General features: G+C 45.9%; 1 protein-coding gene and 1 pseudogene across 1 annotated transcript; one reads left to right on the top strand and one right to left on the bottom strand.

Annotated features, from left to right (window-relative positions):
• Positions 1-15,952: 15,952 nt before the first annotated feature.
• LOC148152277 (retinol dehydrogenase 11-like) lies at positions 15,953-61,212 on the top strand. The gene is made up of 6 exons (XM_087992169.1): positions 15,953-16,217; positions 38,043-38,282; positions 47,763-47,852; positions 49,251-49,442; positions 55,508-55,617; positions 59,793-61,212. The coding sequence occupies exons 1-6, from the start codon at positions 16,040-16,042 to the stop codon at positions 59,997-59,999; spliced, it is 1,017 nt and encodes a 338-aa protein (XP_087848295.1). The 5' UTR covers positions 15,953-16,039; the 3' UTR covers positions 60,000-61,212.
• Positions 61,213-70,608: 9,396 nt separating this feature from the next.
• Positions 70,609-71,527, bottom strand: LOC148152276 (uncharacterized; annotated as a pseudogene).
• Between the last annotated feature and the right edge of the window lie 562 nt (positions 71,528-72,089).

Genomic DNA, 72,089 nt, shown 5'->3' with positions numbered 1-72,089 from the left:
TCCGCGGTTATGTTAGAGCCCGGGTGTCCTTGGAGAAGGAGCACGCGGTGTCCACCAACACCCTGGAGTTGTTCAGGGAGAGGTGGGCGCCGCAGGGAGCGGAGTGCATCATTTCTCCCTCCAACTCTATTTTGATTTAGTCCCTACCCACCCCTTCACTGTTTTGATCACACAGCACTGCCCTTTGATGCGAAGGGCAGTGTTTGTCACTGGCCACCTGGGTGTTTTTCTATCTTCCTGGTGGTGGAAATTGAATAAAGATTGGTGCACTTTGTGTCTTTCACTGTGTCCCTCACCTGCACACACACACCATGGGTGCTGGGGGAAAAAATAAGCACTACCGCACTTAGGTGGTAGTGTGGGGGTTAAAGGGGAAAAAAAGAAAAAAAAAGAAACAGGAGATTTGGCGACTTGGGAAAAAGAAAAAAAAAAAAAGACTCCAACCAGCTCGCGGGTTTGAGTGGCTGTCGGAGGGGAGGGCCGTGGCGACGAGGGTGACCAGGGTCGGGGACGTGCTGGGTGCCGGGGGCCTGGGCTGGACACTGCCGCAGGACATAGCAGGCAGGGCAGCGGTAAACGTCCAGTACGTGGCCACCACCATCCGAGGCCTTAAAACGGCGGTGCTCGGACCCGACGTAGTGCACCAGTTGGAGGACGCTCAGGTGTGCGGTGGGATCCCGTCCGCGCTCACCCCAGCCCGGATGGAATTTCACATTGGCCCCAAGGTCCCGTACTTCCCGCGGGAGCCTGTGCCCCACAACCTGAGCCGCCTCCGAAATTTTAATTTTGTTTCTTTCAAGGAAGTGAAAAGATGAACCCTGTACAGACTGCTGCTGCACACCGTCCACCTCTTCTCCCTCATCCACCGTCCGGACACGTCTTGGCGTGCCCATTTGCCACCGGGCGGTGGGGATCCCCAGTGGAGGGCTCTCTACGCGGGAGTCCTCCCCCTTTCTCTCGGGGATCTGGGGTGGAGGGTGCTGCACGCAGCAGTCCCCTACAATCGCAGGTTGCGGTGGTTCACGGACTCCCAGCCCAACTGCTTGTTCTGTGGCGCTGTGGAGTCCGTGGACCACGTATATATTGGGTGTGGACGTTTGCACTCCCTTTTTGATTTTCTTAAAAACCTTCTCTGTTTTTGGCTGCACTTCAGTCCCACGCTCCTGATCTTCGGGCACCCGGTACGGAGGAAGGAGGGCAGGTCTAAAGACCTCCTCGTGGGTCTGCTCCTGGGCCTGGCCAAACTGGCCATCAACAGGTCCAGGCAGCGGGCCGTGGAGGGGGTCGTTAGGGCCGACTGCCTGTCCCTCTTCCGCGGCTACGTTAGGGCCTGGGTGTCCTTGGAGAAGGAGCACGCGGTGTCCACCAACACCCTGGAGTTGTTCAGGGAGAGGTGGGCGCCGCAGGGAGTGGAGTGCATCATTTCTCCCTCCAATTCTATTTTGATTTAGTCCCTACCCTCCCCTTCACTGTTTTGATCACACAGCACTGCCCTTTGATGTGAAGGGCAGTGTTTGTCACTGGCCACCCGGGTGTTTTCCTATCTTCCTGGTGGTGGAAATTGAATAAAGATTGGTGCACTTTGTGTCTTTCACTGTGTCTCACACCTGCACACACACACCATGGGTGCTGGGGAAAAAATAAGCACTACCGCACTTAGGTGGTAGTGTGGGGGTTAAAGGGGGAAAAAAAAAAGAAAAAAAAAAATACACAGGAGGGAAAAGGGCAGTGCTTGTCACTGGCCACCCGGGTGTTTTCCTATCTTCCTGGTGGTGGAATTTGAATAAAGATTCGTGCACTTTGTGTCTTTCACTGTGTCTCACACCTGCAAAAAAAAAAAGACTCCAACCAGCTCGCGGGTTTGAGTGGCTGTCGGAGGGGAGGGCCGCGGCGACGAGGGTGACCAGGGTCGGGGACGTGCTGGGTGCCAGGGGCCTGGGCTGGACACTGCCGCAGGACATAGCAGGCAGGGCAGCGGTAGACGTCCAGTACGTGGCCACCGCCATCCGAGGCCTTAAAACGGCGGTGCTCGGACCCGACGTAGTGCACCAGTTGGAGGACGCTCAGGTGTGCGGTGGGATCCCGTCCGCGCTCACCCCAGCCCGGACGGAATTTCACATTGGCCCCAAGGTCCCGTACTTCCCGCGGGAGCCTGTGCCCCACAACCTGAGCCGCCTCCGAAATTTTAATTTTGTTTTGTTTAGGGAGGTGGAGAGGAAGGCCCTGTATCGACTGCTGCTGCACACCGTCCACCTCTTCTCCCTCATCCACCGTCCGGACACGCCTTGGCGTGCCCATTTGCCACCGGGCGGTGGGGATCCCCAGTGGAGGGCTCTCTACGCGGGAGTCCTCCCCCTTTCTCTCGGGGATCTGGGGTGGAGGGTGCTGCACGCAGCAGTCCCCTGCAACCGCAGATTACGGTGGTTCACTGACTCCCAGCCCAACTGCTTGTTCTGTGGCGCTGTGGAGTCCGTGGACCACGTCTATATTGGGTGTGGGCGTTTGCACTCCCTTTTTGATTTCCTGAAAAACCTTCTCCTCTGTTTTTGGCTGCACTTCAGTCCCACGCTCCCGATCTTTGGGCACCCGGTACGGAGGAAGGAGGGCAGGTCTGAAGATCTCCTCGTGGGTCTGCTCCTGGGTCTGGCCAAACTGGCCATCAACAGGTCCAGGCAGCGGGCCGTGGAGGGGGTCGTTAGGGCCGACTGCCTGCCCCTCTTCCGCGGCTACGTTAGAGCCCGGGTGTCTTTGGAGAAGGAGCACGCGGTGTCGACCAACATCCTGGAGTTGTTCAGGGAGAGGTGGGCGCCGCAGGGAGTGGAGTGCATCATTTCTCCCCCCAACTCTATTTTGATTTAGTCCCTACCCTCCCCTTCACTGTTTTGATCACACAGCACTGTCCCTTGCTGTGAAGGGCAGTGTTTGTCACTGGCCACCCGGGTGTTTTCCTATCTTCCTGGTGGTGGAAATTGAATAAAGATTCTCTCACTGTGTCTCCCACCTGCACACACACACAATGGGTGCTGGGGATAAAATAAGCACTACCGCACTAAAAAAAAGACAAAAAAAAGGAGGAATACACTTTGTGTCTTTCACTGTGTCTCACACCTGCACACACACACCACAAAAAAAAAGAAGAAAAAAAAAAAAATAACCAGGAGATCACACACACTATGGGTGCTGGGGACAAAAAAAAAAGAAGAAGAAAAAAAAAAAAATAGAACATATTTGGGTAATTGTCAGTGTTATAACTGTACTGGAAGAGCGTGGCTAGGGGAGCAGTAAGTTCTGGAGCACAGGTCTTCAGTACTATTGCCAGAATGTTGTCAGGGCCCGTAGATTTTGCAGTTTCCAGTGCCTCTAACTGTTTCTTGATATCACGTGGAGTGAATTACATTGGCTGAAAACTGGTATCTGTGATGCTGGGGATCACTGGAGGAGGCCAAGATGGATTATCCACTTGGCACCCCTGGCTGAAGATTGCTGTGAAAGCTTCAGCCTTATATTTTTGCACTGATGTGCTGGTTTCTTCCATCATTGAGGATGGAGATATTTGCCTCCTCGAGTGAGTTGTTTAATCCTCCACCACCATTCACGATTGGGCGTGGCAGGACTGCAGAGTTTAAATCTGATCCATCATTTGTGGGATGACTTAGCTCTGTCTATCATTTACTGTTAAAAATCATGCCCCACCAGGTTATATTTGGAAGCACTAGCTTTCAGGGTGCTGCTCCTTCATCAGGTAGCTAGTGGAACAGGATCATAAGACACCATTTATAGCAAAAGATCACAGTATCATGCAATTAAAATGACATATTGAACAACCCTAGATTGCTGTTAATTCTTTTCATCTTTTAGAATGGTTGCAGGTTTCGGTAATTAATATGTAAATCCCAGAACTTCTTTTAAGTCACATTCTCAAGATGACTTAAGGTTTTATTTAAAAAGGTGACGTCTCAGCTCAGACAATGCATTAAAGGTGTGAGGTTAGAGTCTGTCTGTATCCTAATCATGAGTCAGACTGGTTCTATTTCCAAAGTGGAATTTATAAAATGTTATATGGATTGACTGCCTGCAGGTTGTGCGCTTTTTTTCAGCAAAACAGCACCCATTTAGCACGGTGAGAGAGCGACACAGCACAATGGAGGATATTTTCAGTGTGAAGGCAGTACTTCATCTCTACAAGGACTGTGCAGTGGTCACTCTTACCAATACTGTCATGGACAGATATATCTGCAGATTGGTAAGGAAGAGGTCAGGTATGTTTATTCTTTACCACCCATCACAGACCCAATCTAACAGAGAACCAGAGAAATGATACAGCACAGAAAGGATCATTCAGCCCATCTTGTCCACGCTTTCTCAAAGACCCCCAGATGCCCTTCCTAATCCCATATTCCTGCACAAGGTCCATGGACCTGCAGTTTACAGCACTTAGGGTAAAGATCCAGGGACGTTTTAAAAGAATTAATTTGTGTCTGCCTCCACACCAACACAGGCAGCGAATTGCAGTCACCCATCACCTTCTGTGTAAAACAGGTCCTCACATCCTCTCTAATGCTTCGGCCACTGAGCTTGAATCTCTGACTCCTGGTTTTTGAACTCTCTGCCAAGGGAAATAGATTCCTCCTGTTTACTCGATCTCTAGCCCTCACAACGTTGTACACCTTCAACATGTAACCCCTTAGCCTTCTCTGTTCCAAGGAAAACAGCCCTGAGCTCTCCAATTTCACATTGGATCTAAAATTCTCCAGCTCTGTAAACATTCCAGTAAATGCACTCTCTCCAAAGAAATTGCATCCTTCCTGTAATTCCCAGAACTGCACACAACACTCCATTACTGGCCTCACCAGTGTCTGATTCAGTTTCATCATTATATTCTGACTTTTATATTTTATACCTCTGCTACTGAAGGAGACCATTCCATATGCCTTCTTTACAACCTTACCCACCTGGACTACAACCTTACCCACCTGGTCTACAACCTTACCGACGTGGACTGCAACCTTACCTACCTGGACTACAACCTTACCGACCTGGTCTACAACCTTACCGACCTGGACTGCAACCTTACCCACCTGGACTACAACCTTACCGACCTGGACTACAACCTTACCGACCTGGACTACAACCTAACCGACCTGGACTACAACTTACCGACCTGGACTGCAACCTTACCCACCTGGACTACAACCTTACCGACCTGGACTACAACCTTACCCACCTGGACTACAACCTTACCCACCTGGACTACAACCTTACCGACCTGGACTACAATCTTACCCACCTGGACTGCAACCTTACCGACCTGGACTACAACTTACCGACCTGGACTACAACCTTACCCACCTGGACTACAACCTTACCGACCTGGACTACAACCTTACCGACCTGGACTACAACCTTACCCACCTGGACTACAACCTTACCGACCTGGACTACAACCTTACCGACCTGGACTACAACCTTACCTACCTGAACTACAACCTTACCCACCTGGACTACAACCTTACCGACCTGGTCTACAACCTTACCGACCTGGACTACAACCTTACCGACCTGGACTACAACTTACCGACCTGGACTACAACCTTACCCACCTGGACTACAACTTACCGACCTGGACTACAACTTACCGACCTGGACTACAACCTTACCCACCTGGACTACAACCTTACCTACCTGGACTACAACTTACCGACCTGGACTACAACTTACCGACCTGGACTACAACCTTACCTACCTGGACTACAACCTTACCTACCTGGACTACAACTTACCGACCTGGACTACAACTTACCGACCTGGACTACAACCTTACCCACCTGGACTACAACCTTACCTACCTGGACTACAACTTACCGACCTGGACTACAACCTTACCTACCTGGACTACAACCTTACCTACCTGGACTACAACTTACCGACCTGGACTACAACCTTACCGACCTGGACTACAACCTTACCTACCTGGACTACAACCTTACCGACCTGGACTACAACCTTACCGACCTGGACTACAACTTACCGACCTGGACTACAACCTTACCGACCTGGACTACAACTTACCGACCTGGACTACAACCTTACCGACCTGGTCTACAACCTTACCCACCTGGACTACAACCTTACCGACCTGGACTACAACTTACCGACCTGGACTACAACTTACCGACCTGGACTACAACCTTACCTACCTGGACTACAACCTTACCTACCTGGACTACAACTTACCGACCTGGACTACAACCTTACCGACCTGGACTACAACTTACCGACCTGGACTACAACCTTACCCACCTGGACTACAACTTACCGACCTGGACTACAACTTTACCGACCTGGACTACAACCTTACCGACCTGGACTACAACCTTACCCACCTGGACTACAACCTTACCGACCTGGACTGCAACCTTACCCACCTGGACTACAACCTTACCGACCTGGACTACAACCTTACCCACCTGGTCTACAACCTTACCCACCTGGACTACAACCTTACCGACCTGGACTACAACCTTACCGACCTGGACTACAACTTACCGACCTGGACTGCAACCTTACCGACCTGGACTACAACCTTACCGACCTGGACTACAACCTTACTGACCTGGACTGCAACCTTACTGACCTGGACTGCAACCTTACCCACCTGGACTACAACCTTACCGACCTGGACTACAACCTTACCCACCTGGACTACAACCTTACCTACCTGGACTACAACTTACCGACCTGGACTACAACCTTACCTACCTGGACTACAACCTTACCTACCTGGACTACAACTTACCGACCTGGACTACAACCTTACCGACCTGGACTACAACCTTACCTACCTGGACTACAACCTTACCTACCTGGACTACAACTTACCGACCTGGACTACAACCTTACCTACCTGAACTACAAACTTACCTACCTGGACTACAAACTTACCGACCTGGACTACAACTTACCGACCTGGACTACAAACTTACCCACCTGGACTACAACCTTACCGACCTGGACTACAACTTACCGACCTGGACTACAACTTACCGACCTGGACTACAACCTTACCTACCTGGACTACAACCTTACCCACCTGGACTACAACCTTACCGACCTGGACTACAACCTTACCCACCTGGACTACAACCTTACCTACCTGGACTACAACTTACCGACCTGGACTACAACCTTACCTACCTGGACTACAACCTTACCTACCTGGACTACAACTTACCGACCTGGACTACAACCTTACCGACCTGGACTACAACCTTACCTACCTGGACTACAACCTTACCTACCTGGACTACAACTTACCGACCTGGACTACAACCTTACCGACCTGGACTACAACTTACCGACCTGGACTACAACCTTACCCACCTGGACTACAACTTACCGACCTGGACTGCAACCTTACCGACCTGGACTACAACCTTACCGACCTGGACTACAACCTTACCCACCTGGACTACAACCTTACCGACCTGGACTGCAACCTTACCCACCTGGACTACAACCTTACCGACCTGGACTACAACCTTACCCACCTGGTCTACAACCTTACCCACCTGGACTACAACCTTACCGACCTGGACTACAACTTACCGACCTGGACTACAACCTTACCGACCTGGACTACAACTTACCGACCTGGACTGCAACCTTACCGACCTGGACTACAACCTTACCGACCTGGACTACAACCTTACTGACCTGGACTGCAACCTTACTGACCTGGACTGCAACCTTACCCACCTGGACTACAACCTTACCGACCTGGACTACAACCTTACCTACCTGAACTACAACCTTACCCACCTGGACTACAACCTTACCGACCTGGACTACAACCTTACCGACCTGGACTACAACCTTACCGACCTGGACTACAACCTTACTGACCTGGACTGCAACCTTACTGACCTGGACTGCAACCTTACCCACCTGGACTGCAACCTTACCGACCTGGACTGCAACCTTACCGACCTGGACTACAACCTTACCGACCTGGACTACAACCTTACTGACCTGGACTGCAACCTTACCGACCTGGACTACAACCTTACTGACCTGGACTACAACCTTACCGACCTGGACTACAACCTTACTGACCTGGACTACAACTTACCGACCTGGACTACAACCTTACCTACCTGGACTACAACCTTACCGACCTGGACTACAACCTTACCGACCTGGACTACAACCTTACCCACCTGGACTACAATCTTACTGACCTGGACTACAACCTTACCGACCTGGACTACAACCTTACCGACCTGGACTACAACCTTACCTACCTGGACTACAACCTTACCGACCTGGACTACAACCTTACCCACCTGGACTACAATCTTACCGACCTGGACTACAACCTTACCGACCTGGACTACAACCTTACCGACCTGGACTACAACCTTACCTACCTGGACTACAACCTTACCCACCTGGACTACAATCTTACTGACCTGGACTACAACCTTACCGACCTGGACTACAACCTTACCTACCTGGACTACAACCTTACCGACCTGGACTACAACCTTACCGACCTGGACTACAACCTTACCGACCTGGACTACAACTTACCGACCTGGACTACAACCTTACCCACCTGGACTACAACCTTACCGACCTGGACTACAACCTTACCGACCTGGACTACAACCTTACTGACCTGGACTGCAACCTTACTGACCTGGACTGCAACCTTACCCACCTGGACTACAACCTTACCGACCTGGACTACAACCTTACCTACCTGAACTACAACCTTACCGACCTGGACTACAACCTTACCCACCTGGACTACAACCTTACCGACCTGGACTACAACCTTACCGACCTGGACTACAACCTTACCGACCTGGACTACAACCTTACCCACCTGGACTACAACCTTACCTACCTGGACTACAACCTTACTGACCTGGACTGCAACCTTACTGACCTGGACTGCAACCTTACCCACCTGGACTGCAACCTTACCGACCTGGACTACAACCTTACTGACCTGGACTGCAACCTTACCGACCTGGACTACAACCTTACTGACCTGGACTGCAACCTTACTGACCTGGACTGCAACCTTACCCACCTGGACTACAACCTTACCGACCTGGACTACAACCTTACCTACCTGAACTACAACCTTACCGACCTGGACTACAACCTTACCCACCTGGACTACAACCTTACCGACCTGGACTACAACCTTACCGACCTGGACTACAACCTTACCGACCTGGACTACAACCTTACCCACCTGGACTACAACCTTACCGACCTGGACTACAACCTTACTGACCTGGACTGCAACCTTACTGACCTGGACTGCAACCTTACCCACCTGGACTGCAACCTTACCGACCTGGACTACAACCTTACTGACCTGGACTGCAACCTTACCGACCTGGACTACAACCTTACTGACCTGGACTGCAACCTTACCGACCTGGACTACAACCTTACTGACCTGGACTACAACTTACCGACCTGGACTACAACCTTACCTACCTGGACTACAACCTTACCGACCTGGACTACAACCTTACCGACCTGGACTACAACCTTACCGACCTGGACTACAACCTTACCTACCTGGACTACAACCTTACCGACCTGGACTACAACCTTACCGACCTGGACTACAACCTTACCGACCTGGACTACAACTTACCGACCTGGACTACAACCTTACCTACCTGGACTACAACCTTACCGACCTGGACTACAACCTTACCGACCTGGACTACAACCTTACCCACCTGGACTACAATCTTACTGACCTGGACTACAACCTTACCGACCTGGACTACAACCTTACCGACCTGGACTACAACCTTACCTACCTGGACTACAACCTTACCGACCTGGACTACAACCTTACCCACCTGGACTACAATCTTACCGACCTGGACTACAACCTTACCGACCTGGACTACAACCTTACCTACCTGGACTACAACCTTACCCATCTGGACTACAATCTTACTGACCTGGACTACAACCTTACCGACCTGGACTACAACCTTACCTACCTGGACTACAACCTTACCGACCTGGACTACAACCTTACCTACCTGGACTACAACCTTACCTACCTGGACTACAACCTTACCGACCTGGACTACAACCTTACCTACCTGGACTACAATCTTACTGACCTGGACTACAACCTTACCGACCTGGACTACAACCTTACCTACCTGGACTACAACCTTACCGACCTGGACTACAACCTTACCTACCTGGACTACAACCTTACCGACCTGGACTACAACCTTACCGACCTGGACTACAACCTTACCGACCTGGACTACAACCTTACCTACCTGGACTACAACCTTACCGACCTGGACTACAACCTTACCGACCTGGACTACAACCTTACCGACCTGGACTACAAATTACCGACCTGGACTGCAACCTTACTGACCTGGACTACAACCTTACCGACCTGGACTACAACCTTACCGACCTGGACTACAACCTTACCTACCTGGACTACAACCTTACCTACCTGGACTACAACCTTACCGACCTGGACTACAACCTTACTGACCTGGACTGCAACCTTACCCACCTGGACTACAACCTTACCGACCTGGACTACAACCTTACCGACCTGGTCTACAACCTTACCGACCTGGACTACAACCTTACCCACCTGGACTACAACCTTACCGACCTGGACTACAACCTTACCGACCTGGTCTACAACCTTACCGACCTGGACTGCAACCTTACCCACCTGGACTACAACCTTACCGACCTGGACTACAACCTTACCGACCTGGTCTACAACCTTACCGACCTGGACTACAACCTTACCGACCTGGACTACAACCTTACCGACCTGGACTACAACTTACCGACCTGGACTGCAACCCTACCTACCTGGACTACAACCTTACCCACCTGGACTACAACCCTACCTACCTAGACTACAACCTTACCGACCTGGACTACAACCTTACCCACCTGGACTACAATCTTACTGACCTGGACTACAACTTACCGACCTGGACTGCAACCTTACCGACCTGGACTGCAACCTTACCGACCTGGACTACAACCTTACCGACCTGGACTGCAACCTTACCGACCTGGACTACAACCTTACCCACCTGGACTACAACCTTACCCACCTGGACTACAACTTACCGACCTGGACTGCAACCTTACCGACCTGGACTGCAACCTTACCGACCTGGACTGCAACCTTACCCACCTGGACTACAACCTTACCGACCTGGACTACAACCTTACCCACCTGGACTACAACCTTACCGACCTGGACTACAACCTTACCGACCTGGACTACAACCTTACCTACCTGGACTACAACCTTACCGACCTGGACTACAACTTACCGACCTGGACTACAACCTTACCTACCTGGACTACAACCTTACCCACCTGGACTACAACCTTACCGACCTGGACTACAACCTTACCGACCTGGACTACAACCTTACCTACCTGGACTACAACCTTACCCACCTGGACTACAACCTTACCGACCTGGACTACAACTTACCGACCTGGACTACAACCTTACCCACCTGGACTACAACCTTACCGACCTGGACTACAACTTACCGACCTGGACTGCAACCTTACTGACCTGGACTACAACTTACCGACCTGGACTACAACCTTACCCACCTGGACTACAACCTTACCGACCTGGACTACAACCTTACCGACCTGGACTGCAACCTTACCCACCAGGACTACAACCTTACCGACCTGGACTGCAACCTTACCCACCAGGACTGCAACCTTACTGACCTGGACTACAACTTACCGACCTGGACTACAACCTTACCCACCTGGACTACAACCTTACCGACCTGGACTACAACCTTACCGACCTGGACTGCAACCTTACCCACCAGGACTACAACCTTACCGACCTGGACTGCAACCTTACCCACCTGGACTGCAACCTTACCGACCTGGACTGCAACCTTACCGACCTGGACTACAACCTTACCCACCTGGACTACAACCTTACCGACCTGGACTGCAACCTTACCCACCTGGACTGCAACCTTACTGACCTGGACTGCAACCTTACCGACCTGGACTACAACCCTACCTACCTGGACTACAACTTACCGACCTGGACTGCAACCTTACCAACCTGGACTACAACCTTACCGACCTGGACTACAAACTTACCAACCTGGACTGCAACCTTACCTACCTGGACTACAACCTTACCGACCTGGACTACAACCTAACCGACCTGGACTACAACCTTACCTACCTGGACTACAACCTTACCGACCTGGACTACAACCTTACCGACCTGGACTACAACCTTACCTACCTGGACTACAACCTTACTGACCTGGACTACAACCTAACCGACCTGGACTACAACCTTACCTACCTGGACTACAACCTTACCGACCTGGACTACAACCTAACCGACCTGGACTGCAACCTTACCGACCTGGACTACAACCTTACCGACCTGGACTACAACCTTACCGACCTGGACTACAACCTTACCGACCTGGACTACAACCTTACCGACCTGGACTTCAACCTTACCAGCCTGGACTACAACTTTTAGGGACCTGTGCACTCTAAAATCTCTCACTTCACCCACCCCATCAGTATATTCCCGTTCATTGTGTATTTCCCATTTACTGTTTGACCCCCCCCCCCCCACTTATCAGAGCTGAATTCAGTTCATCACTTTCCTACCCACTCCACCAACCCATCTGTGCCAGAAAAACTAAAAAAACTGTTCCAAAAACAGAAGTTACTGGAAAAGCTCAGCAGGTCTGGCAGCATCTGTACCATTGTGGAGTTTACAGCTATCTTCAACACTATCCACTGCACGGCTAATCTTTGTGAAATCTGCAAAATTTCCCAATTGTGCTGCCCATGTTAAAGTCCAAATCGATACTGTACAAAACAAACAGCAGAGGTCCCAGCACCAAGCCAAATGGAACACCACTTGAAACTGCTTTCCATTCACAAACCATCGACCATTACCCTTTGTTTCCTGTCACTGAGCCAACTTTGGATCCAATTCATCACATTCCCCTGTATCCCATTGGATTTTATGTTTTTTGACCAGTCCGTCATCTGTGACCTTGTAAAACCGTGTGGACAACATCCGCAGCGTTAATTCTCTCTGTCACTTCCTCAAAGAATTCAATCAAATTTGTAAGGCATGACCTTCCCTTAGCAAAGCCAAGCTGACTATCCCTGGCCAGTCCATATTAATGGGCTAATGGTCGGATACTTGGTAGTGTGGATGGGCAGAGGGATCTTGGTGTCCATGTACACAGATCTCTGAAAGTTGCCACCCAGGTAAATAGTGCGGTGAAGAAGGCATATGGCATACTGGCTTTTATTGGTAGAGGAATTGAGTTCCGGAGTACTGAGGTCATGTTGCAGTTGTATAAGACTCTGGTGCGGCCGCATCTGGAGTATTGTGTGCAGTTTTGGTCGCCATACTATAGGAAGGATGTGGAGGCACTGGAACGGGTGCAGAGGAGGTTTACCAGGATGTTGCCTGGTATGGTAGGAAGATCATATGAGGAAAGGCTGAGGCACTTGGGGTTGTTTTCATTGGAGAAAAGAAGGTTTAGGGGTGACTTGATAGAGGTGTACAAGATGATTAGGGGTTTAGATAGGATTGACCATGAGAACCTTTTTCCACGTATGGAGTCAGCTATTACGAGGGGGCATAGTTTTAAATTAAGGGATGGTAGGTATAGGACAGATGTTAGGGGTAGATTCTTTACTCAGCGAATCGTGAGTTCATGGAATGCCCTGCCAGTAGCAGTGGTGGACTCTCCCTCCTTATGGGCATTTAAGCGGGCATTGGATAGGTATATGGAGGATAGTGGGTTAGTATAGGTTAGGTGGGCTTGGATCAGCGCAACATCGAGGGCCAAAGGGCCTGTACTGCGCTGTATTCTTCTATGTTCTATTATTCTGAATGACAGTTTATCCAATCTCTCAGGATTGATTCTCACAATTTTCCCACGATTAAAGTCAGACTAACTGGCCTATAATTGCTTGGCATTTCCTTTGTCCCCTTTTTAAACAATGGAACCACATTTGCGTTCCTCCAGTGCTCTGGCACCTCATCTGTGACCAGTGAAGATTGGAAAATAATTCTCAGAGCATCATCCTTCCTTCCGAACAGCGATGTCCTTTTGAACCAGACCAACCTGATCAGTAGTCCTGCTGCCAAGCCACTCTTGATAGTGGGCATTGAAATGCCCCACCCAGAGTAGATTTAGTGTCCTTGCCACTTTCAAAGCTTCCCAAGTGTTGTTCAACATGGAGGAGTACTGATTCATCAACCGAGGGAGGACATATGTGGTAATCAGCAGGAGATTTCTTTGCCTGTGTTTAACCTGATGCCATGAGACTTCCTGGGATCTGGAGTCAATGTTGAGGAATCCCAAGGCAACTCCCTCCCAACTGCATCCCACTGTGCCACCACCTCTGCTGGGTCTGTTCTGCCGGTGAGACAGGACATATCCAGGGATGGTGATGGTAGTGTCTGGGACTTTGTGAGGTATGATTCCATGAGTATGACTGTGTCAGGCTATTGCTTGACTAGTTTGTGAGACAGGATGGAAGTGGGTACTGTGAATACTGGGGATTAGAGTCAAGATTAGCACAGCAGGTCAGACAGCATCTGAGGAGCAGGAAAATCAAAGTTTCGGGCAAAAACCCTTCATCAAAAGCCTTTGATCTAGTCTGTGAGACAGTTCTCCCAACTTTGGCATTAGCCTCCTGATATTTGTAAGGAGGACTTTGCAGAGTCAACAGGGCTGTTTCTGCTGTTGTCTTTTCCAGTGCCTAGGTTTGATGCCACGTGATCTGTCTGGTTTCATTTCTTTGTTGAGACTTTGTAGCGATTAGTACAACTGAATGGTTTACTAGGCTGCTTCAGATGGCAATTGAGAATCAGCCGCATTGCTGAGGGTCTGGAGTCACATGTCGTGCAGACCGGATGAGGATGGCAGATGTCCTTCCCTGAAGGGCATTTGTGAACCAGATGGGTTTTTCTGTCAATTGGCAGTAGATTTTCTCGATGTTTTACTGAATTCTTATTCTACTGTTTGCTGTGTGGGGGATTGAAACCGGGGTCCCCAGAAAATTCACTTGGTCTCTGGATTACAATTGGCTCCCCTAGTCAGCAGATTACTGTTCGGAGGGTGGGATGCAGTGAAGATGGGGGAGATGTAGCAGGAAGTGAGGGATTAGGAGGAGGTCTGTGATGGGGGAGGGCAGGTGCTTTGTTTCAGGATTGCATTTTAGACCAATTAGAGTGATCTCTTGCCAGCAACATTTATAATCCTGAGAATTCACCATTATGGACATTATCGACAATAACAAACAGCTTTGCACGTGAAAGGGCGTGAGAGAATCTGAATGTGGTTCAAGATCATTTAAAAATACTTTAAAACTGAGATGAGGAAACTTCTATTTCAGAGGTTTAGGAGATTTCAGAATCCCCTTGATGTCCAAGGGGGGGGTTAAAGGTGATTGGGGATTTGCAGGAGTGTAGCGCTAAGGTTAAAATCAGATCAGTTTATCGAATAGTAAAGCAATCTTGTCCCTTGTTGGTGTTACCAAGCAAAGAAGTAAGATGCTCCAATGTTTGCTGAGATATCTGGCAAGCTGTCTATCCTCAAGGGTCGCTGGAAGGTTAACCCTGCTTTCTCTCCACAGCTGCTGCCAGACCTGCTGAGTTTCTCCAGCAATTTCTGGGGGTTGTTTTTGTTTCTGATTTCCAGCCTCTTTTGGCTTTTTAGCCTCGAGCTGATCTGGATGCATTTCCATTCGTTATAATTTGTAAACAAGTTCTATGACGTTGTTCGTCCAACAAACCAAACGCCTCTTGGCAGGATCCCACCTCCTTTGCAAATCCTGATTGATAGTTTAAGACCTAACAGAAGTTTCGAATTTGCAAGTTTAATTGTTCAGACATCAGCGCCTCCGCCCCCGTGCACAAACATTACTCTGTACACGCTCACTCAGGAAAAGCATGGAACTAACTCAGCTCTGTGCTCAGCTCCTTTCACTGATCTCTCATCCTGTCTGGTTCGCCGTCTCTGTGCTTCTGTACTTTATTGTCAGGCTACTGAAGAAGGGGTCATGGAAACCGAGACAGTGTCCAGTGAATCTCAGCGGCAAAACGGCCATTGTCACTGGAGCAAACACAGGTAAGAGTTTTCCATGAGATTCCCCTTCCCCTCTCAGTGCAGAATTCCCCAATCATCCGCACCAGGGACTGGACACACTGTCTTGCTGGTTTAAAAAAAAGTGAAACGGAAGCCCTTGCGCTTGGGACAAGTCCCTGGATACTACACCCAACAGGTCCTCCCTCAAGAAAGTTCGTTCGAATCTTAATTTTAATGATTTTTTTTTCTGAGTTAAACTCAGCAAAACAGACGATTTGCAAACGAAATGTTGCGATGGAATCTACATTTTAACGAGTCATAGATCTCCTCAGAGAGATTCCTGCACTCAACTGACAGCCTTCCAGACGCCAGAGCAGTTCTTAGTTGCACATCAAGTAAATACACAACAGTTCCAGTCCTCAGACGCTGTACATCTTTGTTTTGTATTTCAAAAATATACTCAATTCCTAAAACAAAACTTTGTCTATCTACATTGACACAAAAGCAGTTCTGTTCTGTACAGTTACACATCAAGTAAATACACAAAACCAAAGACCTCTCTTACACATACAGTCCAATATTTATACAGACTATACCGGCCCGCTGACAACTCAGCAAAATACCTGGATGGTCAATATACAGACTTGTGCAGATATGTATAGTTTAAGACCTAACAGAAGTTTCGAAATTGCAAGTTTAATTGTTCAGACATCAGCGCCCCCGCCCCCGTGCACAAACATTACTCTGTACACGCTCTTAAACCTGCACATATGTATAGCATCACCAATTGCATAGATATCAAAATAATTTTGATAAAGTATATTTTTGAAATAAAAATAATACTTGATATACTGGGAGGGTCGGATAACTGAACGGACCCCCATTTACCTTCAGCTGAAAGACCCCATTACAGTACAAAATCTGCAGCTGATGGGATATCAAAAGACTTGTGTCTGCCTGATGTCTTCCCGAACCTCCCAAAGTGATCTCAAGTTGAAGTGCTATTTTGAAACGTTCCCACGGAATGACAGAATTCATTCTACACTAATTCTCTGAACATTTTGACTCAGTGACAAAGACTTGTTTTCATCCAAACCCTTGTGTTTAGTTTATATCCAAATAACCCTTCTGATGTATATTATCATAGAATTCCTACAGTGTGGAAACAGGCCATTTGGCCCAACAAGTCCACACCAAACCTCCAAAGAATATCCCACCCAAAACCCATTCCCCCTACTCTATTACTCTACATTACTGACTAATGCACCTTACCTGCACATATCTGAACACCATGGGCAATTTAGAATGGCCAATTCACCTAACCTGCACACATTTGGACTGTGGGAGGAAAGCGGAGCATCCAAATGAAACGCATGCAGACACGGTGAGAATGTGTAAACTCCACACAGACAGTCACCTGAGACTGGAATCGAACCTGGTGCTGCAAGGCAGCAGTGCTAACCACTGACCCAGGTAAAAACAAGGGCTGCAGATGCTGGAAACCAGATTCCAGACTAGAGTGGTGCTAGAAAAGCACAGCAGTTCAACAGGAAAATTGACGTTTCAGGCAAAAGCCCTTCATCAGGAATAGAGGCAGCGTGCCCACCCACTCCCAGTGCGACTCCAGCACTATAGAGACAAACAAATGATGCTGGAAGCCTCTAGAGCACTGGGAAAGGATCCACAGGGGCTGTGATATATAAAGGATCATGAATTATGCTTTTCCAAGACTTCTCTCCAATCGTGATTTGTAAGAGGAAGAATTTCAATGAGGTAAAAAAAACAGTTGAAGGACTTGAATATCCAATATTCCGTCAGTTATCCGGTGATACTGCGTTTTAGCCACGGAGGGTCCGTGTTCAATTTTGACTCGCCGGAAAAGGCAAAGGACTTCTTGGAGGCTCTGAAATAGACTGGCTTAAACTATATGTTTATTTTGTTTTTTTTCTCTGTAATTTGCCTGGTTAACCTGGTTGTTGGGGTGGGAGCACTGTCTTGGGGTTTTTTTTTAATGTCGGGGTCATAATTGTTTCCTGTTTTCTTCTTTTTCTCTCTCCTCTCCCTTCTCTCTCCCGTCCCGTCATCCTTTGTTTCCCTGTTTTGTTTTTCTTATTATTTCCTTTTGTTTTCCTTTCCTGGTGTGGGATGCAGGGGGTGGGGGTGGTTGGAGGAAGCAAGGAGAGGTTACATTATTTTGTTGTACTCGGAGTGTCTCGGGTTGTATTATGGAGGGGGCGGGTTGAGTGCCCACTTTTAACTTTCTTGCTATAAGATTTTTTTTCTTAGTTTGTGTTGTCTGGGGCGAGGGCATGGCTTCAGCTAGAAGGAGCCATGGAGCGGCTAATGGGTGGTATGAGCGCCCCCTGTGGGCAAGGGGGAAAGTCTCCTTTCATTCGTTTTATATGTTAGTTTGTTGTAGAAGTAGCTGTTAGAAGTTTTGATTTGGTAGTTATGGAAGTTGTATTTTTAAATTTATACGAACAGTTCATGGTTTTCACTCGGTGTGCTACGAGTGGGGTTCTTCCTCTCGGGGAGTCACAGACTGTTTCGGATGGTGCACCTGAAATGTTAAGGGGAGTCACTCACCAATTAAGTAAAAGAAGATACTGTCATGCCTTAGAAAAGAGAGGGTTGATGTAGCCTTGCTGCAAGAAACACATTTAACTGATAAGGAGCATTTGAAGTTGCAACAGGGAGGGTTCGGCCAGGTGTTTTTCTCATCCTTTAATTTGAAAAGTAGAGGAGTTGCCAAAATCATCCGGAAAGACCTCCCATTTCAAATGTTAGGCCAAATCAAGGATGAATGTGGGCAATTTATATTCTTAAAGCTTTAATACATGGAGAGGAATATGGGATTTTGAATGTATATTGCCCTTCGGCACATCCTCTCAAATTTTTAACGGATGCGCTTTCCAGGTTGATGGCTTTTGGGCATGTCACACAATTATAGGGGGAGACTTTAATCATATTATTCACTCCTAGGTGGACAGGATGCCCAGGGGTCTCACAGGTATGTCTCTGCAATCCAGGCAGTTGGTGGACCTGAACAGGGTGTTGGGGTTGGTGGACGTGTGGAGATGTCTTTACCCTGAAGATAGGGATTTCACCTATCTATCTAACCCATATAAGTGCTTACTAGAATTGACGTGTTTTTTGTCCCATTGACCTTTTTGAACTCGGTGCTGTCTTGCACAATAGGGAACGTAACCTTTTCTGATCATGTGGCAGTGTACATGGAGGTCAGGCTGGTGGTAGTGGGATGTGCTTCCAGCACTGCAGCATGGACCCTTTCCTCCTGAAAGATAGCAAGTTTGTAAAGTATTTGTCGTGGGAATTTAAAATCTTGTGGGATATTAGTTTAGATACAGCCAGTAATCCATCGGTGCTGTGGGAGACTGCTAAGACCTATGCATGGGGTTTGATTATTTCTTACTCTGCGACCCGGAAGCGACAGAGGGGAGAACAGCAATGTTTGCTCGAGGCTCACCTGAAGGCGGCTGAGTTAGCATACTTTGACAGACCATCTATAACTAACTTGCAGTGGATTACAGCCCTTAGGGCTACTTTGAATGCTGCACTCACCCAAACAGCAAAAGAGGGAAATCTCTTTTGTGAAACAGAGATTATTTGAGTATGATGATAAACTGGGTAGATATCTAGCGTACTTGGCCAGAAAGAAGAATCGCCCCCCAGTCTATCACACCCATCAGAGAGAGTGCTGGGACTCTTACTTGTAATGTTAAAAAGATTAATGCAGTATTTAGAAAGTTTTACTCTGAGCTGTATCAGTCGGAGGGCTGTGAGGTCAGAATGATGAGGCTGGAATCCTTTTTTAGGATCCTGGACCTTCCGGGTGTAACCTCAGAGCAGGTGTCCTTTCTGAATGCCCCCCTGACAATTCAGGAAGTACAGGAGACAGTGAGACTGCTCCTGAGTGGTAAAGCGCCCAGACCAGATGGATTTCAGAGTGAGTTTTATAAGGGGTTTATTGACGACTTGGCTGGGCCACTCTTGGATATGTACAATTATTCATTCATTCAGTCAGGATGAATGAATAGCCTCCCATCCTATTCAAGAGAAGCAAATATCTCTCTTATCCTGAAGAAAGAGAAAGCCCCAGAGGATTGCACTTCGTACAGGCTTATATCATTACTGAACATGGATTTTAAAATTCTTTCAAAAATGCTGGTGTTAGGGCTGGAGAGGATATTGCCTTTTATTGTAAAGGAGGATTAGACAGGTTTTATTAAGAGTCGTAGGTCTACCAACAACGTTAGAAGAGTATTAAATATGGTCCAAATATGCCAACAAAGAGCAATACCGGGTTTGGTAGTCTCCCTAAACGCAGAGAAAGCATTTGATCGGGTGGAGTGGCAGTACCTCTTTTACGTTATGGAACGGTTTGGTCTTGGAGAAGTTTTTACCAAATGGGAGGCAGTGTTGTAGAGTGATCCGAAAGCAGCAGTTCTCACTAATGGTATACGGTCAGATAGGTTTAGTGTCAGCAGAGGCTGCCATCAAGGGTGCCCTCTCTCACCACTATTATTTACATTGGTGAGTGAGCCACTGGTGGAAGCCATTCAGACAATCCCAATTTATCTGCCCCAGAGGTAGGGTCAGGCAGGCAAAAAATTACCCTCTATCCAGATGATGTCCTTCTCTTTTTAACTGTTCCAATGACATCTTAATACAAGTGATTAATGTAGTTGTCCTGTTGTCAGGGCATAAAATTAATTCCATGAGGTGGGAGGCCATGCCTGTGGGAGACCTTACTGGAAATCCGATTTTGGGGATGGAACCTGTTTCCCTTTCTGGTGGTGACAGGGAGGTTTCCTGTATGCAGGAATTTTTAATACCCTGGTCTTCAATCAATTATATAAAGCTAACTATTTGCAGTTGCTAGAGAAGGTAAGGCAGGACCTTCGGCGCTGGGAAGATCTTCCAATATCTTGGTTGGGCAGAATTGCTCTGGTTAAAATGAATGTTCTTCCTCATTTATTATATCCCATGGGAATGCTCCCTTTGATGCTGACCAGGCAAACACTGTGCAGGCTTTACAGTTGGTTCAGATCTTTTATCTGGCGTCATAGGCGGCCTCTTATTAAGCTGGATAAATTGTAGCTTCCACAGGGGAGGGAAGGTTTGGATTTTTCAGACTTTAGGAAATATCAATTGAGTTCCTTACCATCCGGTGTGGCTTACTGGGCTTGCCAGGACCCCCCGATCAATCTGGTTGGACATTGAAGCCTCCGAGACAAAATGCCCCCTCATTAATTTGTTGTTTATGGACATGACGAGAATCGTTATGGAACACTGCAAAAAGCCGATTGTCCATAACACGGTTAAAGCAAGGAGAATGATGCAGCAAGGTGAGAACAACTTACAAAAAACTTCCCTTTTCACACCCGTAGTAGGCATGTTGGGATTCCAGCCGGGGTTAATGGACTCTGGCTTTAAGTTCTGAGAGTCTAGGGGAATCTCCTGTCTGGGAGATTTATTTGACGGGGAGGTAATGATGTCTTTCAAGCAGCTGAATCAGAACTTTGAGCTACCTAGGAGAGATCTCTTTCGTTACTTCCAGGTTAGGGACTTTATACAAAAAAAGCCTACATCGATGGTTAGTCCCTGCAAGTCGGATATGGAAAGGAGAGTGCTCCAGTCTATGGGCACTCTCTCGGTCAGCACCCTCTGTCGCTTGCTAGGAAGTAATGTTTGAAAGGACATTGAGCAGCTCTGCAGAATCGGGACTCAAGAATTGGGGGTGGAAATTTCATCAGAGACGTGGGAGGATATTTTGGAGAACGTTAGGAAGATTTCAATTTGTAACAGGACCCAGGCTATCCAACTGAAGGTACTCAACAGGGCTCATTTGGCACCGGAACGGTTTGTGAAATTCAAGACAGAAGTGTCCCCAGTGTTCCTCAAATATAAAATGGAGGTTGGTACTCTTACTCATTTTGGAAGAGATTTTGGGAACTGAGGTTAAGTTGGATCTGGTGTCCCTCCTTTTGGGTCTTCCAAATCTTCCCTCTCTGGACGCAATTGTTTAATATTCTTTCATTTTGTGCGAGAAAGAACATTCTAATGAGCTGGTGAATCCCCCGGGACTTTCGGGCTGGTGTAGATTAGTTATGGAGCACATCCCCCTGGACTTCCTTATGAGGAAGGTGCACCAGGAAACTGAACTGTTTTATTGAACATGGTGGCCATTTTTGAATTATATTGATGCAGACGTGTTGGCTATATTGACCAGGGCCTTAGTGTCGTCATGACGGCTATGACTGGCAGTCTGGGAGACCCTGGGGGGGGGGGGAAGAATCCTGTGTTTGCTCACTAATGCTCCCAATGGTGGGGAGCTTTGGTGGGATTGCACCTAGTGTAGAACTTAATTGAATATAATTTAAGTTACCTTGATATCACTTGGTTTAATTTTATTTTGGTTATTTTTTCTTTTTTCTTTTTTTCCTCTAGTTATTTATTGAATTGTAGTTTTTGTAGGGTTTTTCTTTTTCTCTCTCATGTTAGTGGAGTAAAGCAGTAATTTGTTTACTGTTATTGTCATTATATTATAAAGTTGCCACTCTATTTTGTAGTGATTCTATAATTTTGTAAAAAAACTTAAAAATGTTTTTCTCAATAAAAAATTGACAAAAAAATACAAACTAATGTTAGCAGAAAGAAAATTAAATTCAAAACATTTGCTTTCAGTCCCATTCCCACAAAAGACAAACAAACTCAGTTAAAGGATAAATAAAAGAAAATAAAAAATATCTTGCCACACTGCTTAAATACCCTTCATGATGTGTTGGTCACAGACAGAAGTGTGGACTGTTTTCCAAAACACTGACAGGAATCACCTTCTCAGTTCACCCAGGCAAAGATAGCAACTGTCCTGGTGCTTTCCTCTCTTTGGGAAGTTGAGCTATCAGATCAGGCAGGGAGATTTCAAACTCTGCGCTGTCTCAGCAGCATCCCAGAACCAACTCTCAGAAAGCATAGTTCAAAACAATAACATGTAAATTCGGAATAAAAAATGAAAGAACTGCAGATCCCGTAAATCTGAAACAAAACCAGAAAATGCTGAAAAAGCTCAACAGGTCTGGCAGCATCTACAGAGAGGAATCAGAGTTAACATTTCAGGTTGATTGACCCTTCCTCAGAACTTTGAATTCTTGTTCCTGATCGACTGATTGAGGACTCAGTCACTATTCAATAACAAACAGAGCAGGACTTATACACTTAATGGTAAGGTCCTGGTGGTGTTGCTGAACAGAGACTTTGGAGTGCAGGTTCATAGCTCCTTGAAGATGGAGTCACAAATAGATAGGATAGTGAAGAAGGTGTTTAGTATGTTTTCCTTCATTTGGTCAGAACATTGAGTACAGGAGTTGGGAGGTCTTGTTGCAGCTGTACAGGACATTGGTTAGGCCACTTTTGAAATACTGCACAAAATTCTGGTCTCCCTGCTATAGGAAGGATGTTGTGAAACTTGAAAGGGTTCAAAAAAGATCTACAAGGATGTTGCCAGGGATGGAGGGTTTCAGCAATAGGGAGAGGCTGAATAGGCTGGGGCTGTTTTACCTGGAGCGTCAGAGGCTGATGAGGTGACCTTTTGTTGTTTATAAAATCATGAGGGGCATGGATAGGATATATAGCCAAGGTTGTTTCCAAAACTAGAGGGCATAGGTTTAGGGTGAGAGGAGAAAGACTGAAAAGGGACTTAAGGGACAACTTTTTCACACAGAGGGTGGTGCGTGTATGGAATGAGCTGCCAGAGGAAGTAGTGGAGGCTGGTACAATTGCAACATTTAAGAGGCATTTGGATGAGTATATGAATAGGAAGGGTTTGGAGGGATATGGGCCAAATGCTGGCAGGTGGGACTAGATTGGGTTGGGATATCTAGCCAGCATGAACGGCTGGGACCGAAGGATCTGTTTCCATGCTGTGCATCTCTATGACTCTATCTGCTTGAACATAGACTCCCAACTCCCAGATACTGACCTCATTAATAGCTGTCTGGAAGAACACAGCAAGACAGACAGCACCAGGAAATGGAGAAGTCAATATTTTTGGGAGTAACCTTTCTTACACTCGAGACGTTAACTTCTCCACCTCCTGGTGCTGCCTGGCTTGCTGTGTTCTTCCAGCCTCCTGCCTGTCCACCTTTAATTCCAGCATCTGCAGTTTTTATGTTGTCTCTAATTTCTGCTGTCTAGCTGTGGGGTCGAACAGGAGGGTCGCTGCGTCAGTTAGAAGCTCTTAGTGAAGGATGCAATTAATGTCCAGGCATGCCCTCACAAACAAACAAAACTTATCTGGTCTATTTTTTCCTAAGCTAAGAACCTAAGCTGTCCCAAAGTCCACCAGTCCAGGCCATCATTCCAAATTGATAAAAGAACTGACAGAGAAGGATGCAGTGTACAGCTGTTGTGCCAACCCCATTGACAGTATTCTGAATGTGGAGGTACTGGTGTTGGACTGGGGAGGACTGGGTCAGAAGTCACATGACGTTGAGTTATCATCCAACAGGTTTGTTTGAAACCACAAGCTTTCGGAGCCCTTGCTCCTTCCTCTATCATGAGAGAGCATATATTATCATGAGAGAGCATATATTATCATGAGAGAGCATATATTATCATGAGAGAGCATATATTATCATGAGAGAATATATCGGACACAAACTTTATAAGTGAAAGATCAAAGGGCTTTTTCTTTACATGAATGTCCCTGTCCGGTGATTGTTGTGCAATGTCCATTCATCAACACGGCCTTCCACCCTGTCACCTGAGGTGTTACCTTAACTTCAGGTTTTATCAGAATAATCTCGGGGCAGTGACTTGAATGAAATTCTGAGATTTACATAGTAATCCTTGCATCTCCATTCTAACTGATTAGAGACTTAACAGCCATCTAGATTTGTTCAATACATTCACATCAGTTGTATGAGCCTTTGATTTTTAATCTATCAATTCTATGTCCAATGTATTCTCTCCCACGAGCTGCCTGAGGAGAGAATGGGGGTTCCAAAAGCTTGCAGTTTCAAATAAACCTGTTGGAATATAACTCGGTGTCATGTGATTTTTGACAGTATTCTGAAATATGCCAAGAAGTTTCTTTCTCACCAAACCCTTCATACAGTCTGTAGCCTCCAGTAAAGTGCAAAGTGAGTGTACGCTGAGAAATGAATGTAAGAAGCATCCTGTGCAACTGAATGGACTTTGATTTATGGACCAACTCATCATCATTAACCATTTCAGCTGCTAATCTTGCTTTTTTAAATCTCTGCTCTTCCACATAAGTTCTCACTACCTCAGGAAGTGAATTTTGAACTCTTCCAAAACAATCATCTCTCTACAAGCATCATATGTTTGATTTCTTTTCAATGCCTTTACCCACCTAATGAAGTTAATTTGTTTGATCCTTTCAATCTCAGTGCATGTTTGACCTGGGTCCCTCCTTCGATTCCTGAAACATTGTCTATAGGCTTCTGGTACAAGCTCATATGTACTTAAGCTGGTTTTCTTCACTTCCTCATACCCCCAGATGCCTCCTCTGGTAGTGATGCGAATACCTCACTAGCTTTACCTACAAGTTTTGTTTGGATCGACAAAACCCACATGATCACTGGCCATTTCATTTGTTTAGCCACTTTCTCACATGAAATGAAAATGGTTTCTACATCATTCCCATCAAACTTAGTCGATGCTTGGACATTTAAACAGATTCCCACCAGGCCTATGGCGACAATGGGATAGCTCTCCATCACTATCCTCCTCACTGCTACCTTTCACTCCTCCCTCCACCATTTTAAGCTCAATTCTAACCTCCAAAGTTCAAAATCTCTCTGTTTCTCCTCTCTTCTATTACAATTCAAACTGTTTCATTTCTAGATTAGATTACTTTACAGTGTGGAAACAGGCCCTTCGGCCCAACAAGTCTACACTGACCCGCCGAAGCGCAACCCACCCATACCCCTACATTTACCCCTTACCTAACACTACGGACAATTTAGCATGGCCAATTCACCTGACCTGCACATCTTTGGACTGTGGGAGGAAACCGGAGCACCCGGAGGAAACCCACGCAGACACGGGGAGAATGTGCAAACTCCACACAGTCAGTCGCCTGAGGCGGGAATTGAACCCGGGTCTCTGGCACTGTGAGGCAGCAGTGCTAACCACTGTGCCACCGTGCCGCCTTTTCATGTTCAAGCTGTTTCATTTACAATCAAATTTTATCCATTTCCAAACATTCCAATTATGTTCCTGGCAATTGTAAATGTTAATATATCGCTGCAATTACCCTTTCTCTCACAGATAAACGCAATACCAACTCCAACTTGTCTGCCGATTCCAATGGCCTTGCCTTGCCCACTCCCAAAGTGACTTCTTCCACCCCCGGGGAACTCTTACTGACAGAAATAGCCATTATTACACAAGGCACACTCTGTTTAAATGAACCAAATCCAAATGAAAAGAGAACACAAAACAATCACCGCTCACTGTCTTTTGAGTCCAATAATCCTAAACCCGATCTGGAATTGGAGATTTTGATCCTGACAAGAGCCCCCAGTTTGCTATGGACCAGACTAAACCTACTCAAAATATATTGGGAAGAAAGCCTAGACCCCAATGTTTTCTAATTGTTAAAAGCAAGTGCAAGGCATTGTGTTCTGGATGCAATTCAATTGGTCAAACTACCAGGCTTGAAGCAAAATACACTTTACTCTTACACTGTAGTTAAAATATAGACAAAAGAAGAAGAATAGGAATAACTTAACTCTATTGGAAAATTTGGACGAGCGCCCAAACGGCTAAATCCCAGCAACGAGCCCCCAAACTGTTAAGACACGGGCTAAACTGCCCCTCCCTCCGCTAATTTAAACCGGCCACACAGAAAATATTTACCCATGTGATAATCTGTGAAAATTTGAGAGGCAAGGAACTATCCCAAAAGTCACTATTTAAAATAAAACTAACAACTTTATTTGTTTTAAGTCTGACATAGAATAATTAACTAATAACTATTTACAATGCCTTTCTCGAAGCTATCTTATACTTTCCTTTCTAAAATACAGGTCCGATAAAACCCCTGATTAAGATCTACCAAAAAGTTCAAATTTCAAAACGAGCCAGCTGTCGAATCTTCTCTTTGTATCTTCCTCTGTCTTTTTTTGCTTCTTCTTAGGGGTTTCTTTTTTTTCAGGTCCTTGATAGATAAAGGTACCTTTAAGAGAGCTATTCTGCGGCAGTCTGCATATGTTGGTGCCTTGGCAGCTCTCCCTTAACTGTTCAATTTTTCCAAGTCTTATATCCCAAATCATTGGATTGTTTCATTGGCTTTAATATTGTCAAAATACTAAATTCAAACTTGATTGGAGTTTGGTATCTTGGGGCATAATTTAAACTGATTGGCTGAATTTGAATTTGATTTTGTATCAAGGCAACCAAGCTTATCTAGCTGTTCATCAAAGGTTACATTTTAAAGTTTCCAGTACTGTCTGTGCTTCTCTAGGTCCTTGCTAGCTTTTCTACTCCCTTAAAGGTACAGTACCCCTTACACCTTCATAACATGGCTCTCCACTGGGGAGTTGAATCCCGGTCTCCCACATGACAGGCAGGGATACTAACCACTCAGAGATGATGAAAGAACAGCACTCTGAAAGCTTGTGATTTCAAATAAACCTGTTGGACTCTTATCTGGTGGTTGTGTGATATCTGACATTTCAAGAAGAAAGAGCATTGGGAGAAAATTTTGAGAGAGAGAGAGAGAACCCAAGTAATTTGCTGTACCAAGGAGAGATGTATAGCAGCTTCCAAACCCCAACAGCCACTGAAACTTAAATTAAAATCCTGGTTCTTTGGGAGCTTGACCCCACCCCTTCAGGCTGCTTTAATTATTCCAGCATAAAGAAAACGCAAGGCCTCTCACACTGTTTACTTTATGGGCTTGGAACAGACAGCTCACCATCGCGCTTTCAACCTCTCTTCATTAATAAAATCCAGATAAAATACACCTTTTGAAGCCATAGTGTCATCACAAAATGGAGATTCAACCAGCCACAAGCAGCTGATTTAGTCTGTGGACTAGGTATCAATAATAGCACTGGGGAAACAATGGCCCAGTGGTATTATTGTTAGACTATTAATCCCAAAATACAGCTAATGTTTTGGGGGCCTGAGTTTAAATCCCACAAAGGCAGATCATGGAATTTAAATTCAGTAAAGGATCTGGAATTAAGGGTCTAATATTGACCATGAAACCATTGTTAATTGTTAGGAAAAATCCATCTAGAGTGGTTATGGTAGGGGATTTTAACTTTCCAAACATAGACTGAGACTGTCATAGAGTTAAATGTTTAGATAGAGAGGCATTTTGTAAGTGCGTACAAGACAATTTTCTGATTCAGTATGTGGATGTACCTACTAGAGAAGGTGCAAAACTTGACCTACTCTTGGGAAATAAGGCAGGGCAGGTGTCTGAGGTGTCAGTGGGGGAGCACTTTGGGGCCAGCGACCATAATTCTATTTGTTTTAAAATAGTGATGGAAAAGGATAGACCAGATCTAAAAGTTGAAGTTCTAAATTAGAGAAAGGCCAATTTTGACGGTATTAGACAAGAACTTTCGAAAGCTGATTGGAGGCAGATGTTCGCAGGTAAAGGGACGGCTGGAAAATGGGAAACATTCAGAAATGAGATAATGGGAATCCAGAGAAAATATATTCCTGTTATGGTGAAAGGAAAGGCTGGTAGGTATAGGGAATGCTGGATGACTAAAGAAATTGAGGGTTTGGTTAAGAAAAAGAAGGAAGCATATGGAAGATATAGACAGGGTAGATCGAGTGAATCCTTAGAAGAGTATAAAGGAAGTAGGAGTATACTTAAGAGGGAAATAAGAAGGGGAAAAAAGGGGTCATGAGATAGCTTTGGCAAATAGAATTAAAGGGTTTTTACAAATACATTAAGGACAAAAGGGTAACTAGGGAGAGAATAGGGCCCCTCAAAGATCAGCAAGGCGGTCTTTGTGTGGAGCCACAGAAAATGTGGGAGGTACAAAATGAATATTTCGCAACAGTATTTACTGTGGAAAAGGTTATGGAAGATATAGACTGCAAGGAAATAAATGGTGACATCTTGCAAAATGTCCAGATTACAGAGGAGGAAGTGCTGCATGTCTTGAAACGGGTCAAGGTGGATAAATCCCCAGGACCTGATCAGGTGTACCGTAGAACTCTGTGGGAAGCTAGGGAAGTGATTGCTGGGCCTCTTGCTGAGATATTTGTATCATCGATAGTCACAGGTAAGATGCTGGAAGACTGGAGGTTGGCAAACGTGGTGCCACTGTTTAAGAAGGGTGGTAAGGACAAGCCAGGGAACTGTAGACCAGTTAGCCTGACGTCAGTGGTGGGCAAGTTGTTGGAGGGAATCCTGAGGGACAGGATGTACATGTATTTGGAAAGGCAAGAACTGATTAGGGATAGTCAACATTGCTTTGTGCGTGGGAAATCATGTCTCACAAACTTGATTGAGTTTTTTGAGAAGCAACAAAGAAGATTGATGAGGGCAGAACGGTAGGTGTGATCTATATGGACTTCAGTAAGACGTTCGACAAGGTTCCCCATGGGAGACTGATTAACAAGGTTAGATCTCATGGAATAAAGGGAGAACTAGCCATTTGGACACGGAATTGGCTCAAAGGTAGAAGACAGAGGGTGGTGGTGGAGGGTTGTTCTTCAGACTGGAGGCCTGTGACCAGTGGAGTGCCACAAGGATCGGTGCTGGGTCCTCTACTTTTTGTCATTTACATAAATGATTTGGATGCGAGCATAAGAGGTACAGTTAGTAAGTTTGCAGATGACACCAAAATTGGAGGTGTAGTGGACAGCGAAGAGGGTTACCTCCGATTACAACAGGATCTTGATCAGATGGGCCAATGGACTGAGAAGTGGCAGATGGAGTTTAATTCAGATAAATGCGAGGTGCTGCATTTTGGGAAAGCAAATCTTAGCATGACTTATACACTTAATGGTAAGGTCCTAGGGAGTGTTGCTGAACAAAGATACCTTGGAGTGCAGGTTCATAACTCCTTGAAAGTGGAGTCGCAGGTAGATAGGAAAGTGAAGAAGGCGTTTGGTATGTTTCCTTTATTGGCCAGAGTATTGAGTACAGGATTCTGGATTAGTGGTGCTGGAAAAGCACAGCAGTTCAGGCAGCATCTGAGGAGCAGTAAAATCGACATTTTGGGCAAAAGCCCTTCATCAGGAGTAAAGGCAGAGAGCCTGAAGGGTGGAGAGATAAGTGAGAGGAGGTGGGGGTGAGGAGAAAGTAGCATAGAGTACAATAGGTGAGTGGGGGAGGGGATGAAGGTGATAGTTTGGGGGCGGGGGAGGGTGAAGTGGATAGATGGAAAAGAAGATAGGCAGGTAGGGCAAGTCATGGGGACAGTGCTGAGCTGGAAGTTTGGAACTAGGGTGAGGTGGAGGAAGGGGAATCACCTTCATCCCTCCCCTACTCACCTATTGTACTCTATGCTACTTTCTCCCCACCCCCACCCTCTAGCTTATCTCTCCACCCTACAGGCTCACTGCCTTTATTCCTGATGAAGGGCTTTTGCCTGAAATGTTGATTTTACTGCCCCTCGGATGCTGCCTGAACTGCTGTGCTCTTCCAGCACCACTAATCCAGAATCTGGTTTCCAGCATCTGCAGTCATTGTTTTTACCTCGTTGACTTTAACCCTCTGCGAATCCTCTTGCAAGGATGCCTGTCTTGAAGAAGTTTTCCTCCTCTCTCTACAAGAATCTCAGGGAGTCCCTCTCCCACTGCAACTCCCAGGTCATTTCATCTGCCCTGAAGCTCTTCAACCATGTCCTGAAACAGACTCACTACCACAGCCACATTTGCTTCAATGTGGACTTCAACAGTTTCCTCATTTCCCCTTCCCCCACCTCACCCTAGTTCCAAACTTCCAGCTCAGCACTGTCCCCATGACTTGTCCTACCCGCCTATCTTCTTTTCCAACTATCCACTCCACCCTCCCCCGCCCCCAACCTATCACCTTCATCCCCTCCCCCACTCATCTATTGTACTCTATGCTACTTTCTCCCCAACCCCACCCTCCTCTAGCTTATCTCTCCACGCTTCAGGCTCTCTGCCTTTATTCCTGATGAAGGGCTTTTTCCTGAAACATCGATTTTATTGAGTACAGGAGTTGGGAGGTCCCGTTGCGGCTGTACAGGCCATTGGTTAGGCCACTGTTGGAATACTGCATGCAATTCTGGTCTCCTTCCTATCGGAAAGATGTTGTGAAACCTGTAAGAGTTCAGAAAAGGTTTACAAGGATGTTGCCAGGGTTAGAGGATCTGAGCTACAGGGAGAGGCTGAACAGGCTGGGGCTGTTTTCCCTGGAGCGTCGGAGGCTGAGGGGTGACCTTATAGAGATTTACAAAATTCTGTGGGGCAATAGGCAAATAGGCAAAGTCTTTTCCCTAGGGTCGGGGAGTCCAGAACTAGAGGGCATAGGTTTAGGGTGAGAGGGGAAAGATATAAAAGAGACCAAAGGGGCAACGTTTTCATGCAGAGGGTGGTACGTGTATGGAATGAGCTGCCAGAGGAAGTGGTGGAGGCTGGTACAATTGCAACATTTAAAAGGCACCTGGATGGGTATATGAATAGTAAGGGTTTGGAGGATTATGGGCCGCGTGCTGGCAGGTGGGACTAGATTGGGTTGGGATATCTGGTCGGCATGGACGGGTTGGACCGAAGGGTCTGTTTCCGTGCTGTACATCTCTATGACTCTATGACTCTCTCTCTGGTTCACTAATGTTCTTAAGGGAAGGAAATTGCCATTCTTATCTGGTCTGGCCTACATGTGACTCCAACCCCATAGAAATGTGGGTGACTCTTAACTACCCTCTGGGCAATAAATGCTGTCCTAGCCAGTGAGGCCCTCTTTCTGTGACTGAATTTAAAAAGCCTGTGCCGAAATCTGGTCTGTGCTTTCTGTGGGTCTAAAAGAGAGTGGAACTTGGGAAATTTTCATTGCTTTTAAAATCTGTCACTCTTACTCCAGAGATAGCAGGACTTGATTTCCAGTACTTAGCCAGTGAGGCGCAGCACGGCAACATGTTCAGACAATTTCCTGCAGATTGTAAACACCGAGAAGAGTTAGTTTAACATTGGATATTTATGCAAGCAGCTGTCGAGAGAGAGAGAGAGGGGGAGGGGATGTTGCAAAGATTCTCCACTGTCAGATTTATAGACTGCACATAAAGAGGCCATCCAGCCCATCTGGTCAGATCTACCCTTTTGATGAGGAATCCCGTTCCTACCACTCCCCCCTAACTCAGGAGTTTTTTTCCTCATTCATACCCAGGTCCAATTCCTGAAGGCAAAATGACTGTGTTTTGCAATGTCAGGAGAGGAGGTATTATAGACCTCCTAATAGTCAGAGGGAAATTGAGAAACAAACTTGTACAGAGATCTCCGCTATCTGTAAGAATAATAGGGTGGTTATGGTAGGGGATTTTAACTTTCCAAACATAGACTGGGACTGCCATAGTGTTAAAGGTTTAGATGGAGAGGAATTTGTTAAGTGTGTACAAGACAATTTTCTGATTCAGTTTGTGGATGTACCTACTAGAGAAGGTGTAAAACCTGACCTATTCTTGGGAACTAAGGCAGGGCAGGTGACTGAGGTGTCAGTGGGGGAGCACTTTGGGGCCAGCAACCATAGTTCTATTAGATTTAAAATAATGATGGAAAAGGATGGACCAGATCTCAAAGTTGAAGTTCTAAATTGGAAAAAGGCCAATTTTGACGGTATTCGGAAAGAACTTTCGAAAGTTGACTGGGGGCAGATGTTCGCAGGTAAAGGGACGGCTGGAAAATGGGAAGCCTTCAGAAATGAGATAACGAGAATCCAGAGAAAGGAAAGGCTGGTAGGTGTAGGGAATGCTGGATGACTAAAGAAATTGAGGGTTTGGTTAAGAAAAAGAAGGAACGGTGGGTGGCACGGTGGCACAGTGGTTAGCACTGCTGCCTCACAGAGCCAGAGACCCGGGTTCAATTCCCACCTCAGGCGACTGACTGTGTGGAGTTTGCACATTCTCCCTGTGTCTGCGTGGGTTTCCTCCGGTTTCCTCCCACAGTCCAAAGATGTGCAGGTCAGGTGAATTGGCCATGCTAAATTGCCCGTAGTGTTAAGTAAGGGGTAAATGTAGGGGTATGGGTGGGTTGCGCTTCGGCGGGTCAGTGTGGACTTGTTGGGCCAAAGTAAAAACAATGACTGCAGATGCTGGAAACCAGATTCTGGATTAGTGGTGCTGGAAGAGCACAGCAGTTCAGGCAGCATCCAAGGACAGGCAAAATCCGAGGACAGGCAAAATCGACGTTTCGGGCAAAAGCCCTTCATCAGGAATAATGATGAAGGGCTTTTGCCCGAAACGTCGATTTTGCCTGTCCTCGGATTTTGCCTGTCCTTGTTGGGCCGAAGGGCCTGTTTCCACACTGTAATCTAATCTAAGAAGCATATGAAAGGTATAGACAGGATAGGTCGAGTGAATCCTTAGAAGAGTATAAAGGAAGTAGGAGTATACTTAAGTAGGAAATCGGGAGGGTAAAAAGAGGACATGAGATAGCTTTGGCAAATAGAATTAAGGAAAATCCAAAGAGCTTTTACAAATACATTATGGACAAAAGGGTAACGAGGGGGAGAATAGGGCCCCTCAAAGATCAGGAGCCTGTAGTTTGTTTTGCGGAAGGCGGAAAGGGGTGGGGAGGGAAATATATCCCTGGTGGTGGGTTTTTTTTACCTGCCCTCGACCTCTTCATTTCCAACTGCCGCTGGGACATTAACCGCCTCAACCTGTCCACCTCCCTCCCCCACTCCAACCTCTCACCCTCACAACGCGCAGCCCTCCAATACCTCTGCTCCAATCCCAACCTCACCATCAAGCCAGCAGATAAAGGGGGTGCAGTGGTAGTCTGGCGCACTGACCTCTACACCACTGAAGCCAAATGCCAACTCGAGGACACCTCTTCCTACTGCCCCCTCGACCATGACCCCACCTCCCCCATCACCAAACCATCATCTCCCACACCATACAAAGCCTTATCTCCTCAGGAGATCTCTCACCCACATTTTCCAACCTCATAGTCCGGGAACCCCGCACTGCCCAGTTCTACCTCCTTCCCAAGATCCACAAGCCTGACCACCCTGGCCGACCCATTGTCCCAGCATGCTCCTGCCCCACTGAACTCATCTCTACCTACCTCGACACTGTCCTATCCCCCCTAGTCCAGGAACTCCCCACATACGTTTGAGACACCACCCACGTCCTCCGCCTCCTCCAAGACTTCCGTTTCCCCGGCCCCCAACGCCTCATCTTCACCATGGATATCCAATCCCTCTACACCTCCATCCGCCATGACCAGGGCCTCCAAGCCCTCCGTTTTTTCCTCTCCAGACGTCCCCAACAGTACCCTTCCACTGACACTCTCATTCATTTGGCCGAACTGGTCCTCACCCTGAACAATTTCTCCTTTGAATCCTCCCACTTCCTCCAAACCAAAGGGGTAGCCATGGGCACACGTATGGGCCCCAGCTATGCCTGTCTCTTTGTTGGCTACGTAGAGCAATTGATCTTCCGTAATTACACCGGCACCACTCCCCACCTCTTCCTCCGCTACATTGATGACTGCATTGGCACCACCTCGTGCTCCCGCGAGGAGGTTGAGCAATTCATCAACTTCACCAACACATTCCACCCTGACCTTAAATTTACCTGGACCATCTCTGACACCTCCCTCCCCTTCCTCGACCTCTCCATCTCCATTAATGATGACCGACTTGACACTGACATTTTTTACAAACCCACCGACTCCCACAGCTACCTGGATTACACCTCTTCCCACCCTACCTCCTGCAAAAATGCCACCCCGTATTCCCAATTCCTCCGCCTCCGCCGTATCTGCTCCCAAGAGGATCAGTTCCACCACAGAACACACCAGATGGCCTCCTTCTTTAGAGACCGCAATTTCCCTTCCCACGTGGTTAAAGATGCCCTCCAACGCATCTCGTCCACATCCCGCACCTACACCCTCAGACCCCACCCCTCCAACCGTAACAAGGACAGAACGCCCCTGATGCTCACCTTCCACCCTACCAACCTTCGCATAAACCAAATCATCCGCCGACATTTCCGCCACCTCCAAAAAGACCCCACCACTAGGGATATATTTCCCTCCCCACCCCTTTCCGCCTTCCGCAAAGACCGTTCCCTCCGTGACTACCTGGTCAGGTCCACGCCCCCCTACAACACCCCTCCCATCCTGGCACCCTCACCTGCCACAGCAGGAACTGTAAAACCTGCACCCAGACCTCCTCCCTCACCTCTATCCAAGGCCCTAAAGGAGCCTTCCACATCCATCAAAGTTTTACCTGCACATCCACTAATATCATTTATTGTATCCATTGCTCCCGATGCGGTCTCCTCTACATTGGGGAGACTGGAAGCCTCCTAGCAGAGTGCTTTAGGGAACATCTCCGGGACACCCGCACCAATCAACCAAACCGCCCCGTGGCCCAACATTTCAACTCCCCCTCCCACTCTGCCGAGGACATGGAGGTCCTGGGCCTCCTTCACCATCGCTCCCTCACCACCAGACGTCTGGAGGAAGAACGCCTCATCTTCCGCCTTGGAACACTTCAACCCCAGGGCATCAATGTGGACTTCAACAGTTTCCTCATTTCCCCTTCCCCCACCTCACCCTAGTTCCAAACTTCCAGCTCAGCACTGTCCCCATGACTTGTCCTATCTGACTATCTCCTTTTCCACCTATCCACTCCACACTCCTCCCCCCGACCTGTCACCTTCATCCCCTCCCCCACTCACCTATTGTACTCTGTGCTACTTTCTCCCCACCCCCACCCTCCTCTAGCTTATCTCTCCACCCTTCAGGCTCTCTGCCTTTATTCCTGATGAAGGGCTTTTGCCTGAAACATTGATTTCGAAGCTCCTTGGATGCTGCCTGAACTGCTGTGCTCTTCCAGCACCACTAATCCAGAACCCCTCAAAGATCAGCAAGGTGGCCTTTGTGTGGAGCTGCAGAAAATGGGAGAGATACTAAAAGAGTATTTTGTGTCAGTATTTACTGTGGAAAGGGACATGGAAGATATAGACTGCAGGGAAATAGATAGTGACACCTTGCAAAATGTCCATTTTATAGAAGAGGAAGTGCTGGATGTCTTGAAATGCATAAAGGTGGATAAATCCCCAGGACCTGATCAGGTGTACCCTAGACCTCTAGAGAAGTGATTGGTGGGCCTCTTGCTGAGATATTTGTATCATCCCTAGTCACAGGTGAGGTGCCAGAGGACTGGAGGTTGGCTAACGTGGTGCCACTGTTTAAGAAGGGCAGTAAGGACAAGCCAGGGAACTATAGACCAGTGAGCCTGACCTCGGTGGTGGACAAGTTGTTGGAGAGAATCCTGAGGGACAGTATGTACATGTATTTGGAAAGGCAAGGACTGATTCGGGATAGTCAACATGGCTTTGTGAGTGGGAAATCATGTCTCACAAACTTGATTGAGTTTTTTGAAGAAGTAACAAAGAGAATCAATGAGGACAGAATAGTAGATGTGATCTATGTGGACTTCAATAAGGCGTTCGACAAGGTTCCCCATGGGAGACTGGTTAGCAAGGTTAGATCTCACGGAATACAGGGAGAACCAGCCATTTGGATACAGAACAGGCTCAAATGTAGAAGACAGAGGGTGGTGGTTGAGGGTTGTTTTTAAGTCTGGAGGCCTGTGACCAGTGGAATGCCACAAGGATCAGTGCTGAGTCCTCTACTTTTTGTCATTTATATCAATGATTTGGATGCGAGCATAAGAGGTATAGCTAGTAAGTTTGCAGATGACACCAAAATTGGAGGTGTAATGGACAGCGAAGAGGGTTACCTCAGATTACAACAGGATCTCCATCAGATGGGCCAATGGGCTGAGAAGTGGCAGATGGAGTTTAATTCAGATAAATGCGAGGTGCTGCATTTTGGGAAAGCAAATCTTAGCAGGACTTATACACTTAATGGTAAGGTCCAAGGGAGTGTTGTTGAACAAAGAGACCTTGGAGTGCAGGTTCATAGCTCCTTGAAAGTGGAGTCCCAGGTAGATAGGATAGTGAAGAAGGTGTTTGGTATGGTTTCTTTTATTGGTCAGAGTATTGAGTACAGGAGTTGGGAGGTCACATTGTGGCTGTACAGGACATTGGTTAGGCTACTGTTGGAATATTGTGTACAATTCTGGTCTCCTTCCTATCGGAAAGATGTTGTGAAACTTGAAAGGGTTCAGAAAAGATTTACATGGATGTTGCCAGGGTTGGAGGATTTGAGCTACAGGGAGAGGCTGAACAGGCTGGGGCTGTTTTCCCTGGAGCGTCGGAGGCTGAGGGGTGACCTTATAGAGTTTTACAAAATTATGAGAGCCATGGATAGGGTAAATAGACAAAGTCTTTTCCCTGGGGTCGGGGAGTCCAGAACTAGAGGGCATAGGTTTAGGGTGAGAGGGGAAAGATATAAAAGAGACATAAGGGGCAACATTTTCTCGCAGAGGGTGGTGAGTGTATGGAATGAACTGCCAGAGGATGTGGTGGAGGCTGGTACAATTGCAACATTTAAGAAACTTTTTGGATGGGGACATGAATAGGAAAGGTTTGGAGGGATATGGGCCAGGTGCTGGCAGGTGGGACTAGATTGGGTTGGGATATCTGGTCGGCATGGACGGGTTGGACCCGAAGGGTCTGTTTCCATGGTGTATATCTCCATAACTCTCTGACTCTGTGAGTATTTTTCTGTCTCTATGGTCAGGCATTGGGAAGTTCATTGCACAGGACCTTGCCCAGAGAAAGGCCCGTGTGATCCTGGCCTGCCGCAGTGTGGAACGAGGAGAGAGAGCAGTGCGAGAAATCCGACGCCAGACAGGAAACAACGACGTTCACCTCCGCATCCTGGACACCAGCTCCATGGAATCCGTGCGGAGGTTCACAGAGCAGATCAGGAAGGAGGAGAAGCAATTGGACATCCTTGTAAACAATGCAGCTACCTCAGGTAATGAGAAGAGACAAAAAAAAGAAACAGCAGATGCTGGAATCAAAGGTAGACAAACGGGAGGCTGGAAGAACACAGCAGGCCAGACAGCATCAGGAGGTGGAGATGTTAATGTTTCGGGCGTAACCCTTCTTCAGGAATGGGGGCGGATGTGGGGGGAGCTGCAGATAAAGGGGGTGGTGAGGGCAGGCTGGTGAAGTGGAGATAGGCGATGACAGCTAGAGGGTACGACCTGGTTGGTCAATGGGAGGAATGAATCCGATTGGTGGTAGGGAGGATGGAAGGGAGCCGGGGGATGGGGAGGGAGGTTATTTGAAATTGAAGAACTCAATGTTGAGTCCTCCGGGCTGTAGGTTGTCCAAGGGGAAGATGGGGTGCTGTTCTTCCACTTTGCGCTGTGGTTCATTGTGGCCATGGAGGAGGCCAAGGATGGTCATGTCAGAAAGGGAGTGGGAAGGGGAATTAGAATGGGCGGTGACTAGGAGTCTGGTCGGCCCCTGCGGGTCCAGCTGAGATACTCACCAAACTGTTCCCTAAGTTTAAGTTTAGTGTCCCCTACGAAGGGAAAACAAATTCTCCTTCCCACTCCCTTTCCAATATGACCGCCTTGGCCTCCTCCATTGCCATAATAAACCACAGTACAAACTGGAGGAACAACATCCCATCTTCCGCCTGGGCATCCCACAGCCCGGAGGACTCAACATTGTGTTCTGCAAATTCAAATAACGTCCCTCCTCAATCCCTGACTCCCTTCCACTCCTCCCAACTACCAACCGGATTCATTCCTCCCACTGGCCAACCAGGTCGTACCCTCTACCTGTCTTCACCTATCCCCACTTCACCACCCCTACCCCCCTCACCCCCTTTCTCTGCAGCTACCCCCACACCCACTCCTAGTCCTGAGGAAAGGTTACACTCGAAACATTGACATCTCCACCACTTGATGCTATCGGGCCTATTCATTTCTTCCCACCTCCTGCTTGTCTACCTCAGGTAATGGGAAGACCGTAACTAAGCAGAGGGTTAGGGAAGATTCTGGAATTCTGCTCCAGGAAACATAGATGTACAGGATGGAAACAGACCCTTCGGTCCAACCCATCCATGCTGACCAGCTATCCCAACCCAATCTAGTCCCCCTGCCAGCACCCGGCCCATATCCCTCCAAACCCTTCCTATTCATATACCCATCCAGATGCCTCTTAAATGTTGCAATTGTACCAGCCTCCACCACATCCTCTGCCAGCTCATTCCGTACATGTACCAACGTGAAAACGTTGCCCCTTATGTCTCTTTCATATCTTTCCCCTCTCACCCTAAACCTATGCCCTCTAGTTCTGGACTCCCCGATTCCAGGGAAAAGACTTTGCCTATTTATCCTATCCATGCCCCTCAGAATTTTGTAAACCTCTATAAGGTCACCCCTCAGCCTCCGACGCTCCAGGGAAAACAGCCCCAGCCTGTTCAGCCTCTCCCTGTAGCTCAAATTTTTCAACCCTGGCAACATCCTTGTAAATCTTTTCTGAACCCTTTCAAGTTTCACAACATCTTTCCAATAGGAAGGAGACCAGAATTGTACGCAATATTCCAACAGTGGCCTAACCAATGTCCTGTACAGCTGCAACATGATCTCCCAACTCCTGAACTCAATACTCTGACCAATAAAAGAAAGCATACAAACGCCTTCTTCACTATCCTAGCTACCTGCAACTCCACTTTCAAGGAGCTATGAACCTGCTCTCCAAGGTCTCTGTGGTCAGCAACATTCCCAAGGACCTTACCATTAAGTGTATAAGTTCTGCTAAGATTTGCTTTCCCAAAATGCAGCACCTCGCATTTATCTGAATTAAACTCCATCTGCCACTTCTCAGCCCATTGGCCCATCTGATGAAGATCCTGTTGTAATCTGAGGTAACCTTCTTCGCTGTCCACTACACCTCCAATTTTGGTGTCATCTGCAAACTTACTAGCTATGCCTCTTATGCTTGCATCCAAATCATTGATATAAATGACAAAATTAGAGGACCCAGCACCAATCCTTGTAGCACTCCACTGGTCACAGGTTTCCAGTCTGAAAAACAACCCTCAACCACCACCGTCTGTCTTCTACCTTTGAGCCAGTTCTGTATCCAAATGGCTAGTTCTCCCTGTATTCCATGAGATCTAACCTTGCTAACCAGTCTCCCATGGGGAACCTTGTCGTATGCCTTACTGAAGTCCATATAGATCACATCTACTGCTCTGCCCTCCTCAATCCTCTTGTTACTTCTTCAAAAAAATGCAATCAAGTTTTTGAGACATGATTTCCCACGCACAAAGCCATGTTGACTATCCCTAATCAGTCCTTGCTTTTCCAAATACATGTACATACTGTCCCTCAGGATTCCCTCCAACAACTTGCCCACCACAGAAGTCAGGCTCACCAGTCTATAGTTCCCTGGCTTGTCCTTACCGCCCTTCTTAAACAGTGGCACCACATTTGCCAACTCCAGTCTTCCAGCACCTCACCTGTGACTATCGATGATACAAATATCTCAGCAAGAGGCCCACCAATCACTTCTCTATTTCCCACAGAGGTCTAGGGTACACCTGATCAGGTCCTGGGGATTTATCCACCTTGACCCGTTTCAAGACATCCAGCACTTCCTCTTCTGTAAAATGGACATTTTGCAAGGTGTCATCATCTATTTCCCTACAGTCTATGTCTTCCATATCTTCATCCACAGTAAATACTATTGCAAATACTGGGCAGTGCGGTGGCTCAGTGGTTAGCACTGTTGCCTCACAGCACTAGGGACCTGGGTTCAATTCTTGCCTTGGGCGACTGTCTGTGTGGAGTTTGTACATTCTCTCTGTATGGAGTTTGTACATTCTCCCTGTGCCTGAGTGGGTTTCCTCCCACAGCCCAAAGATGTGCACTTCAGGTGAATTGGCCATGCTAAAATTGCCCATAGTGTGAGGTGCATTAGTTGGGGTAAATGTAGGGGAATTGGTCTGGGTGGGTTGCTCTTTGGAGGATTTTTGTTGGGCCAAAGGGCCTGTTTCCACACTGTATGTACTCTAATCTAACAAAATGCTTGTTTAGTATCTCCCCCATTTTATGCGGCTCCACACAAAGGCTGCTTTGCTGATCTTTGAGGGGCCCTATTCTCTCCCTAGTTACCCTTTTGTCCGTAATGTATTTGTAAAAACCCTTTGGATTCTCCTTAATTCTATTTGCCAAAGCTATCTCATGTCCCCTTTTTGCCCTCCTGATTTCCCTCTTAAATATACTCCTACTGTCTTTATACTCTTCTAAGGATTCATCGATCTATCCTGTCTGTACCTTACATATGCTTCCTTATTTTCTTAACCAAAGCCTCAATTTCTTTAGTCATCCAGCATTCCCTATACCTACCAGCCTTCCCTTTCACCCTGACAGGAATATACTTTCTCTGGACTCTCGTTATACAATTTACGGTATTAGGACAACAAGTCCTAATACCGTAAAAATTTGCCTTCCTCCAACTTAGAACTTCAACTTTTAGATCTGGTCTATCCTTTTCCATCACTATTTTAAAACAAATAGAATTATGGTCGCTAGTCCCAAAGTGCTCCCTCACTGACACCTCAGTCACCTGCCCTGCCTTATTTCCCAAGAGTAGATCAAGTTTTGAACCTTCTCTAGTCGGTACATCCACATACTAAATCAGAAAACAAATTCCTCTCCATCTAAACCCTTAACACTATGGCAGTCCCAGTCCCAGTCTATGTTTGGAAAGTTAAAATCCCCTACCATAACTACCCTATTATTCTTACAGATAGCTGAGATCTCCTTATAAGTTTGTTTCTCAATTTCCCTCTGACTATTAGGGGGTCTATAATACAATCCCAATAAGGTGATCATCCCTTTCTTATTTCTCAGTTCCACCCAAATAACTTCCCTGGATGTATTTCTGGGAATATCCTCCCTCAGTACAGCTGTGATGCTATCCCTTATCAAAAACGCCACTCTCCCTCCTCTCTTGCCTCCCTTTCTATCCTTCCTGCAGCATTTGTATCCTGGAACATTAAGCTGCCAGTCATGCCCATCCCTGAGCCATGTTTCTATAATTGCTATGATAACCATGTTCCTAACCATGCCCTGAGTTCATTTGCCTTCCCTGTTAGGCCCCTCGCATTGAAATAAATGTAATTTAATTTCTCAGTCCTACCTTGTCCCTGCCTGCCCTGACTGTTTGACTCGCTTCTGTTGCCAACTTTAGCAGTCTCAGATTGATCTCTTTCCACACTATCTCCCTGGGTTTCTGCCCCCCCCCCCGCCCTGCCCTTGCTGGCCCCTCTCCCATGTGAGAACATTCTGCACCCTCTCTGAGACATCCTTGATCCTGGCACCAGGAAATAATACACCATTCTGATATTTCGCTGCTGGCCACAGAAATGTCTGTACCTCAGACTAGAGAGTCCCCTAACACAATTGATCTCTTGGAACCCAAAGTACCGCTCATTGATTCTGGATTAGTGGTGCTGGAAGAGCACAGCAGTTCAGGTAGCATCCAAGGAGCTTCAAAATCGACGTTTCGGGCAAAAGCCCTTCATCAGGAATAAAGGCAGAGAGCCTGAAGCGTGGAGAGATAAGCTAGAGGAGGAGGGTGGGGGTGGGGAGAAAGTAGCATAGAGTACAATAGGTGAGTGTGGGAGGGGATGAAGGTGATAGGTCAGGGAGGAGAGGGTGGAGTGGATAGGTGAAAAAGGAGATAGGCAGGTAGGACAAGTCCAGACAAGTCATGGGGATAGTGCTGAGCTGGAAGTTTGGAACTAGGGTGAGGTGGGGGAAGGGGAAATGAGGAAACTGTTGAAGTTACATTGATGCCCTGGGGTTGAAGTGTTCCGAGGCGGAAGATGAGGCATTCTTCCTCCAGGCGTCTGGTGGTGAGGGAGCGGCGGTGAAGGAGGCCCAGGACCTCCATGTCCTTGACAGAGTGGGAGGGGGAGTTAAAATGTTGGACCACAGGGCAGTGTGGTTGATTGGTGCGGGTGTCCCGGAGATGTTTCCTAAAGCGCTCTGCTAGGAGGCGCCCAGTCTCCCCAATGTAGAGGAGACTGCATCGGGAGCAACGGATACAATAAATGATATTAGTGGATGTGCAGGTAAAACTTTGATGGATGTGGAAGGCTCCTTTAGGGCCTTGGATAGAGGTGAGGGAGGAGGTGTGGGCGCAGGTTTTACAGTTCCTGCGGTGGCAGGGGAAGGTGCCAGGATGGGAGGGTGGGTTGGAGGGGGGCGTGGACCTGACCAGGTAGTCACGGAGGGAACGGTCTTTGCGGAAGGTGGAAAGGGGTGGGGAGGGAAATATATTCCTGGTGGTGGGGTCTTTTTGGAGGTGGCGGAAATGTCGGTGGATGATTTGGTTTATGCGAAGGTTGGTAGGGTGGAAGGTGAGCACCAGGGGCGTTCTGTCCTTGTTATGGTTGGAGGGGTGGGGTCTGAGGGCGGAGGAGCGGGATGTGGACGAGTCCGCCTCGGAACACTTCAACCCCAGGGCATCAATGTGGACTTCAACAGTTTGCTCATTTCCCCTTCCCCCACCTCACCCTAGTTCCAAACTTCCAGCTCAGCACTGTCCCCATGACTTGTCCGGACTTGTCCTACCTGCCTATCTCCTTTTCCACCTATCCACCCTCTCCTCCCTGACCTATCACCTTCATCCCCTCCCCCACTCATCTATTGTACTCTATGCTACTTTCTCCCCACCCCCACCCCCACTCTCCTCTAGCTTATCTCTCCATGCTTCAGGCTCACTGCCTTTATTCCTGATGACGGGCTTTTGCCCGAAACGTTGATTTCGCTGCTCCTTGGATGCTGCCTGAACTGCTGTGCTCCTCCAGCACCACTAATCCAGAATCTAGGAATTCCCTGGCTGTTCTCTGTTTGGCTTGTCCTATAATAATAGTGTTGTCCCAGTCAAACTCATGTTACTTGTCATCTGCGTGTGTGGCTACTAAGGATAGCTGATCGTGTTGTTTCGTGGCTAGTTGGTGTTCATGGATGCAGATCGTTAGCTGTCTACCTGTTTGTCCTATGTAGTGTTTTGTGCAGTCCTTGCATGGGATTTTATACAACACATTGATTTTGCTCATGCTGGGTATCGGGTCCTTTGTTCTGGTGAGTTGTTGTCTGAGAGTGGCTGTTGGTTTGAGTGCTGTTATGAGTCCTAGTGGTCGCAGTAGTCTGGCTGTCAGTTCAGAAATGTTTTTGATGTATGGTAGTGTGGCTAGTCCTTTGGGTTGTGGAATGTCCTCGTTCTGTTGTCTTTCCCTTCGGCATCTGTTGATGAAATTGCGGTGGTATCTGTTTTTGGCGAATACATTGTATAGGTGTTCCTCTTCCTCTTTTTGCAGTTCTGGTGTACTGCAGTGTGTTGTGGCCCTTTTGAATAGTGTCTTGATGCAACTTCTTTTGTGTGTGTTGGGGTGGTTGCTTTCGTAGTTCAGGACTTGGTCTGTGTGTGTGGCTTTCCTGTATACCCTTGTGGTGAATTCTCCATTCGGTGTTCTCTGTACCCTCACGTCTAGGAATGGGAGTTGGTTGTCCTTTTCTTCCTCTCTCGTGAATCGGATTCCTGTGAGTGTGGAGTTGATGATCTGGTGTGTGTTCTCTATTTCCATGTTTTTAATGATTACAAAGGTGTCATCAACGTATCTGACCCAGAGTTTGGGTTGAATTTGCGGAAGAATGTTTGTTCTAACCTTTGCATTACCGCTTCTGCTATGAGTCCAGAGATGGGTGAGCCCATGGGTGTGCCGTTGATTTTTCCATATATTTGGTTATTGAATGTGAGGTGTGTTGTAAGGCACAGGTCCAGTAGTTTGAGTATGCCGTCTTTGTTGATAGGTTCAACGTCCTGTTGTCTGTTCTGTACGTCCAGCAGTTTGGCTATTGTTTCTCTGGCTAGGGTTTTGTCGATAGAGGTGAACAGGGCCGTTACGTCGAATGAGACCATAGTTTCTTCCTTGTCTATATGTATATTTCTGATGATGTCCAAGAATTCCTGTGTTGACTGTATAGAGTGTCTGGATCCGCTGATCAGGTATTTCAGTTTCTGTTGTAGTTCTTTAGCCAGTTTGTGTGATGGTGACAAACAGGAAGACAGCTAACGATCCGCGTCCATGAACACCAACTAGCCACGAAACGACATGTCCAGCTATCCTTAGTAGCCACACACTCGGATGACAAGCAACATGAGTTCGACTGGGACAACACTACTATTATAGGACAAGCCAAACAGAGAACAGCCAAGGAATTCCTAGAGGCATGGCACTCATCCACAGATTCAATCAACAAGCACATCGACCTGGACCCAATATACCAGACACTACAGCAGACAGCTGAAACTGACAACTGGAAGCGGCAGAGACAAACCACTATAAATGCCAGAGGAAACATCACAAAAGCGCTTCACAGGAGGCTCCCAAGCACTGAGGATGTCACCTAGACAGGGGACGAAACGTCTGCAACACAAATTTCCAGCTCGGTGAACAGATCCACAACATTGTTGTTTTAGCTGAGCTAGCAAGAGCCTTTTTCATGTCCAATGACTCTACGTGCCAGTATCAATGTAACTGCTTTACCTTGGCACTGATGTACACAGTTGTGTGCTTTCTGTACATTAGACTTAGAATTAAAAATTCATCAATTAGCATTCTTTCATAAACACAAAATTATTGATTTATTATAAAACAATAATTTTGGTCATCTCCAAACTTGTCAATGTTAGATCCCTCATGCAAGTCACCTATACATATTGTAAATAGTTGTGGCCTCAGCACTGATCCCTGTGGCATTCCACTAGTTATAAGCTGCCATCATGAATATGATCCTTTTATCCCAACTCTGTGTCTTCTGTTTGTTAGCTAATCCTGTATCCATGCTAATGTGCTACTTCCAACACTGTGGGCTCCTATTAAGTGGTTGAAGGTGTCATCCACAAGCAGCACCTGCTCAGTGACGCCCAGTTTGGGTTCCGCCAGGTTCCGCCAGGGCCACTCAGCTCCTGACCTCACGACATAGGAACAGGCCTATGTTCCTCGAGCCTGTTCCCCCATTCAATGAGATCATGGCTGATCTGCTGCCTAACTCTGTATTCCTGCCTTGGGTCCAAGGCTTGCTTAATAAAAATATGTTGATCTCAGATTTAACTTTAACAATTGAATTCGCATTGACCGCTGTTTGTGGAAGAGGGTTCCAAACCTCCACTACTGTTTTTGTGTAGAAGTGCTTTCTAACATCTCTCCCGAATGGCCTGGCCCTACTTCTTAAACTGTTCCCCTGGGTCTAGAATTTTCAATCAGTGGAAATTGTTAACCTTTATCTACTCTGTCTTTCCCTGTTAATATCCTGAAGACCTTGATTAGATCACCCCTTAACTTTCTAAATCCTCGAGAATTAGCTCAGTTTGCTGGATGTTTGGATTGTAAAGCAGTGTGTTCCCATCACCAGTTGAGGTTTCCATGAAGCTTCTCAACCTCTCCCACCAGTGCTCTCTTTCTCTCTCTAGTGAGAGAGCAGGCCTATGGTCTGGTAAGACTATGGCAACACAACACCTCCCTTCAGCCTTTGCAGCACTCAGCGCTTCCATCCATTTCTTGATATGACGTGGGGTGAATCACACCGGCTGAAGACTGGTATCTGTGACGCTGGGGACCACTGGAGGAGGCTGAGGTGGATCATCCACTCGGCACTTCTGGCTGCGATTGCTTCAGCCTTATCTTTTGCACTCGTTCGCTCTAGATGAATCACTCAATACCCAAGTCTGTTCTAATCATCAAATGGTTTATTTTATATTGCGGGGCGTGGTGTGGAGCAAGTCACTGGGACTGCCAGCTCCTTCTCCATTGAACAGAGGAAATAGTACCTCAGTTCATCCTGGCTGGTTGAGTCATGTCATTGAAGACAGAGAGAAAGACAGGTTCTTGACTAGTAAGGGGATCAAGGACTTCAGAGAGGATGGGGATGAGAAACATGTGCAGACACAGTGAGTCAAATGGCCTAATCTATCTTATGTTCCTATTATAGCAAATCAATCACGATATGAATAGATTACAAACATGTCCAATCAAGTTAATAATGAGGCAACATTTAGCTGTGTGATCAGCTTTCAAACAATGCTGGCACATCTCAATATTTACCAGACACTTTAAAACTGTTTCAGCTTAGTAATACTCCCTTTTATAACATACAGCACCGTGGGTTTGCTGCCTGAGCCATCGGTGACCCTCACTTCCTGGGCTGAACCTGGATTCTCACTTACTCACTCCCAGCCTGTTCCCATTCCGAACCCAGACTCTTGGTCACACTCCCACCCCAGTCTCAATCTGATCCAAGTTTGGAAACATCAGTGAAAGTAACCTGCAGTGTTTTTACAGCAGAATGGAACTGGAGGCACTGTATCATGGGTCAAAACTCTACATTGGGATTAATTGCTGCAAAATGTTCCCCCTCAGGTTTGGACCCAGCAATCACTTCTGAGGGTTTTGAACTGACTATTGCTACGAACTATCTCGGCCCATTCCTCCTGACCAACCTACTACTGGGTGAGTGCTTCACTGAATCATCATTCATCTTCAGAATATCATGATTCGTCTTCATTCAATTACTATCTTCACTCAGTCATCATTGTCACTCTATCACCATCATCACTCTATCACCATCATCACTCTATCACCATCCTCACTCTATCACCATCCTCACTCTATCACCATCCTCACTCTATCACCATCCTCACTCTATCACCATCCTCACTCTATCACCATCCTCACTCTATCACCATCCTCACTCTATCACCATCCTCACTCTATCACCATCCTCACTCTATCACCATCCTCACTCTATCACCATCCTCACTCTATCACCATCCTCACTCTATCACCATCCTCACTCTATCACCATCCTCACTCTATCACCATCCTCACTCTATCACCATCCTCACTCTATCACCATCCTCACTCTATCACCATCCTCACTCTATCACCATCCTCACTCTATCACCATCCTCACTCTATCACCATCCTCACTCTATCACCATCCTCACTCTATCACCATCCTCACTCTATCACCATCCTCACTCTATCACCATCCTCACTCTATCACCATCCTCACTCTATCACCATCCTCACTCTATCACCATCCTCACTCTATCACCATCCTCACTCTATCACCATCCTCACTCTATCACCATCCTCACTCTATCACCATCCTCACTCTATCACCATCCTCACTCTATCACCATCCTCACTCTATCACCATCCTCACTCTATCACCATCCTCACTCTATCACCATCCTCACTCTATCACCATCCTCACTCTATCACCATCCTCACTCTATCACCATCCTCACTCTATCACCATCCTCACTCTATCACCATCCTCACTCTATCACCATCCTCACTCTATCACCATCCTCACTCTATCACCATCCTCACTCTATCACCATCCTCACTCTATCACCATCCTCACTCTATCACCATCCTCACTCTATCACCATCCTCACTCTATCACCATCCTCACTCTATCACCATCCTCACTCAATCATCTCCATCATCATCACTCAATCACCATCATCACTCAATCACCATCGTCACTCAATCACCATCATCACTCAATCATCTATTCAATCATCATCACTCAATCATCATCTTCACTCAATCATCATCATCACTTAATCACCATCTTAACTCAATCATCACTGTCACTCAATCACAATCATCACTCAAACAACATATTTGCTTATCATCATCTTCACTCTGCCGTTATTTATCTTCACTCACTCATCATCGTCGTCCGACTATCATCATCATCTCCGATCCATCATTATCTTCACATCATTCATCGTTCGTCATTCATCTTCACTCCCTTATCATCATTCGTCTTCACTTAATGACCATTTTCACCCAATCACTCATCATTTTCACTCTATCATTATTCATCACCAGATTTGCTGAAACGTTCTGCAAATGCCCGGATTGTGAATGTCTCTTCGATGAATCACAGTTCTGGGAAGGTCGACTTTAGGCATTTTAAAGGGGAGAATGTGCAGACATCCCGAAGGGATGGGATGTACAACAACACCAAACTGATGAATGTATTATTTACCATGGAACTGTCTCAGCAACTCCAGCACACAGGTATGAACAGCACTCTGAAGGCTGGGACTGATGTGGGTGTGGGCCTTTTATATACTGACACATCCAACACTGCCCATCAAAAAGGGCCACATATTGAATAATGTAGTAGGAGACTGCACAAACTATTGGTGCAGTTGTATAGTTTTGTGAGCGATGTTATAGGTTTATTGGAGAAAAATCAATGTGGGTGGAAATTAGAAATAGGAAAGTTCACTGATAGGCATAGCCTATAGGCCACCCAATAATAACATCATGGGGTTGAATTTAAAATACAGATGGAGGGTGAGATAGTAAAATCCAATACCAGGGTCCTGTCCTTAAACAAAGAAGACTGCAATGGGATGAAGAAGGAGTTGGCTAAGATAGACTGGGAACAAAGACTAACTATATGGTGGGACAGTTGAGGAACAGTGGAGGACTTTCAAAGTGATTTGTCACAGCACTCAGCAAAAATATATCCCAGTGAAAAGGAAGGACTGTTGGAAAAGGGATTATCTTTAAATAAGACAGGGCAAGGGACTGAAGTGTCACTGGGGAAGCCCTTTGGGGCCAGCGACCATAGTTCTATTAGTTTTAAAATAGTGATGGAAAAGCATAGACTTGATTGAAAAGTTAAAGTTCTAAATTGGAGGAAGGCTAATTTTGACGGTATCAGGCAAGAACTTTCGAAAAGGTAAAAACAATGACTGCAGATGCTGGAAACCAGATTTTGGATTAGTGGTGCTGGAAGAGCACAGCTGCTACCTGGAACTGCTGTGCTCTTCCAGCACCACTAATCCAAGAACTTTCAGAAGCTGATTGGGGGCAGATGTTTGCAGGTAAAGGGACGGCTGGAAAATGGGAAGCCTTCAGAAATGAGATAACAAGAGTCCAGAGATAGTATATTCCTGTCAGGGTAAAGGGCGAGGCTGGTAGCTATATGGAATGTTGGATGAATAAAGAAATTGAGGGTTTGGTTAAGAAAAAGAAGGAAGCATATGTTAGGTGTAGACAGGATAGATCGAGTGAAACTCTATAAGAGTATAAAGGCAGTAGGAGTATACTCGAGGGAAATCAGGAGGGTAAAAAGGGTACATGAGATAGCTTTGGCAAAGTAGTGTTAAGAAAAATTTAAAGGGATTCTACAAATACATTACGACAAAAGAGTAACTATGGAGAGAATAGGGCCCCTTAAAGATCAGCAAGGCAGCCTACGTGGGAAACCGCAGGCGTTGGGGGAGATACTAACGTATGAGTATTTTGCATCAGTGTTTACTGTGGAGAAGGATGTGGAAGCTAGAGAACATAGAACAAAGAACATAGAACATTACAGCGCAGTACAGGCCCTTTGGCCCTCGATGTTGCGCCGCCCTGTGAAACCAATCTGAAGCCCATTAATCTACACAATTGCATTCTTATCTATATGTTTATCCAATGACCATTTAGATGCCTGTAAAGTTGGTAGTCTACAACTGTTGCAGGCAGTGCGTTCCATGCCCCTACTACTCTCCGAGTAAAGACGCTAACTCTGACATCTGTCGTACATCTATTGCCCCTCAATTTGAAGCTATGCCCCTCGTGCTATTTTCACCATCCTCGGAAAAAGGCTCTCACTGTCCGCCAATTATGCGGTATACTCCCTCACTTGATCGTACATTTCCCATTCTGATGCAGACCTCTCATCTGCATCACAATGGCCTGGATCAAAGAATGGACTGTGTTTTATTTAAACTCGGGCCATGGTTGCATAACAAAGTTATCAGTCATAGTTGCATTGATCAAATCTCTTAGCAACATCTTGAAAAGTGTTTGCATGACAGATGTTGCGCCTGCTACATGGTGTGTTTTAACACATATCCAGCAAAAGAACTACAAGTCAACTCTTAGTTATAATAAACAATAATATTCATTTATTTGTCACAATTAATACTAGAACAACAAAATACACTATAAAGTAACAATTTGCACTATAAATCAAATCAACGATCTTGAACTTTACCTTAACGCTGGACGATCATATCTCACCACACCAGATCTTGACCTTGATCCATGTGGCGATAATTGTCTGGTTGTCCTCTCCCGGTTGGCCCCAGGGGTTGCTTGTCTTCATGGTGGTTGGTCTTGAGCTACTGATCCAGAGCGATTCTTATACTCAGTAGTTGTTTGCGGCCTTTTGGAAGGATCTTTAGTGTCCTCCAATAGATTGATCAGGGCTGGATCGCCCTGATCGGTCGGACCCAACCAGGCGTTGACATGTTGATGACAGGGTGGTCCTTGGATATCCATTCGTAGAGAAGTTTGGTGCACATTGTTCAGTAGCCCTCTCCAAATAAGGATGTGAGGTGCCCCTGAGTGTGGTAAACAATTTGATGTTTCTGATTGCCTGAGGGATGGCATTCAGATTGATTCATTCAATACAAATTCACTTGGGGGAGGTGAAGGCCAAGTGGTATTATTGCTGGGCTGTTAATCCAGAGAGAAAGTGAGGACTGCAGATGCTGGAGATCAGAGTTGAGAGTGTGGTGCTGGAAAAGCAAAGCTGGTCAGGCAGCATCCGAGGAGCAGGATGAGCTGCTATTACGAGGAGGCATAGCTTTAAATTAAGGGGTGGTAGGTATAGGACAGATGTTAGGGGTAGGTTCTTTACTCAGCGAGTCGTGAGTTCATGGAATGCCCTGCCAGTAGCAGTGGTGGACTCTCCCTCTTTATGGGCATTTAAACGGGCATTGGATAGGCATATGGAGGATAGTGGGCTAGTGTAGGTTAGGTGGGCTTGGATTGGCGCAACATCGAGGGCCAAAGGGCCTGTACTGCGCTGTATTCTTCTATGTTCTATGTTCTATGTCTTTTTCTGGGGTGGGGAAAACTAGAGGGCATAGGTTTAAGGTGAGAGGGGAAAGATTGAAAGGAACCTAAGGGACAACTTTTTCATGCAGAAGGTGGTGCGCGTATGGAATGAGATGCCAGAGGAAGTGGTGTAGGCTGGTACAAATACAGCACTTAAAAGGCATCTGGATGGATATATGAATAGGAAGGGTTTAGAGGGATATGGGCCAAGTGCTAGCAAATGGGACTAGATTAATTTAGGATATCTGTTAGGCATAGATGATTTGGACTGAAGGGTCTGTTTCTGTGCTGTACATCTCTACGACTCTCTGAGTGGACAAAGGACCAGCGGATGGAGTACAATGTTGGTAAATGTGAAGTTATCCATTTCGATAGGAATAACAGCAAAATGGACTACTATTGAAACGGTGAAAAATTGCAGCATGCTGCTGTGCAGTGGGAGCTGGGTGTCCTTGGTGCATGAATCACAGAAGGTTGGTCTGTAGGTGCAGCAGATAATTAGGAAGGCAAATGGAATTTTGTCCTTCATTGCTAAAGGGATTAAGTTTAAAAGCAGGGAGATTATGTTGCAGCATGTGCAGGGTATTGGTGAGGCCACACCTGGAGTACTGCATGCAGTTTTGGTCTCCTTACTTGAGCAAGAAGTTTTTGGCACTGGAGGGGGTGCAGAGGAGATTCACTAGATTGATTCCAGAGTTGAGAGGGTTGGCTTATGAGGAGATACTGAGTAGACTGGGATTACATTCACTGGAATTTTGAAGAATGAGGGGGAATCTTATGGAAACAAATAAACTTATGAAGGGAATAGATAAGATAGAAGCAGGGAGGTTGTTTCTACTGGGGTGGGGTGAAACTAGAACTAGGAGGTATCGCCTCAAAATAAGGGGGAGCAGATTTAGGATGGAGCTGAGGAGGAACATTTTATCCCAAAAGGTTGTGAATCTGTGGAATTCCCTGCCCAGTGAAGCAGCTGAGGCTACCTTGTTGAATGTTTTTAAGGAAAAGGGAGATAGATTTTTGAACAGTGAAGGAAATAAGGGTTATGATGAGAGGGCAGTTACCTTCATCCACCTGTTTTGTCACCTTCTCGAAGAACTCAATAAGGTTAGTGAGGCACGACCTACCCTTCACAAAACCATGTTGACTATCCCTAATCAAATTATTTCTTTCCAGATGATTATAAATCCTATCTCTTCTAACCTTTTCCAACACCTTACCCACAACCCCATAATTAACAGGGTTGTCCCGACCCCCCTTCTTAAACAACAGAACAGCATTTGCTATCCTCCAGTCTTCAGGCACTACTCCTGTCGACAATGACGATATAAAGATCAAAGCCAAAGGCTTTGCAATCTCCTCCCTGGCTTTCCAGAGAATTCGAGGATTAATCCCATCTGGCCCAGGGGTCTTATCTATTTTCAGATCTTCTAAAATTGCTACAACTTCCTCTTTGTCAACTGCAATCCCATCTAATCTAATAGCCTGTATCTCCGTATTCTCACTAACATTGCCCTTTTCCAATGTGAATACTGACGAAAGTATTAATTAAGCGCTTTCCCTATGTCCTCAGATTCCGCACAGAACTTCCCACTACTATCTTTGTTTGGCCCTAATCTTACTTTAGTCATTCTTTTATTCCTGATATAGCTATAGAAGGCTTTAGGGTTTTCCTTGATCCTATCCGCCAACAACTTCTCATGTCCCCTCCTAACTCTTCTTGGCTCTCTCTTTAGATCTTTTCTGGCTAACTTATAACTCTCAAGCCCCCTGACTGAGCCTTCACGCCTCATTCTGACATAAGCCTTCTTTTTTCTCTTGACAAGAGCTTCAACTTCTTCAGTAAATCACGGCTCCCTCTCTCGACAACTACCTCCCTGCCTGATAGGTATATACTTGTCAAGGACCCGCAGTAGCTGTTCCTTGAATGAGCTCCACATTTCAAGTGTGTCTATCCCCTGCTGTTTCCTTCCCCCATCCTATGCATCCTCAATCTTGCCTAATCGTATCATATTTACCTTTCCCCGAGTTATACCTCTTTCCCTGCTGTATATACCTATCCCTGCCCATTGCTATTGTAAACATAACCGAATTGCGGTCACTATCACCAATGTGCTCAACTACCTCCAAATCTAACACCTGGCTGGGTGCATTCCCCAGTACCAAATCCAATGTGGCATCTTCCCTTGTTGGCCTGTCTACATACTGTGTCAGGGCACCCTCCTGCACACACCGAACAAAAACTGACCTGTCTAAACTACTTGCACGATAGTATTCCCAGTCAACATTGGGGAAGTTAAAGTCCCCCATAACAACGAGCCTGATACCCTCACTCCTATCGAGAATCATCTTTGCTATCCTATCCTCTACATCCCTGGACCAATTCAGAGGCCTGTAGAAAACTCTTGTTCTCGGAAAACCTCCTATCTGTCCCCCTAACTATGGAGCTCCCAATAACTAATGCTCTGCTCCTCTTCCCCCTGCCCCTCTGAGCAACAGGGACAGACTCTGCGCCACAGGGACAGACTCTGCGCCAGAGACCTGTGCCCCACTGCTTACCCCTAGTAAGTCATCCCCCCCAAAACAGTATCCAAAATGATATACTTGTTGCTGAGGGGAACCACCACACTGCCTGCTGGTTCTCTTTCCTATGCCTGACGGTAACCCATCTATCTTCTTCACATGGCTGTGGAGTAACTACCTTCATAACTCTTCTCAATAATCCCCTCTGCCTCCCGAATGATCCAAAGCTGCTTCCCCAATGCAGACTGTTTTGCCTCATCTTAGTCCCACGTGGATGGGTTCCACGCTCCTAAACTGAGACTAAATTCTCTCACTCGAAACCCAACCACCAGGGAAAATTGTCTTTCAGCATTAACTCCAACTACACTGAAGTGTTAACCCCATAAAAATATTCCTCCCCCACCGAGCATTAACTTCCCAAAGCAGTCATCCCATGAACCGTTAATCCCTCCCCCTGAATCGCTGAGCCCCTCCATGAACCATTAACCCCTCCCTATGGAGAGAGTTGGGCAGTGGGGATAATTTTGCTTTCTTCTTTGAGTGAGTTAGGATCAATATGATGGGCTGAGTGGCCTGTCTGTGTAACCTGAAGCCGAATGGTTGAGTAGGAATCACAGCGACTTGGTGGGGGCCATGGGGGTGGATGTTGGATATTTGGGTTTGTCAATGGGCTTTGTGTTGGGATTGTGTCTGACGCTCCCCCCTCTGATTTCCTCCAGGAGTGACAGTGAATGCTGTCCACCCAGGAGTGGTGATGTCGGAAATTCTGCGGAACTACAATATAGTCCTGAAGATTATCTTCAACCTGATTGGAATCTTCTTCTTCAAGGTCAGAGCTCATAGAAAGCTGCTGGTGCAGTGGCTAAGAGGCAGTACTCAGTTCCTGGTCATTGTCGGTGTGTTGGTAACTCAGAAAGAGAAGTCTTATATGTCTGTGCCACCATTTACATCCTCATAACATGCCGAAAGCTACAAACAGGAAGGGGCCATTTGAACTGTTTCACCACCTCATGGGAACACGGTCAATCTGTGATGTCAACCCAGTCACTTGACTTTGGCTCCTGTCCATTTAAATAAAGGTAGTAGAAAGAGAGATTGGATAGACTGGAGCAGAGGAGATCGAGAGGGGATGTGTTTGAGATGTATAAAATTATGAGGGACATGGGATAGACAGGAAGAACCTTTCCCCTTGATGGAGGGATCAATTCAGGGAGTGGTAATTAAAGGTGTAGCTGGGATGTGAGGAAAACCTTTCTCATCCAGAGGGTGGTGAGAATCTGGAACTCACTGCCTGTGAGGGTGGGAGAGACAGAAACCCTCATCACATTGAAGAAGGAGTGAGATGTGCACTTGCGATAAACAAAGTTAAAAATCACGCAACACCAGGTTATAGTCCAACAGGAGCATGCGCTCATAAAGCTAGTGCTTCCAAATAAACCTGTTGGACTATAACTTGGTGTTGTATGATTATTTTTAACTTTGTCCACCCCGCTCCAACACCGGCTCCTCCATATCATGTGATAAACAAGGCCATGAACCAAGGGCCAGGAAATGGGATTAGAATCATTCGGCGGTTGTTTCTGACTGGTTTGAATATGAGGGGCCAAAGGGCCTGTTTCGGTGTTGTAAATCTCTCTGATTCTGTGACAAATCCATTGCTTTCAGATTTTATACAAGCAGTTGGGCTCGCAGCAATTGTCACTCACTTAGGAGAGTTCCAAACCTTTACTGTCCACTGTCGGCTGAAAGATTTCCTGAATTCACTCCCGAAATGTCTGACTGTGGGAACAGGAGAAGTATTTTCTGTTCATCCTGTCAATTCCCCTTAATGTTTTGATAACTCTGATGAAAACCTTCCTGCCTCCCACCCCCTCACTACTCTTGTAAAATTCTCCTTTGTACAATCTCTCCTCATAACTCAACCATCCAAGTGTCATTTCTCTGTGCTCTCTCCCACACTGAAACAATACAATCTTCCGATATTCAGAACAACTCGCATTTCTCCAAATGTGGTCTAATGAGGGTTAAGTATGACTCCCACTTGCCTCTTATCCAATTCCATTCCTTTGATATTAAGGCTAGTATAGGGGAGGCCATGGACGAGAAGTCCAAACGCAAAACTGTTAATCCAGAAGTCCTGGGGACCTTAGTTCAAATCCCACCATAACAGATGGTGGAATTTGAATTCAATTAAAAATCTGGGATTAAAAGTCTAATGGTGAACATGAATCCATTGTCAATTGTCAGGAAAATCCCATCTAATTCATTTAGGGAAGGAAACTGCCATCCTTACCTGGTCTGGCCTATAGGTGACTCCAGACCCACAGCAATGTGGTTGACTCTGAACAGTCTGATGAGTAATAAATGCTACCTAGCTAGTGATGCCCTCACCCTGTGAATGAACTTAAAAAAAAAACTTCATTAGGTTTTTTTGCTGCTTTTCTGTACTTAAAACCTCAATTTTGTTTTGGACCTCACCCTGGCATCGGGATACTGATTCTATTCCAATATGACAGCTGAGTAAATTCAATGAATAAACCATGAACTGTCGCTTGGTTTTAGCTATATTGACCATGATACCATAATTGGTTCTTGTAAAAGTAATCTGGTTCTTTAATGCCCTTTAGGGAAATCAGCCATCCTCACCTGGTCTGGCCTCCATGTGACTCCAGTCCCACAGCAATGTGGTTGACTCTGGAAAACACAGGATGGACAGAAAATACTGGTTTTGCAAGCAATGCCCACACATCCCATGAAAGAATAATTAAAAAAGAAAAAAACCTCATGAAATTAGTTTAACACAAAGTGTTTAGATAAATTTATGCTTTCAGTTATAGTATTGAACTCACTATAACACAGAAGGAGATCATTTAGCCCATTGGCTTTATGCCAGCTCTCTTCTGTTCCTCCATGCCCCTAACTCTGAAGGTTTCTTTCTTTAGACCCCCATGCAATTTCCTTTTGAAATCATTCATTGTCTCCACTTTCATCCACTTCATCAGCTGTGAGTTGCAAGTCTGAGTTTCTGTGCACTATATATACCTTTCTGTTGTCCTACACACATTCCACACGAGTGTAGTGGACACACGTTCCAGGGCAGCATGGTCGGGTAGTTTAAGGCAGTCTATCCAGACTCTGATGAGGCTTGGGTTCGAACCTTGCCCGACCAATTCTGAGGAATGTGCATGTTTCTGCAGCTTCTGCTTTTTGTTACACACTGAATGGTAGAGTCTTGGGGAGTGTTTTCAAACCTAGGGGTGCAGGTACACAGTTCCTTGAAAGTGCCATCGCAAGTAGACAAGGTGATGAAGAAGCTGAAAATGTGTTGCTGGAAAAGCGCAGCAGGTGAGGCAGCATCAAAGGAGCAGGAGAATCAACATTTCGGGCATGAGCCCTTCTTCAGGAATGAGGAAGATAAAAGGTAGGGAGGAGGGACTTGGGGGAGGGGCATTGGAAATGTGATAGGTGGAAGGAGGTTAAGGTGAGGGTGATAAGGTGAGGGTGATAGGCCGGAGTGGGGGTGGGGGCAGAGAGGTCAGGAAGAAGATTGCAGGTTAGGAAGGCGGTGCTGAGTTCGAGGGTTGGGACTGAGACAAGGTGGGGGGAGGGGAAATGAGGAAACTGGAGAAATCTGAGTTCACCCCTTGTGGTTGGAGGGTTCCTATGCAGAAGATGAGGTGCTCTTCCTCCAACCGTCGTGTTGCTATGGTCTGGCAATGGAGGAGTCCAAGGACCTGCATGTCCTTGGTGCAGTGGAAGGGGGAGTTGAAGTGTTGAGCCTCGGGATGGTTGGGTTGGTTGGTCCGGGTGTCCCAGAGGTGTTCTCTGAAACGTTCCGCAAGTAGGCGGCCTGTCTCCCCAATATAGAGGAGGCCACATCGGGTGCAGCGGATGCAATAGATGATGTGTGTGGAGGTGCAGGTGAATTTGTGACGGATATGGAAGGATCCCTTGGGGCCTTGGAGGGAAGTGAGGGGAGAGGTGTGGGCGCAAATTTTGCATTTCTTGCGGTTGCAGGGGAAGGTGCCGGGAGTGGAGGTTGGGTTGGTGGGGGGTGTGGACCTGACAATGGATCATGGAGGGAGTGGTCTTGTCGGAACGCTGATAGGAGAGGGGAGGGAAATATATCCCTGGTGGTGGAAATATATCCCTGCTGGACACACGTCGATTTTCCTGCTCCTTGGATGCTGCCTGACCTGCTGCGCTTTTCCAACACCACATTTTCAGTTCTGATCTCCAGCATCTGCAGTCCTCACTTTCTTCAAGGTGATGAAGAAGGCTGTTAGCATGCTTGCTTTCATTGGTCAGAGCACTGAGTACAGGAGTTGGGGTGTCATGTTACGGCTGTACAAAACATTGGACAGGCCACATTTTAGAGTCCTGTGTACAGTTGTGGTTGCCTTGCTATAGGAAAGATATTAAACTGGAAAGGGTGCTAAAAAGATTTACAAGGATGTTACTGAAACTGGAGAGTTGGAGTTATAAGGAGAGACTGGATAGGCTGGGACCTTTTCCTCTGGAGCATGGGAGGCTGAGAGGTGACCTTACAGAGATCGATAAAATCATGAGCACCATAGATAAGGTGAATAGCCAAGGTCTTTTCCCTGGGATAAGCTAAGAGGAGAAAGATTTAAAAGGGACTGAGGGACAACTTTTTCACACAGAGGGTGGTGCTGTGTAAATGGAATGAGCTAACAGAAAGTGGTGGAGAGAAATACTATTACAACATTTAAAATACATTTGGACGGGGAATGAATAGGAAAGTTTTAGAGGAATATGAGCCAAATGCTGACAAATGGGACTAGTTCAGTTTGGGAAACATAGTCGGCATGGACTGGTTGGGCCAAAGGGTCTGTTTCCATGCTGTATGATCTTTGGCTGTATATAGCTTTCCATTCTCATATACATACTTCTATTCTCAAAGATGTTTGGAATTCAATATTTGAGCAATTTGGTTTGTTGATCTTCTGTTGCTTGCCATTCTGAAATGATCTTCTGTTCCAGTCTTCAGAGGAAGGAGCTGTGAGTCCCATCTACTGTGCTGTATCAAAGGAAATGGATGGTGTCTCTGGAAAGTACATCGATAGTGACTGCTCCCTCACTCTGCCCAGTCCATCAGCACAAGACCAAGCTTTAGCTAAAAAGCTGTGGGAAGTCAGTGAGTCATTCACTGGCCTTGCAAATGACAAGAGTCAAGTTAATACAATGTGAATGATTCCTCCAGGTATCTCCTCAGGCATTAACCCCACTGTCAGAAATCTCCATTTCCCCAAAATCCTCCTGTCTCCTGCCCTCCATTCCTTCTCTTTGCAGCAAGACCAGGGCACTGTCTAGCCTTGAGCTGACAAATGGACAATTAATATTCATGCCACATAGGTGCCACACAATGACCATTCCTAACACAGTTAAAAATCACACAACACCAGGTTGTAGTCCAACAGGTTTATTTGGAATTACGAGTTTTCATCAGGTAACTAGTGGGGCAGGATCATAAGGCACAGAATTTATAGCAAACGATCACAGTGTCATGCAATTAAAACAATATATTGAGCAAACCTAGATTGCTGTTAAGTCTTTCATCTTGTTATGAAGTAGTAGGTGTACTCTACCGTTAAGAGAGAGTGAAAGCTGGCAAGGATTTAACAAGCACAGAGTGTGCTAAAAAAATTAAAAATGTAACATTTGGCAGTGAAACAAATAGCTGAGCTGTTACTCTGGTACACAACAAATTCGAATTTGACCAATCGGTTTAAATTATGCCTAAAGATACCAAAGTCGAAACAAATTTGAATTTTATTGTTTTGATGACATCAAACCAATGAGACGATCGAATGTCTTGGGGTATAAAAATCGGGCATTTTGAGCAGTTAGCCAGAGCAGCAAAGAGCACACACAAACACAGTCGGCTTGCAGAATCGCTCTCTGAAAGGTACCTGTTCATATGAAATCTGTGTAGCAGAAGACCGAAGACCGAGAAAAATCTGCAGTGGAACATTCAGAGGAGAATCGACACAGCTGACTGGTTTTGAAATTTGAATTTTTTGTAAATCTTAATCAGGTGTTTTATCGGATCAGTATATTGTTGTAGAGTGGGAGGTAGATAAATCATTAAGTCAAAGGAGGTTTACAATAAAGATAGTTGTTGTTTAATGTTTTCTTTTTCTTGTAGTTAAATAATAAATTGTTAATTTTTTTAAATAGTGGGATTTGGTAGTTCTTTGTCACTCAGTTTTACAGATTATGAGTGAGGTGAGCTTTTCTGTGTCTGGTTTAAATTAACAGAAGGGTTTACCCTGTGTCATAACAATCTTTTATAATGGGTTGCAGGTTTTGGTTCATTAAGATGTAAATCTCAAAATTTCTTTTAAGTCACCTTCTCAAGATAACTTATGGTTTTATAAAAAAAAGGTCACATCTCAGTCAGACAATGCATTAAAGGTGTGAGGTTAGAGTTTGTCTGTATCACAACCTTGAGTCAGACTGGTTCTATTCCCAAAGTAGGAATTTATAAAATGTTATATGGATTGACTGCCTGCAGGTTGTGTGCTTTTTGAGCAAAATATTCTGCAAATGGAATTTCACCCCACAGACGCTCTTTGTCTCTCAGACACACACACTACACCCTCACACTCACACCCATGCACACACCCTCTCACAGACTTATACTTCGTCACACTCTACCAAGCATGCACACACACAAACACACACACTCTCACACGCATACACACAAATACACATATGAGTCTATGGGATGAATTTGCATTTACAGAATTATATTTGCAGTTTCATTCTATTTTGCTCAAAAAGCACACAACCTGCAGGCAGTCAATCCATATAACATTTTATAAACTCCTACTTTGGGAATAGAACCAGTCTGACTCAAGATTGGGAAACAGACAAACTCTAACCTCATACCTTTAATGCATTGTCTGAGAAGTTACCTTTTAGTTTATAAAACCTTAAGTTATCTTGAGAATGTGAATTAAAGCAAGTTCTGGGATTTACATATTAATGAACCGAAACTTGCAACACATTCTCAAAGATGAAAACTTAACAATCCAGGTTTGTTCAATATATCATTTTGACTTCTATAATCTTTTGACACTATAATCTTTTGTTATAAATTTTGTGTCTTTTGATCGTATACTCCACAATCACCTGATGAAGGAGCAGCGCTCTGAAAGCTAGTGCTTCCAAACAAACCTGTTTGACTATAACCTGATGTTGTGTGAATTTTAATTTCATTTTGAACAAGACAGAGATCAACCATCATCCCTTGACCTTCGGTGGTGTTACCGTTTCCACCAAGAAACTGAATTGGACTTGCTATATAAATACAATGGCTACAAGAGCAGGCCCTGTGAGACAATGACCTCGTGTTATTATCGCTGAACTATTAACCCAGAGATGCATGTAATGTTCTGGGGACCCAGTTCAAGTCCTGCCATAAATTCAATAAAACTCTGGAATTAACAGACTAATAATGACCATGAATCCATTGGCAATTGTCATAAAAACCGGCCTGGTTCACTACTGTCCTTCAGAGACAGAAACTGCCATCCTTATGTGGTCTGACCTACATGTGAATCCAGACCCACAGCAATGTGATTGACGTTTAACTGCCCTGTGGGGCAATTAGGGAGGAACAAAAAATGCTGACCTGGCCAGTGATGCACACATCCTGAGAATGAATTTTTAAAAATGGTCAGAAGCCAGGAATCCTGCAGTGAGTAACTCACCTCCTGACTCTCCAAGGCACAGGTCAGGAGTGTGATGGAATACTCCCCAGTTGCCTGGATGGGTGTAGCCCTAACAACACTCAAGAAGCTTGATACCATCCAGGACAAAGTAGCCCGCTGGATTAGTCCTGCATCTACAAACATCTACACTCTCCGCCACTGACACTCAATGTGTACTATCTACAAGATGCACTGCAGAAATTCACCAAAGATTCTCAAGACACCACCTTCCAAACACACGACCACTTCCACCTAGAAGGACAAGGGCAGCAGATACATGGGAATACCACTCCCTGCATGTTCTCCTCCAAGCCATTCACCATCCTGACTTGGAAATATATCACCGTTCCTTCAATGTTGCTGGGTTAAAATGCTGGAATTCCCTCTCTAAGGGCATTATGGGTCAACCCAAAGCACATGGACTGCAGCAGTTCAAGAAGGCAACTCACCCCCACCTTCTCAGGAGGAATGACTACGGCATGAATGAATAAACTAATCCCCCTCTTCCTTCATTTTCACTCTGATGGCAACTCAGTCTTCTTAGCATAATGTCAGCTGCTGCTAATTTATTGAGAAGTGCAGGGAAACATAGTTCAGTCAAATTCTGTACAGCCGATCTGTCTCAGGAAAATAAAACTACTGATTGGCTAAGCCCAGGTCTCGTGTGTCTGTCCATTCCTGACCACCTGGAAGCTTGGTGCAAGGATTAGAGTCTCCAATTACACACAAACATCACTGAATTAGGTGTTATTCAACTCCTCAGCGATGTGATGGATTTTCCAAGGACCTATCAAATTATTCTCACTCCCTCTGCAGAGATTTACAGAAAAAACATCACCTCAGATAAATGACTACATGAACCTTGTCACTGTTATCAAGTCAATAATAGCTGGATCATTCCAGGTTTGGAGGGCAGAAAAGTCTGTTCCTGTGCTGTATTGTTCATGTTCTTTGTTTACTCAGAGTCTAACACAGGTATACCTCAGTAAGCATGAGCGCCATCTCAGACATAATAAGACAACCATATTTGATTTGATATTGCATAACCCCATGTTGAAAGAAAATGTAAGGATTCGGTTTGAGAAAAAAATGGAAAAGTGAGTAAAGGTCATATGACCAGATACATCAGCACCCAGACCATCTTTTAACTTTTGTCCTTTTTAAAACTGTGAACTGAAGTGAGAAAGAGCTGTTTCAGACGTGCACATTTCAAAAGGAAGGAATTTGATACCCTTCAGAGATCTTGCTTGTGTTGCTTTGAATTCCCAGATGAACTGGAGCCAAGGGATGGTTTACAAGTGAAGCTGATTGGTTTGTGAACTGGGATCTCTGCCCATTCATAAATCTGTTAATGGCTGTTAGGTAGCTGAAGATCTTGGGCTCTGAACAGGACAGAGAGAACTGAGGTCAAACTAGAGAGAAAACATTAAAAATCATACAACACCAGATTATAGTCCAAGTTTTATTTGGAAGCACTAGCGTACGGAGCACTGCTCCTTCATCAGGTAGCTGTGTGACAGGATCATAACACACAGAATGGCCTCAATGGGGACCTTGGGTTATGTCCATTACAGGTGACCCCACTACACTGTACACTCTCTCATACACACACACACTCTTACACACTCACACACTCACGCACATCCTCTCTCATACACACACACACTCTAACATACTCACACACTCACGCACATCCTCTCACACACACACACTCTTACATTCACACACATCCTCTCACACACACACACTCTTACATACTCACACACTCACGCACATCCTCTCACACACACACACACTCTTACATACTCACACACTCACGCACATCCTCTCTCACTCACACACATCCTCTCTCACACACACACACACACACATACAGCCCCCAGACTCACTCCCATGCACACACCTTTTACAGGCTTATACTTCATCACACTCACACATACACACTCTACCAAGCATGCACACATGCAAAACACACACTGTCTCATGCACACTCGCACACACTCACACTCTCTCTCATGCACACACACACATATAAATCTATATGGTGAATTTGCATTTACAGAATTATATTTGCAGATACATTCTATTTTGCTCAAAAAGCACATAATGTGCAAGCAGTCAATCCATATAAAACATTTTATAAATTCTTACTTGGGAAATAGAACCAGTCTGACTAAGATTGGGACACAGACAGACTCTAACCATACACCTTTAATGCATTGCCTGAGCTGAGATGTTACCTTTTTTTTAATAAAACCTTAAGTTATCTCGAGAATGTGACTTAAAAGAAGTTTTGGGAATTACATGTTAATGAACCGAAACCTGCAACCCATTTTAAAAGGTAAAGACTTAACATCAATCAAGGTTTGCTCAATATATCATTTCAGTTGCATGACACTGTAATCTTTTGCTATAAATTCTGTGTCTTATGATCCTGTCCCACAGCTACCTGATGAAGAAGCAGCGCTCCAAAAGCTAGTGCTTCCAAATAAACCTGTTGGACTATAACTGGTGTTGTGTGACTTTTAACTTTGTCCACCCCAGTCCAACACTGACACCTCCACATCAGAGAGAAAACCGCAGGTCTGCATCATCCAAACAACTCGCTCTCAAGACCAGACCAAACTCCCTTAAAAGATATTAAGAAGATAGCCTAGACCCTAACTTTTCCTTATTTTAAAGGTGAGTGTCAGGTGCTGTGGTCCAGCTGCAATTAGAATGGTCAAACTACTCGATGTCAAGCAAAACACACTTAATTTTTACACGACCGTTAAAATATAGACAAAATAAAAGAACTGACTTAACTGTAACTCTATTGAAATGTTTAACAAAGTAGTATATATACTAACTCCTAATAATTAACTGTTCCAATAAAGTAAATCCTATAAACACACCCTTAGCAAAGGCAAATTCAGTAAAATAGATTGTCTCATATATAATTCTAGCAGCAGCCAGAGAATCCCAGCTTTTAGCTGTAACAGACAGGTGTAAGAGCTTCCACATCCAGCTTCAAGACCCCAGCAACTGCTGAAAGCTAAAACTAAAAATCCTGGTTCTCTGGGAGCATGACCACACCCATTCAGGCTGCTTCTATTGTTCCAGCATTTAAATAATGCACAGCCTCACAAGCTGTTTACTTTATTGGCTGTGAGTAGATCACACATCACCTCTGTCTCAATCCTTCTTCATAAAAAAGGGACAAAGTACACCTTTAAAAGCTGTAGTATTGTCACACAATTATTTGCAGTAATCCACTTCAAAGCTGAGAAAAACAGCTTCCACTTTCTTTAGCAGAGGCTGTAAGTTGTGAATTGGAGAAGTCAGAGACCTTTCAAAGACAATGGAAAACCCCTTCAAAATACTGTGCCAATGCTGGAGATGTAAAACAAATCACAAAGTGCTGGAGAAACTCGACTGGTCTGTCAGCATCTGTGTAGACAGAAACAGAGATAACATTTCAACTGCTGTATGAATCTCTGTCAGAACTCTTCTTCTGCTCTGTTCGTTTCTCACCAGTACAAACAGACACCCCCTTCTACATTTAAAAGCAGCCCCCAAGTTGTGATTAGGTTCTGAATGCAAGTTGGAACTCAATAAGGACATCATAATATAGCTCTGCAGCCTTACCCCAGTGAAGTGTAAGCTGACGTGGGTTACCAGAAGACCATAAGACATAGGAGCAGAAATTAGGCCATTCAGCCCATCAAGTCTGCTCTGCCAATCATGGCTGATAAGTTTCTCAAACCCATTCTCCTCATTACCCTTTATCCCCTTGATAATCAAGGACCTATCTATCTCTGTCTTAAATATACTCAATGACCTGGCCTCCACAGCCTTCTGTGGCAGTGAATTCCACAGACTCCCCACTCTCTGGCTGAAGAAGTTTCTCCTTATCTCCATTCTAGAGGGTCTTCCCTTTACTCTAAGGCTGTGCACTCGGGTCCTAGTCTTTCCTGCCAATGGAAATATCTTCTCAACATCTACTCTGTCCAGGCTGTTCAGTATTCTGTAAGTTCCAATTAGATGACCCCCATCCTTCTAAACTCCATCGAGTATAGACCCAGAGTTCTCAAAAGTTCCTCATATGTTAAATTGTTCATTTCTGGAACCATTCTTGTGAACCTCCTCTGAACTCCAGGGCCAGTACAGCCTTCCTAAGATATGGGGCCCAAAACTGTGTACAACATTCCAAATGTGGCCTGACCACAGCCTTGTAGGTAAAAACAATGACTGCAGATGCTGGAAACCAGATTCTGGATTCGTGGTGCTGGAAGAGCACAGCAGTTCAGGCAGCATCCAAGGAGCAGCGAAATCGACGTTTCGGGCAAAAGCCCTTCATCAGGAATAGTTTTAGTATATTAGCTTGAATCAGTTCAAGTCGGTTAACTTAGTAATTTTAGATGCTATTTACAAAACATATACATTGCCTGACAGACAAGACCAAAGTGCTGCTTTGTCTAAATACGTTCACCTCATAGCTGTCTGGGCTCTCAGCCAAACTCCTTAATATATTCTAATGAAAATACTGTGGAGAGCTGAAATCAAAACAGAACGTGCAAGAGAAACTCAGCAGGTCTGGCAGTAGTTCAGAACTGAATGAGCTATTTTTGGCTGAGAGCCCAAACAACTCGCGCCTGCAGCTGAATGAAATACCTGAGCCTTTGTGCTTAATTGGCAATGCTGGCTCTCATGGAACATAGAAGACTGGAGCACAGTACAGGCCCTTCGGCCCTCGATGCTGTGCCAGCCTTTCATCCTACTTTAAGATGAAACGAACCTACATTGTACTACCTGCAGTCCTCCTTTTCTCCTATCTTCCATGTGCCTATCCAAGAGTAGCTTAAATGTCACCAATGTCTCTGACTCTACTACTACAGCTGGCATTGCATTCCACACACCCACCACTCTCTGTGTAAGGACCTACCTCTGACATTACAGCGCAGTACAGGCCCTTCGGCCCTCGATATTTCCCCTAAACCTTCCTCCAATCACCTTAAAATGATGCCCCCTTGTAATAATTATTTCTGTCTTGGAAAAAGTCTCTGGCTATCCACTCTCTCTCTGCCTCATCATTTTGTACACCTCCTTCAAGTCACCTCTCATCCTTCTTCGCTCCAATGAGGAAAGCCCTAGCTCCCTCAACCTTTCTTCATAAGATATGCCCTCCAGTCCAGGCAGCATCCTGGTAAATCTCTTCTGCACCCTCTCTGAAGCTTCCACATCTTTTCTATGAGGGAACCAGTAATCAGAACCGTACACAATATTCCAAATGTGGTCTAACCAGGGCTATATACAGCTGCAATATAATCTCACAGCTCTTAAACTCAATCCCCCTGTTAATGAAAGCTAGCACATCATATGCCTGCTTAATAACCCTATCAACTTGAGTGGCAACTGTCAAGGATCTATGGATGTGGAACCCACCATCCCTCTATTTCTCCACACTGCCAAGAATCCTGCCTTTAACCCTGTAAGCTGCATTCAAATTTGACCTTCCAAAATGAATTACTTCACACTTTTCCAGGTTGAATGCCATCTGCCACTTCTCAGCCCAGCTCTGCATCCTGTCAATGTCCCGTTGCAACCTACAACAGCCCTCCACACTACCCACAATTCCACCAACCTTAGTGTCATCAACAAACTTACTAACTCACCCTTACACTTCCTCATCCAAGTCATTTATAAAAATCACAATGAGCAGAGGTCCCAGAACTGATCCCTACAGAACACCACTGGTCACTGAGCTCTAGGCTGAACACTTTCCATCAACTATTCTGTTTTCTATGGGCCAGCCAATTAAGTATCCAGACAGCCAGATTTCCCTGTATCCCATGCCTTCTTACTTTCTGAATGAGACTACCGTAGGGAACCTTATCAAATGCCTTGCTAAAGTCCATATACACCACATTCACCTTCATCAATGTGTTTTGTCACATCCTCAAAGAATTCAATAAGGCTTGTGAGGCATGACCTGCCCCTCACAAAGCCATGCTGATTATCTTTAATCAAGCTATGCTTTTCCAAGTCATGTGTGTGTCACTTGGCAGAGGATAGAACGTGAGGTGAGCTGATTCACCAACTGGTAACCTTCCTGAAGATGGACATCAGGCCCGTACTAACTCTGACAGAGGCAATTAGTGCCATCAGCAATTAACGCAGGGTGGATTTCTCTTATTCTATAAAGCATTATTGAATGAAAAGGTTTTTAACAACAGTAGTCTCATGATCACAGATTTTTAATTCAGTACTTCATTGAATTCAAACCTCAGCACATACTGTTGTGGGATTTGAACCTATGCTGACAGGACATTAACTTGGAGCTCTCGGTTACTAATTGGCGACAATACCACTACTCGAGCAGCTCCCTACAACAGTCAGCCAAATATTTCAGTTTGCACAATTCATTCTCCCATATAGGTTCCATATCCTCTTCTTTCTCTGATACTCTATTGTTAAGGCCCAGGATATTGTTTGCTCACCTGTCCTGGTTTAAGGACTGAAACCACCTTTAATGTTGGTGACATTATACAGCCAAGGCCCTCTGCCCTGCATCCCCGTACTGAATTGTATCTTTTTTAAATTGTCTTTCTGCTTTCATCTTCCAAAATTAATCCCATTACACTTCTTGACACTAATCTGCCACCAACCAATTTACCCCTTTTTCATTCACTCGCAACTGAAGAGGAAAGTGCAGGGCAAGGCGGGGGAACAAGGCGGGGGAAATTAACAGTGGATATGACTTTAGCAGATCACCACTACATATAACAGCTTTACTTTGTATCTAACCCCATGCTATCCCTGTCCTGGGAGTGTTTGATGGGGGCAGTGTAGTGGGAGCTTTACTCTGTATCTAACCCCATGTTCTAGGAGTACTGTGATGACAGTGTCAAGGAAGCTTTACTTTCAGTTTAAAGAGTACAAGGTGCTTTACTCTGTATGTAACCCCATGCTGTCCCTGCCCTGGGCGTGTTTGACAGGGGCAGTGGAGAGGGAGCTTTACTCTGTATCTAACCCTTTACTGTTCCTGTCCTGGGAGTGTTTGATGGGGACAGTATAGAGGGAGCTTTACTCTGTATCTAACCCCGTGCTGTCCCTGTCCTGGGAGTGTTTGATGGGGACAATGTAGAGGGAGCTTTACTCTGTATCTAACCCTGTGAGATCTTTACTCTGTATTTAACTGTACCAGTCTCAGGAGTGTTTGATGGGTACAGTTTAGAGGTAGCAATTCAGTTTAAAACAGTAGAGGTAGCTTTACTCTGTATCTAACCTTGTGCTGTACCTGTCCTTTGAGTGTTTAATGTGGACAGTGTAGAGATAGCTTTATGGTGTAACGAACCCCATGCTGTATTTGAGACAGAATACTAAAGAAAGAAATCGCTTGATTCCATAGCACCTGGTGACCTCCAATTTCATAATCATGAATTCATCTCAAGTATTGGGATGCAGTGGGAGGAACAGTCTCCCAGGCTCCAGGGATTTGGACGGGGGCCTGTATAAATTAGCAGTGGAGACTGAAACCTTGGCCCCTCCTCACCACAGTGATCAATCCAGAGTCGAACTGCTGCAAGAGACAAACTGATTGGAAAGCTCAGGCATCAGCTCTCCACATGAGGGCTGTGTTGGATTAATTTATTACTCAGAGATTCAGAAACACTGTGGATATGATGGCCCCCAATCCAGGGACTGATAGGGTTTGGGTGCTTGTTTCCAAAGTCCTGGATTTGCAGAAGTGTCGATTCAGTGTAGAGAAGCTCCACTATGCTGATCCATGGACAAATGGAAGGAGCCAGGGATGGGTTGAGAGTGATAGCAGGAAAGGATTGGTAATGAGTGTGGTGTCATTACCAGAACAGTAACTATTACATAGTGTGATGATGCTGACTGTTAGCAGATTGTTCCCTGAACGGCTCTGTCTGTCTGTGAGAATTCCAAGAAGGGATTCAGGTATCTTGTCCATAATTCTTATTTTTTTATTGGCTAGAGGTACAGATTTTATGTCATGCAAAACATCAAGGCAACTGGGGTAATGTACCCAGTAGGTAGAGGCAGCCATAGAGGACATGTTGAGTAGAGAATGTTCACAGAAGGAAGGGGCTGTGTTCAACAATTCGCCCGAGGGAGTTACTGTAAAATGCTTTTGGATAGGTTGTCAACCAGGAATGGGGGTTTGGCCAGGCTGTTGCAGATGGGTCTTAATCTGCTTAACTGTTCCTCATCGTATTCAGGATTTTGGCCACAGTTTGAACAGTTTCTGTCCTAGGTCCCATCGGGGATGAACTCAATGAACTCTGGAGTGGTGGAGATAACACATGGCTCTCTCAATCGCAGCCGCTGGGCTGCAGCACCTCTGCCAATTGGTCTGTCACTGTTCGAGCTGTGAAGCTTTACCCTCCTATCTTCTGTCTGTCCCAGGCTCCTCAATTCCTTGTCATTCCCGGGAATTTTCTGCAAGATTCTCCTCGTCTTGTACCTGATGGGGATGAACTTCTTCCCAAAGTTGCCACTTCGAAACACCAAAGGTCTCAGGGCTTCTCTCACAAATGGTCTGTGTGTCTCCAGCTCCAGATCCACGTCGAGCAGTTGGAAGACTGGCCTGAGCTGTTTCCTGGGGAATTGGCTCGGCTTCAACCTTTGAATGGAAGTAACATTCCCAAACTCATCAAAGGTCACGCTGTTGTTTAACGGTAGTCGACTGTGCTGGATTTTGAGAACATTCTGGAAATAGGATGTCATTCTGTAAATCTCACAGGGAGGGGGAGGGAGCTCTTCAATACAGGGTGGAGAGTCGAATTGTTGGAACAAATCCTTTTCTGTCTCAGCCAAAGACTTGGTAATGTCCTTCAGCTTGGCTGAACTGAGAGCTCCCCGATGGGGCTTATATCTGTGTCTTTTCTTCAGGACTTTGGGCTGTGTTTGTGGTTCATCTGGTATTGCCAATTCCTCGGGTTTCTCAGCTTCAATAACTTCATCAGGTTTCTGATGGGAAAACACAAGAACAAAATGGTTACCAGAAATGACAGGTTACTCACTTTTTTTAAATAATACTCAACTACACAATCCAAATTGTAGTCAAATATGTCACCATGCTTTAGGAATGATATGAAGACACGGTGTCTCAGGAGACCCGGGTTCAAGTCCTACCTTCACCAGAGATGTGTAATAATATCCTCCTGAACACATCGATTAGAAAACTGGTTCATAATAAATAAAAGGATATGAAAGCTTTGGAAAGAATGGGGTGGGTGCAGTTCATAGTAATGTAGACAAACAGACACACCAAGTTATAGGAGAAAGCGAGGTCTGCAGATGCTGGAGATATCAGATTTGAGAGTGTGTTGCTGGAAAATCACAGCAGGTCAGGCAGCGTCTGAAGAGCAGGAAAATCGACATTTCGGGTGGGAGCCCTTCATCAGGAATTCCTGCCTGACCTGCTGTGCTTTTCCAGCAACACACTCTCGACACCAGGTTATAATCCAACCTTCGTTATGCAGATGCTACCTGGTGAAGGAGCAGCGCTCCGAAAGCTAGTGCTTCCAAATAAACCCGTTGGACTATAACCTGG

The sequence above is a fragment of the Chiloscyllium plagiosum genome, unplaced genomic scaffold (assembly GCF_037043375.1).
Source record: "Chiloscyllium plagiosum isolate Xiang-an unplaced genomic scaffold, Cpla_swu_hap1 HiC_scaffold_1, whole genome shotgun sequence".
Taxonomy (NCBI): domain Eukaryota; kingdom Metazoa; phylum Chordata; class Chondrichthyes; order Orectolobiformes; family Hemiscylliidae; genus Chiloscyllium; species Chiloscyllium plagiosum.
This window is presented reverse-complemented; position numbering and strand designations above follow the sequence as displayed.

What these genes read in the sequence shown, in the direction of transcription:
- LOC148152277 (XM_087992169.1), top strand. Translation starts at nt 16,040, where the DNA reads ATGGAACTAACTCAGCTCTGTGCTCAGCTCCTTTCACTGATCTCTCAT. An exon ending in TGTCACTGGAGCAAACACAG is followed by an intron (nt 16,218 to 38,042) that starts GTAAGAGTTTTC and finishes CTCTATGGTCAG; the next exon opens with GCATTGGGAAGTTCATTGCA. An exon ending in TTGGAATCTTCTTCTTCAAG is followed by an intron (nt 55,618 to 59,792) that starts GTCAGAGCTCAT and finishes CTTCTGTTCCAG; the next exon opens with TCTTCAGAGGAAGGAGCTGT.